The sequence below is a fragment of the Lynx rufus genome, unplaced genomic scaffold (genome assembly GCF_022079265.1).
Source record: "Lynx rufus isolate CCGP_SWC_20201006 ecotype Redwood Valley unplaced genomic scaffold, mLynRuf1.p SCAF_9, whole genome shotgun sequence".
NCBI classification, from domain to species: Eukaryota; Metazoa; Chordata; class Mammalia; order Carnivora; family Felidae; genus Lynx; species Lynx rufus.
In genome coordinates this window covers 93,475,458-93,547,546 of record NW_025814897.1, presented here as the reverse complement: position 1 = coordinate 93,547,546, position 72,089 = coordinate 93,475,458, and positions in this window count along the sequence as shown.

Genomic DNA, 72,089 nt, shown 5'->3' with positions numbered 1-72,089 from the left:
TTCACTCCCGTGTCTAACTCCAAATTTCGACCTGGTACCTGGTACCACTTTCCTTCTGTCTAAAGTACTTCCTTTAACATTTCTGTATTGCTTGTCAGGTAGTGATGAAGACTTTCATGTTCTGTATTTATGGAAAAGATATTATTTTACCTTCATTGTGAAAAAATATTTTTGTGGGATATAGGATCCTAAGTTAACAGGTTGTTGGTTGTCTTCTTTTTTTTTTTTTTTTTTTTTTTTTCCACCAGTATTTTACAGATGTGGCTTCATTTTCTTCCATTTGTAATTTTCCCAACAAAGAGTCTCTTGTCTTTTCCTGTAACATTTAAACTTTTTTTTAAAATTTTCTTTAATCTTTGTTTATTTTTGAGAGAGAGACACAGTGTGAGCAGGGGGGGGAGCAGAGGAAGAGGGAGACACAGAATCCGAACTAGGCTCGTGGCCTTGAGCTGTCAGCACAGAGCCCGGCGGGGGCTCGAACTCACGAACCATGAGATCAAGACCTGAGCCAAAGTCGGACACTCAACCGACTGAGCCACCTGGGTACCCCAATGTATCACTAGTTTTAAGCAATATGATTATGATGTCACTTTGTAGGGTTTTTTTTTCTTTTCTCATTATTTCCCTGGGTTCATTAGCTCCTTTAACCAGTAGGTTCATAGTTCTCATTAAATTTGGAAAAAAATATTAGTTATTATTTCTGCAAGGTTTTTTTCTGTCCATTTTTTTTCTGTCCATTCTGTCTCAATTCTGAGACATCATTACATATATTTTACGATCCTTAAGTTGCCTCATAGCTAATGGATGCTTTGTTAACTTCCTTTTATTATTTTATTTTATTTATTTTATTTTATTATATTTTATATTATTTTATTTTATTTTATGTTATTTTATATTTTAAAATGGATAGTTCCGGGGCGCCTGGGTGGCGCAGTCGGTTAAGCGTCCGACTTCAGCCGGGTCACGATCTCGCAGTCCGTGAGTTCGAGCCCCGCATCGGGCTCTGGGCTGATGGCTCAGAGCCTGGAGCCTGTTTCCGATTCTGTGTCTCCCTCTCTCTCTGCCCCCCCGTTCATGCTCTGTCTCTCTCTGTCCCAAAAATAAATAAACGTTGAAAAAGAAAAAAAAAAATAAAATGGATAGTTCCATTCTGGATTGTTTATATTTCTATGTCTTTGAGTTATATTTGCATCTGTAATATCTAAGCTGGTTTTAATCCTACCAAGTGTATTTTGCATCTGAGATAACACATTTTGCATCTTTAGAAGTTCAATTTGATCATTTTTTAAATTTTTATTTTATTTTATTTTTAAATATGAAATTTATTGTCAAATTGGTTTCCATACAACACCCAGTGCTCATCCCAAAAGGTGCCCTCCTCAATACCCATCACCCACCCTTCCCTCCCTCCCACCCCCATCAACCCTCAGTTTGTTCTCAGTTTTTAAGAATCTCTTATGCTTTGACTCCCTCCCTCTCTAACGTCTTTTTTCCTTCCCCTCCCCCATCAATTTGATCATTTTCATATCTTCTATATCTCTTAACATATCCATGCCTTTCATTTACCTCCTTGAACATATGGAGTATATTTATAATAGCAGTTTAACATCTTTTTCTATTAATTCTTTCATCTAAGTCAACTTAGGGTCTGTCTCTATTAACTGATGTTTCTTTCCACTATAGGTCAAATGTTCCTGCTTCTTTCCATGACCAGTAATTTCCTATTGGATGCCAGACATTGTAAAGTTTATGCTAGTGGTTGCTGGATTTTTTTCTGTTATTGTTTCTTGCAATGTTTGTGGTCTTGGTTTTGTATACAGTTATGTGGTATAATTTAATTTCTTTTAAAATGTTCTTTTTAGTTTACTGGGTGCAGAGCAGCCATTAGTCTGCAGCTCATTAGACCTCACTACCAAGGCAATACCCTTTGTGGTCACTGCTCAAAGGCCCATTTGTTAGGAAGTCTGCCCATTCTGTTTGGTGAGAACATGAACTTTTCCTCTTGTGTGAGCAACAGGGATTTGTGCATCTGCTCCTATCTGCTGATTCTTCTTCCAGACTTGGTAGTTTCCTCACACTTGTGTACTAATCAGTACTCATCTAATGGCTTACATGGAAACCTCGGCAGTTCTCTGGAGCCCTCTGTACTACTCTCTCCTCTCTGTATTTTGCATCTCAAATTCTAGCCTTTTTGCCTCCCCAAAATTGAAATACTGTCTCCTCAACTCAAGCAGAACAGGAGGCTCTTGGATCTCTTCTCCATGTACTGTGGCCTGGAATCTCTGTCCAGCTGGTCAGTTAGGAGAGTCATAGATATCATCTCATTTGTTTACCTTCTTTCACAGATCACTGTCCTACACGGTCCGTGGTCCACACTGAAAACTAGTGTATCTAAGTTGAAGCTGCCATAAAAAGTACCATAGATGGTGTGGCTCATGAATAAGAGAAACTGATTCCTCATAGTTCTGGTGGCTGAAAGTCTGAGATCAGGATGCACAATCAGGTTCTGGGGAGAAATCTCTTCTGGGTTGCAGATTGTCAACTTCTTGTTCTATCCTCATATAGCAGAAAAAGAGAGCTCTGTGCTCTTCATTCTTTTATAAGGGCACCAATTCATCATGGGTTCTCCATACCTATGACCTCAGCCAAACCTAAATACCTCCTAAAGGCTATGAATCCAAGTACCATAATACTGGGGATCGGCCTTTGACATAAGAATTTGGGGCAGAAGGTGGAACACAGACCCTCAATGCATAGCACATTTCTTCATATGTTTTATTCATTTTTATCCATTTTTTATTTGCTGGATTCTCTTAACTTTTTATGGATGCATAAAATGTTTAGGATTGAATTCTATTTTTAACATTTTGTTTAACCTAGAGAGTAGCCAGCTTAATTTTCAGCAAGTGATACTTTATTTTTTTAACTCTCATTCTTAGGCTCTCAAAAATGTGTCCTATTAAGTGTGGCTTGGGTATTTTCTTCTTCTTTAATTTTCTTTTTTTCCCCTAAATCCCATAGGCATCATTGTATCAGATGGGGAAAGGCTTTTGCAAAGCTACTAATTATATATATATATATATATATATATATATATATATATATATATATATATTTTTTTTTAATTCTGACTTTGATTTTCAACTAGACAAGTTTTAGAGGACATAAAGGATTCGTGAAAATTAAGTAGAAGACATAAAAGTCTAGTCAGGTGGGCTGATTCAGATTGTTTACAACCTTATTGCTGTGTGAGAGAACTTGGATTATATCTAGTAGAGAGTGGGAATCCAAGAGGTTCTGAAGCAGGAAGATCTCATCAAACCTATACATAAGAGGATTACTTTGGCTACAGGATAAACTGAGATGGTGTGATTGGATGCAAGGATGCTTGGAGGGTAAAGCTCATTCTAGGCATGAAATAAAGACTAGAATTAGCTCTGTGATGTTTTGTATACAAATCCCTATTAAATTAAGGGATGAACTTAATTGACAAGCATTGAAATTAACACTGAGTCCCCAGTACAAATAATGGATGGCTTTGGGGAAAAAAAATGTTATCTCTACTGAGAAAGCTGAACTCATACTACTGAACTCATAGTACTGGGAAGTTCAAAATGAAATGACAGCTTATTTCCCAAGCAACCAGGATGTGACATGCACCTCTATCACCTGGATCTGTTCCCCAGAGCAGAGGCTTGCTGGGGAAAGATGGGATGTTAGGCTTGCACAATGCCACTTAGTAGTGCTAAGTTTTTAAGATGAGCACACACATCTAAACTATTTTCCAGTAACAAATTACTTCTGTATCACTTGCCCACGCCGTTCCTTAAACCTACATGGCGCATCACTGTGGGGAAGAACATCAGCTTTACTTTTTCTCCTAAACATTTTATCAGATTGACTTGTGTTTTTTTGTTAAACAGGAGATTAATTAAACTAGCTCTTTAAATTGATGAAAATCATTAGCATGAGGCAAGTAAAGTATTTATGGTTGTGTGGGAAGAAGCAGGAGCAGGAGAATCAGTGGAAATTCAAACCAGCCATGAACTCATATTTGGGAGCTTTCAATAAAAAAAAAAATTATTTCTCTGGTCCTTTCCCAAGGCCATGTCTCAAAAAATGATCACTGTGAAAAAGAAGAGCATGGAGTATTTTCTAAAAGGTAAGGGGAATTTTTTTTTATATGGAAACAGAAGGATGCCCCATGATTCTCTATAGATGCACATGCATTTTGGGGGAGGATAGGATGATAGGCACTCAATGAGATCAGTGTGTGGGACCACTGAAATGATGAATATTGATCAATACTGGGCAGGTAGCCCAGTATAGGAGAGAGAAGGCTATATTAATAGTTCGGAGAGGACAGCTTGATTTATGTTCCCAAATGATCACCTGCATGAGCCCGGGCTAATCACCTCACCTCTCAAGACTCACTTTCCTTATCTATAAAATGGGAAGAATAGAGTTAATTTGAGCTAAGGTCCCTTTTACTTCTAATTTCTCTCAATTCTTTGTTTCATGCTCAGAACATTACGTCCTTAACGTGTAAAAGGACATTATATCCTTAACATGCTTTGTGGGCTTTGTAGAACTCAGTAGAGAGGCTTGTGTATAGATACACTGTGAATGAGTCTCTATGACTTTGTGCATATGAGAGAGAGAGAGAGGGAGAGAGGAGGATGCATTTTCCATTTTTCCATTTTTGGTAAGATATACATTTGTTAAGAAACTATTTTTTGCTGGGTAATGGAGTTTTACAGAAGGAAATAAATGATTTGTGTCTATTAAAGAAAGAAGCAAGGGCAACAACTGCACATTTTTGAGAGCCCCATTAAATTGTGTTCTGTTTCTCGCACTGTCTCTGTTCATTTGGATGAGAACTGAAGTGCACAATAAAAGGCTGAATTAAGTGAAGAGCTAAATGAACCAATTAATTCTTTTTTTCCTCCAATACAATGAAGGTGCAAACAGAATGTAGAGTAGCCTGAAGTTGACCCTTGCATATCTTTTAATGTGACTGTGGTCCTGCTCCCCTCTAGTCTCAAAGTAAAGGGGCTTTGACAATACTCAAAGTAAAGGGGCTTTGACAATAAAATATAATTATGTTTTTAATGAAGTAACAGTCACATTGAATACATGAATTTTCTTCAGCCCCTATGTTTGGCCTGACACTGGTCTCTAATATTCTCAACTCTACAAAGCTTTAGCGTAGGACATTTGGCTTGCTCAGTTGGTGGAGCTTGCAACTCTTTATCTTGGGGTTGTTGAGTTCAAGCCCCATGTTGAGTGTAGAGATTACTTAAAAATAAAATATATTAAATAATATAAATAAAAAGCTTTAGTGTGAAGCTTAAATTTCTTGATAATATTCTCACCTCTAAAGGGCATCAATGTAATCCTAAATTTCTTGGTAATTTTTCATGAATTTAAGAGACAGCAGTAGAATATATGGTTTGCAGTGTATCCATAGAATATTGGATTCAAACAAAGTTGATGTTTAATAAGAGCTTTGTGACCTTGAGCAAGTTATTTAACATCTCTGAGCTACGGTTACCTTAGCTGCAGAATGGTACAAAACAAATCCTTCCTTAGACAGTTTTTATGATTACTACATAAGATAATTCATTCCAAATGATTAACAAAATGTCAAATGCAGGTAAACACTCAGGCACTCAGGGAGTAGATGCTGTCCTTATTTTCTGCCCAGTCTTGGGAATACATAATAGAATGTCTTCCCCATGGTATCATGTAATTTGCCTCCAAGGCAACAAAAATATCCCTGGGACCAAGGGACATTCTAGAACTGATAGTGGCGGTCCAGAGTATATTATTTTACCAGGATTCTCTCCCCTTCTTTCATTCTGTAAGCATGCACAAACTCTTGCATACGCACAATGGGATGTGATCTCCCAAGGGCTCAGGCAAGAGGACGGTATGGTGCATCAGACTGGTCAAGTCTCACTTCTCTCCTTTGCAACCAGACACTGAAGCCCTTCCCACCTCATTAACCTCCTCTGAAATGTAAATAATAATAACACCAATCTCAGAATAATTGTGAGGAATAGATGAATTAATGTAAGTATCTCTTTTTAAAAAACAAACAAAAATGCTGAATATATGCACACTAGCCCGGGAACTCCCTTCAGTGCATATGATACTAACTTTAATCATCATAGCAACAGAAGTATGCTTGAGCTGGCTGGTTATGTCATAAGAATTTCAAGAATTTTCAGTATTCAAGGATTTTGTGAGCTGTTTGTTGATGGCTTCTAATAGGCATTGGTATGAGTGTTCACACCATAGGAATTGGCAGAGGCCACGTCACTGAACAACCCTATGAGGCAGGTGCTAATATCAACCCCATTTCATGGCTGAGCACTGAAGAAGTAACCAACTTGTCCAAGACTCATAGTTGGTGAATGCCAGAGCTGACATTCAAAGCTCATGCAGTCTGACTTGTAAGTTTATGCACTTAAACTCTGCATAATTATACTATGTGTTTTAAACACTGCAGAGTAAATGCTCAATAATTTTAGCTTAACCTTGAGAAAAGCATTTCCTTCACTGCTCCTCTGTCTTCTTCTTCCCTCTTCTCCCCCATTTCTCAAATAATCTCTGGTCTTGACCTTGGGTGTGCAGGAAGGAACTATGTTTTATTATTGTTGTTATTATTTCCACAACACATTGAAATCATTAGAAGAAGTTACAGATTTGGATCACCAAGTCTATTTAGTATGCATGGGTTTCAGTGGTGGTGCAGTATAATTGTATATTGGCCATTGTCTGAGCTGTTGGGAGCAGGGATGGACATGGTGTTTGTGAGAATGCCCCCCATCCCTGCTGCAAATGAAGTCTCTAAGGAGGAAGATGGAGCCGCTATTTCACCTTTACTTACCTCTGCAGAACGTTGCTATGTCTAGGGCACCAGAAGTACACTGGCTCCCAGAACAACTTAGTGGTGTCATTTCCTCCTTGAGTCTACATAATTGATTGTAGTTTTATATCTAAATGGCCAGAGAGTCAAGCTCAGCTGTGCCACTTGTGAGCTGTGAGCCCTTCGGGAAGATAAATATGCTAAATCTGTTTCTTCAACACTAAAATGTGAATAGTGGTAATACCTATTTTTTCTGGCTTGAGATGATCCTTGAAGATGATAATGCAATGTAAGAGTTGTAAACTAGAAAGTGATACTCAAATGTCAAGGCAGTGCTTTTAGCAGAGACCATAGATGCTACACTTTATGGAAGTCTTCATTGTCTTTCTGAAGTCAAGAATCAGTGACAACATCCACAAACAATTACTGAGCACTTTTGTACCAGACTCTGCAATGAGCTGGGGACTCAGGGCAAGATGTCCCTCAAAATTCTTGACTTCAAAATATTCGTAGATCATAAAGTTAAACAATCACATATAGATAAATTTATAAATGCTGGAACAACGTAGAATATGCAACAAGCAATGCTTCCTTCAGGTGTTTGGTGTCATCAGAGAGAAAGAGACATTGGAGTGCTCAGTATAAACAGTAGTATGGGTATTCTAGGTAAAGACTAGCTAAGCCTAAATTCAAAGAGTTAAAAGACCTCAGTTGATTTAGGAAAGTAAACTGGCCTGAATAGACTGTACAGTTCTTGCTGGATACATAAAATTATTCACTTTGAACTTCTGACCCCACCCCTCATTTAATATTTATCTTCCAGGTTCACTTTGGCTTGTTAAAGACATTCTTTTCATACCCAAAGTATCTGGAGGTAGACACATTCCAGATCTGGTGATACCAAGTTTTTATATATAATAAAGGCTTCAGTTCCTTCCCTTTATTTTTTAATTACAAAAGTAATGCATAAAACATCCTCTTATTGCCTCTTATTGAAATATTCAAACATAAATAACATAAAGAAAACATTAAAATTTTCCTATCATTCCCACTTGTAATTTCTTTTCCAAAGTTCATTGTAGGTAACTCTTGATGGACATTCATCCAGTACCATTTAGGCTTTAGCATGTATGTCTACACAGACACTTAGTACCTATACATGTGGGTTCTTTTATACTCTCAATTTCTCTATTTTTCTTTTTCATCTCAATTTCTTGCATTCCTTTTATTTAACTACATTTTTCTACAACTTTCTTTTTTCCCCCAAAATATAGATTGTAATACATAGTATAATATATATTAAATATTATATATATATATATATATATATATAATCATTTAGAATAGCATTTAGAATAACGGTGTAGGTCTATGTTATAATTTTTTCAGATGTTATTTCATGTTATCATCACTAGAAAAATGTCATAGACTCTAGGTCTGGAGTTCTCTCTTGTCCAGCAAGAAAGTGGACACAGGATTGAAATGCAAGAGATGGCTAATGTCCAGGAGAAGACAAGAGCCCCAAGTAAGGGTCCTTGCTCTGTTTTTACTAGGATCAGAAAGCTTACAAGTGTGATGGACGCACACAAAGAGACAATGAAACTGTGAACATTAACTCATGGGCATGAGGGAAAAGGAGTTTTGAAGATATGTGGTGTTAGGAGTCTGGGTCAATGCAAAACAAAATCCTGGTGCAGGGTGGAAGGATGATTACAGCAGATATGAGGAGCCACCTCTGTTTTCCTAAACTGGCCTAGGGGACAAGAAAGATAGAGCATGCTACCTCAGGGTCAATAAGACACCTTTGTTTTGCTCATTGGCTCCACTCAGCTACTTTGCCCTGCTGTGGTCTATAGCCCTGTTTACCTGTTTACCTATTTTGGTCCTTCCTTCCTGTGAAAGCAGCTTTCTGCTGTTGTACTAAATTGGAGAGTGCTTCCACCCTGAATACCTGATCGTTTTTACCTAATCTTGGATGTTTTCATCCCGAGATTTCCCATTGCTATACCTTTTTCCTATACTGGGGGCCTTTGCCCTGTTTACCTAATCTTGTTTACCTAATTTTGTACGCATTCATCCTGTGGCTTTCTATTTCTTTATGCCTTGTTAACCCATTAGTGGAAGCTCAGGGAATTCCTAAGCTTATTCCCCACAGAAAAACGCCACATAAACATATTAACACAAAGAGGCTAAAATTTAAAGAGTGTCTTTTCCACTTCATTCCCAACCTCACATTTTTTAAATGTAATAAGTATGCATAATTTTTCCTTCTAGAAATTTCTAATTCTTACACATAGATTTATATCTATCTATATGCACACATGTGTATGTATAGAATGTTACACACATATATAAAAGTTTTAAACAAATTGGGATATTATAAACAAATATGTGTTTCTTGCTTAAGAAAAACTAAGAAATAGAACTTTGAGATCTTTAGCCATCACTCTATATAAATAACCATATTGGTTTTAATGGCTAATTGTATCCCTATCATATGAATGCCAAGTAATTTTTTTGTCCAGTCTCCTATTAATAAATTTTGGTTAACTCTGGATCTTTACTGTCATACATATTACTATATTATATACCCTTCTATTCACAAGGCTTCATTCCTGTGTAAATTTGTCAAAGTATACATAAGCCATGTTATACTAATATGCACTTCCAACAGTAGTGAGGCAGTTTATCTATGCATTGTTTAATTGTGTACCATGTACTTATCTTTCAGTGACCATTTTGTGAATACCAATTTTCAGGTACTATTCTAGGCAAGGGATGGGGTGGTAAGTAAGGATACATTACTACTGAATTTATGGAGCCCACATTGTATTTGACAAAAAGAAAAATAAGTGCATAAATGGAGATATGGATAGCTAAAAAGATGGATGGATGGATGGGTGGATAGATAGATCGACTGATAGATATAAAAAGCAAATTACATAGTAATTTAGTATAATTAGCAATATGTAGTATATAGATAGGGTAAATAAAATAGACATCAACTGGGGAAATGGAGCCATTTTAAATACAATTGGTCTCACCAAAGAGATGTTTTTAACAGATGCTTTAATTATCACAGTTAAAGGAGAATTACAAAACTAACCAATGATGTCAGTATTTCATTATTATTTGCTTCTTTAAGATAGTGATATGACATAATTTTTATAACTTTTTTTAGCCAATTGTCTTTATTTTTCTATACAAAGGTTCCCCATATTCTTCACCTATTTTTCTGTTAAATTACAGATATTTTTCCCACTGGTTTATAAGGTTCACGCCATTAATTTTTTAAGTGCTTATATTAACTTTTCAAGGCTTAAATTTATCCCAAATTTATGCATTAATATGCCATAATAAAGCTGAAGATTGTTGATTTTGTATAATAATACTCCTGAATTTTTCAACCAAATGGTCTACATGTAGAAAGGCTTTTATATCTTTTTTTAATAATGATTAAATTGTCTTTCTTTAAAAAAAAAATACCAGTAATATAATCTCTGTCAAAATCCAAAGCATAACACTGAGCTATAATTTACAAAGAAACACTCAGAAAAAACTCCATATTATGGTTCAAATATACAATGTCATCCCTATATTTTTCAAGTGCAAGGAACATCAATTTATATTTCTTTTTAAATGTGAACACCAACCTTGCCACTCAGGCAAAGCAAAGTCGAGATATGAAAAGTGATGTATCAACTGTGATGACTGTCTTTGCTTCTGTCATTTGAACTCTGAAAGAAGATAAAACAACAAAATTAATAAAAAATTTAATGTTTTTTATAGTTCACATATTTTAAGTTAGGAAATAAATGAGAAACATCAGGCATCAGTTGGTTTTAGGGTTTTCAACAGTTGAGTTTCAACCATCTGATGCTGTGACACCAGCAGACAACTTGCAAAAGAGCCACTGCAAGTTCAAGGTTTTCTTAGTTTCTTTTGTGTGACATCCACTATAAAAATGTTGTATACCTAACAGGAATATATGAGCTTATGAGATGATCCCTACTGGTAGAACCTTGACCTTCAAATCTTCTCCTGCCATAGATAAGTCACCATATGGATTTAATTTGGGGCTTTTGAAATTCAATTTTTTCTCTCCCTATCCTCCTCTGTATTTATGAAAGACAAACTCATTCACCCTTAGTGAAGGGGAAGCAGAATAAACAGACCTGAGATTTAACCCCACTTATGCTATGCATATGTGTGTCATGATATTATACAAGTTGGTTAATTCCTCTGATGTATGTGTTCTCTTTTTTATAAAATATAGGTAAAATTCCTATATGGTGGCATCAGAAGAATTAAATGAAAGAGTTGTGGTGTACTTGTGGGAGTGCCTGTGACAGAGTAAACATTCAATAAAAGTTATTAGGACTACTCTCATTGTATTTATTACTTTGTATCCATGTATGTATTACATTACAATGGACATATGTAATCAAAAATTTAGATTTCCAATTCTCTCTATATATCTCTCATCCCAATTTACCCTACCACTGTGGGGTAATATGCATTCCTTAATCACAGTGTCTTTAGAGGATAGCAATTTTCAACAAATTAGGTAGGTAAAACCGGGTGTACAATTACATCCTCATCTAGCACTGTCATTTTCTCATTTTTTCCTGTTTCTTATAGTAATGCAATGCAACAAATGCTAACCCTTGAGCTCTATATTGGCTCCATGATGAACTTCTCATGTTTCTGCCCATGGGAACAAAAGATAAATCTGATGTCCATATGCATAGTTTCTCTCACCTGTTAGTTGTGTACACTAAAAAATAGTAGAATAGTATAAAAGTAGAAATAACCATGTGCCTGGGCAGAATGGGTAGGGAGATTAAGTGGACAGTTACTTAGAAAAATAAGAATATGCTAGAACAATAGAAAACATAAAGAATTATGCTGAAATTTTTTCTCAAAATGTCCAGTTACTCATTTTAAAACACCATAAGAAAGAAAGAAGGACCCACATCTGTGCAATCTTTGGATTTTTGCTCTTTGAACCAACATATGCCAAATTTCTAAGTAAATTCTAGGTTCCTCGTTACTCAAAGTATTAAAATCACCTTTAAATTTTATGACTGTCCAAAAGCAGTTATCCTTCACTATTGCTCTTTAGAGAAAGCTCACCAAAAAGGAGAAGACATTAGTAGAATTAAAATTGATACAAGAAAGTTGTATTTAACTGTATAGTCACCTAAAACACTTCCAGTGTTAAAAGTAGTACTACATGATAAATAAAAAGTTTTTTGCCAATGACCATATCATATTACTGGTGATCATGTTTATGTTAAGATCTATGATTTTGAGAAAAAGAGCTTCAGTATAGTGAGTATGTCCAGTCAACCAACAAGTGTGCTGCTTATTTTTTGCAAGATGCAGCTCTTGGTCTTTGGTGTAAGACAGAAAGCAATACGGTCAGGATACTTGATTTATTGAACATCTATTCTAGAATATTAAAAATTTTATATCACATCAATTGACATTAGAGCTCCATTAAGTTTTCTGCCCCATTTCAAAGATGAAAACAAAAAACAAAAACAGGCCCACATGCATTGAGCACTATTCCAACTAACAAATGTAGAGTTGGAGGTGTTTTTTATTCTAAATCTCATGCTATTTTCACTATATTGTGGGGAGAGAAGGTGTTCTGTAATTTGGGACAGCCACTCAACTGTCCAAAGTAAGTATGGCGTACCTGACACAAACTTCTGGATACAAAGAGATTGCTGATGGCAAAGTGATGTCTATCTATCCTGAAGCAATCTAAAATATCCAGTTCCCACAGAGTTAGATAATATGTTTCTGAGAGGACTCTGGTGTGCAGAAACACTACCTGTCACATTGGACTATAAAATCTACCTTAATAAAGAGGAGGAAAAGGTGCAAAAACACCCTCTGGTCTTTGTAACTGGTTACTCATCTTGAAGCAGGAATAAGCAAAAGGTGAATGCAAACATTCATCTCTGGCATTCTGGAGGCCCCTCAGTCACTGGATGAATCACAGTTCTGCTCTACTGCAAACCTATAATATCAGGAAACCCTGTCCCTCTTTATACACTAGCGGCCAGAAATAGCGCCAAGCATTTTTCCATCAGACTCCCCACCCAAATTTTATTTTTAAGGAAGGTAACACTGAATACATGATATTTGTGGATATTCCATTCAGACCCCTAGAGAAAGTTTAGGTAGTATTAATTATTTCCCTGGAGTCATTTTCATTTTGGAAATCAATTCCCAAATGGTTTTGTCATGGGATTGTTATCAAGGGAAGTTTTCTGAGGAATGAGATTATTGTGGGTATACAAGCTGAGTGAGTGTTAGTTGTTAGATACATTTCAGTTATGATTTTGATCATACAGGTTGCTGGTTTTTGATTACTTCAGATTAAACTTTACTTAAAACTACTGCCTTCCAGAAATCAGTAGCATATATCCAAGCAGAATTTTAGTTCCATGAAATGCTCTATAAAAGTAAAACAAAAAGGGGTGGGGTGGGGAGAAGAGGGATTTCTGTAGTCAGTTGAGTTTGATAAATACTCCAAATACCATCTCATCTCATCTCATGGAGAATCACAATGCATAAAATTATGTTAAATTCTCTTAACTTCCCTGTAAAATGTTTAAAAAAAAAGGGGGTGGCAGGGGGAAGGGAGGAATCTGATTAACTTTATTTAGTTAAATGATTCCAAAACTTATTTAACTATTAGACCCTTTTTTTCACATCAAACTTGTTTACTGTTTTAGGACATGTTCTTTGAAGGCCAGGACTAAATTATTATGATAGGTAGAAGTTGAGCTAAGTCTCCAAATAGTCAAAGGTTCATATGGAAAATATAGTCAAAAGTTAAGTTACATAAGCTCAGCTTAAAAAGAATTTTCATGGAAGCCTGGGTGGCTAAGTTGGTTGATCATCTGACTCTTGATCTTAGCGTAGGTCTTGATCTCATGGTCATGAGTTCAAGCCCTACATTGGGCTCTGTTTGCACTGGGCATGAAGTCTACTTAGTAAATAAATAAATAAATAAATAAATAAATAAATAAAATGGAAATGGAAATGGAAATGAAAATGAAAATAATTTACAAAACCATCAATTGCAGAAACGTAAAATGTATGTGAAAGGTTTAAGGGTTAAAAAATATAAAACAAACTTTCCATAGTTTAATGAGTTATGCAGCAGTGCAATGCCCAGCCTTAGGAAACCATGAGTTGTACATATGTTGAGAATAATGTTTAATTCTGGCTGAATGTAAGAAAGATGGCATGAAACTGAAGTGCTTCTCAGGAAAGAGTAAACAGGATGGGGAATGATATGTGAGTTTTGTTATATGACGAACGAACAAAAGATCTAGGGTTCAAAAACATTGACATGAGAAGACTTGGAGCCACCATTTTGTTTTTTTCAAAGCTACCATAATAGCTTCATAGCTGATATCTCAGCTTCCATTCTTCCCATAACCCAATCTCTATACAGGAGCTAGAGTGACTATTTTTCATTGCAAATTACATTGTGTCATCTCCCTACTGAAAATCTTCCAGTAAAATCCACAATCCTTACCATGGTCTATGAAACTGTACCAGTCTTTCCCATGGTTGCCTCTGAACTCTCTTCTTATTCAACTCCAATGCAGCCTGACTTTTTCCTTAAGTTTTGAAAATTCCAAGCACATTCCAACAGCCAGGGTCTTTGCTCGTCTGATTCCATTTGCCAGAGGTGCGTTTCCAATAGCGATGTATGTGTCTCTCTACTTCAGTCAAGTCTTGCTTCAGATGCCCACTCCTAAAGCGAGAACTTCCCTGACCACCCTCCTCAATTCTTTACTCCCTTTCCCTACTTCACTTTCCTGCCAAGAACTTAGCTTTAACTGATATGATCTTTTACATTACTTCCTTTTCCTCTTCGTATTAATGGGAGTAATGTTAAATGCTATCAGAGATAAGCCTTGTTATTTTAGCAGCATAGTACAGTAGTAGATAGCTTTCCTAGTTGTACAAAATCTGAATGTTGGTGGGAGCATGAGGTGGGACTTAGGGTCTATACTACACAGGCATTCAGAAACCAGGACTGACATCTTTGACTTGTTGCTTTCACATTCACCCTGGCATAGAGCCAACAGGAAATTGAAGGGAGAACAGATAGCAGGTGGGAAACATCTATGAGCCATACCTGCAAATAGTACACGCACTTCCTTTCACAACCCTTTTTCCCAAACACAGTTTTATGGATATATATCACTGTGGGGAAGATTGGGATCTGCAGTTCAACTGTCTGGCAAGAAGGAAGAGTAGAGAGGTTTGGTGAATAGCTACAGAGATTCCCTCATAATCACTCAAATTAGAAGATAATTTTATTAAGGCAGGGATTTTGTATTTATTCATATTATACCCTTTTGCCAAGGACAATGCCTAACGTATAGCTGGTGTTCAACAAAAATAAATAAATCTGAAAACCTAGTACATAGTGCTTAGTATGTCTCAGGCACCATTCAGAATGCTTGACATAGAGCATGTTACAAAATGACTCTGTGGTAGGTGCTATTATTGTCACATTTTACGGATAAAGTTAATGAGGCACATAGATAATGGGGAAGTTTTCTGAGGTCTTAGAGCTAGTAAAAGTCACAGTAGAGATTTGAATTCAATTCGCCTAGAACCAGAAATCATGTTCTTAACTATTTAGGACACAGCGCCATTCTAGGTATGTATTGAATGAATAACTACACAGTAAGAAATTTCAAAAATTTAGCAAGTTCCTTCTATTTTAGATGAACATACACTCAAAAAAGTGAGTTCTTTGTTGCTGCAGGTATATTATCAGAGTCAGGATAGCATCATAAAAGGAGAGAGAAAAAGAGATTCATACCCTGGGTGGACATCTGAACTGGGAGCATCCAACAATTAATAACTGCAATTCTAAGATTTTCTTCTTCTCTATCCTGGTCACATAATATATTTTTCACACTATAGTAAAGCAAACACAATTGGAATTCATTCCATTTTTATTAAATCTTAATTCTTTATTTTCTGTTGTTTTGGTATTTCATTGGGAATGATGCTTGAAAAGCCCTGTAATAAGAAAGTTCACCTTCTGTCTTATATCCTAATAACAGAGGACTTATGTGTAGTAGAGTTTATAGACTGAAAGAGAAATGTTAAGCCTAAATTCTAATTCAGAAATCTATTTTTGTGATATACCTTTAAATGTCATCCACAAAAACCCCACTTCCTTCTTGAGATAATATAAATACCTATAAAGTGAACCTTCTTCTAGCACAGACACAGGTCACAACCTGACTTCTGTGTTCATAGTAATAGTTTCTGCAAGTAAAAGAATGTAACACAAGAAACAGGAACAATTATGAGACACTGCAATGTATAAAACTTTTCAGTTTAGAAAAAGGTCTTGGACTTTTTGGTTTGTATATTTTTTAAATGGTATATAACATGTCATTTATGAGTAAAAAAATCTATGGTTACTCCATTGTTTTAATAGTTATGAATACATAGAATATTGTGGACCAAATACTGATTAATAATCCACAAAGAATATTAATAACTCAGTGAATTATTTCAACAATTTCCAGTGGCCAAATTACTGCTATCCTACTGATGTTGCTGCTTCTGTTTTTGTTGCTAATTTTCTTCCCTCTCAATTTTACTAGGGATATAGAATGTAGAAGGACTTTGGACCATTGAATTATATGTCGCTATAATATTGAACCTTTTGAAAGTTTTGGGTCTGAAAGGGGATTCAATTCTTTCAAAATTGAAGAGAGAGGAAAAGTACTTTTGCTAGTAACTCCAAGGGGTTGTCATAGCCAAGATATCATTCCCATTTAGGAAAGGTGTCATAATAGTGAAGAGTGAGCCCAGAGTAAAAGTTTTAGACAATGCTTTCAGATTACATTCTCATGAGTTATAGCTGGTGATCTGTAGCAGAGAACATACTGAAATGAAAAAAAAAGTGGGGGGAAGAAAAGAAGGGGGAGGGAGGAAGGAAGAGACAGAGAAAAAGAAGTAAAGTAAAAATTTGAGATAGATACTCCTAGTTAAGTTGATGTTTTATTATACCTCACTCTGCTGACTGGCTGGGTGGCTGGTTTGCTTACGTGTGTGTGTGTGTGTGTGTGTGTGTGTGTGTGTGTGTAATATATATATATATTATATATATATTATATTATGTGTGTATATATATTGTATATATATAATATGTGTGTGTAATATATATATATTACACACACACATATTATATATATATATATATATATATATATATATATATATAAAATGACTTCAGTTTTCTTGTGACTTCAGTATTCTGCTTAATGCTTTGTTCATTGTTATGCATATAATTTCTGGATTCTTGCAAGTAACCACAAAATATTGGGTATTGAGACACAGGAAAGGAAGGATATTAAAAAGAAAAATCAGATACCCTAATTAATTCACACTTAAAAGTTGAATGAGGAAAGATGTAAGATTTCTTGGGGGTTTAATTATTTCCCAAAGACATATGTTGAAGCCCTTACCCCTAGTAGTTGTGAATGTGCCCTTATCTGGAAATAGGATTTTTGCAGATATCATCAAATTAAGATGAACCTATACTGCATTAGCGTGGGCCCTAAATCCAATGAGTAGTGTCTTTATAAATAGAGGAGCATTGAAAGATACAAAAAAGACACACAATAGAGGGAAGACCTAAAGATAGAGGCAGAAATTGCCGTTGTGCCATCAGAAGCCAAGGAACACCCAGAATTACTAAAAGAAGGGACAGAGATTCTTCCACAGAACGTCAGAGCGAGCAGGGCCTGCCCACATCATCTTTTTTCGTAAAACTTGAATTTCAAGCAAACAGTGCATATATTTGAGTCATACTTAATAATTTTTCATTGTTTATATGGGATTCAATTTTAATTTTTCCAACTTTTTTGAGATATAATTGGCATATTGTGTAAGTTTAAGGTGTACAGTATGATGATTTTATAGACATGTGTGTTGCAGAATGATTGCAAAATAAGGTTAATTAACACATCCATCATCTCACATAATTGTAATTTTTGTGTGTGGTGAATACATTTAAGATCTACCTACTCTCTTGGTGTGCCTGGGTGGCTCGGTCATTTAAGCGGTTAAGTGTCCCACTCTTGGTTTCCGCTCATATCATGATCTCACAGTTTGTGAGTTCAAGCCTTGCATGGGGCTCTGAGCTCACAGCGTGGAGCCTACTTAGGATTTCTCTCATCCTCTCTCTGCCCCTGCTTGGCTTGTGCATGTTCTCTCATGCTCTCTCTTTCCCTCTCAAAAAAAATAAATAAATAAACATAATTTTTTTAAAAAATCTACTCTTTTAGCAACTTTCAAGTATATAATACAGTATGTTAACTATAGTCTCCATTCTGTCCATTAGATCCTCAGAACTTATTCATCTTATAACTGGAAGTTTGATACCCTTTTCCCGGTATCTCCCCATTTTCTCTACCCCTTAACCCATGGTAACCTCCATTCTACTCTGTTTCTAAGAGTTTTTTTTTTTTACATTTCCCATATAAGTCAGATCATACAGCATTTGTCTTTCTCTGCCTGACTTATTTCATTTAGCATCATGTGCTAAAGGCCCATCCATGTTGTTGCAGATGGCAAGAGTTTTATTCTTTCTCATTGCTGAATAGTATTCAATTGTGTGTGTATATGCATGTATATGTGCATACATGTATATAAATATATGTGTATATCCGTGTATGTGTGTATATGTGTGTAATATGTGTAATGTGATATAGACACTTAGATATAGATATAAATATAGATATAGATATCTTTCACATTATCACATTATCTTTCTCCAATTCACCATTCATTCCATTCATGACATTTAGGTTGTTTCAATGTTTTGCCTATTGTGAACAGTGCTACAATATTTATAATGAACATGGAGATAGATATCTTTTTGAGATCCTGATTCAATTCCCTTCATATATATACTCAGAAATACAATTGATAAATTGTACAGTAATTCTATTTTTTATCTTTTTAGAAAACTCCATACTGTTTTCCATAGTGGTGACACCATACCATAAGTTCCTATAACCATGCACAAAAGTTCTCTTTATTCCACATCCTCCCCAGCATTGTTGTCTCTTCCTTTTTGATAACTGCCACTCAAACAGGTGTGCAATGATATCATATTATGATTTTGATTTGCATTTCCCTGATGAGTAGTGATGTTAAGTATCTTTTCATGTATCTGTTGGCTACTTGTGTGTCTTCTTTGGAAAAATGTCTATTCAGTTTTCTTTGACAATTTTTTAACTCTATTATTTGCTTTTTCCTCTTGAGTTGCAGGAGTTCCTTACATATTTTAGATAGTAATCCATTATCTCATATATGGTTTGCAAATATTTTCTCCCATTCAATAGGTTGGGTCTTCATTCTGTTGAGTGTTTCTTTTGCTGCACAGAAACTTTTTAGTTTGATTATTTCCACTTGTTTGTGTGTTCCACTTTTTTGCTTTTGGTGTCAAATCCAAAACATTGTTGCCAAGACCAACATCAAGGGATTTTCCCCTGTATGTTCTTCTGAAATTTTATGGTTTCAGTTATTATGCTTTAATTTTTAATCCATTTCAAGTTAATTTTTGTGATTGGTGAAAATAGGGGTTCAGTTTTACTCTCTTGCATGTGCATATCCAGTTTTCCCAGAACTATTTATTGAAAAGTCTTTTTCCTACTGAGCATTCATGACTGCCTTGTCAAGTAGTAGTTGACCACATATGCATAGTTTTATTTCTGGCCTCTCTATTGTGTTCCATTGGTCTATGTATCTGCTTTTTATGAGATTACCATGTTGTTTTAGTTAATATAGCTTTGAAGTACATTTTGAAATTAGGAAGGGGGGGTCGGGAGTGGCTCCTGAGTGGCTCAGTGGGTTAAGCATCTGACTTGGTTTCAGCTCAGGTCATGATCTCACGGTTTTGTGGGTTCAAGCCATGCATCAGACTCTGCACTGGCAGCTCAGAACCTGCTTGAGATTCTTTCTTTCCCACTCCCTCTGCCCCTCCCCCACACACACTGCCTCTGTCTCTCTCAAAATAAATAAATAACCTTACAAACTTTTTTTAAATTAAAAAAAATGAAATTAGGAAGTGGGATTCCTCCAGCTTTGTTCTTCTTTCTCAAGATTGCTTTGGCTGGGGCGCCTGGGTGGCGCAGTCGGTTAAGCGTCCGACTTCAGCCAGGTCACGATCTCGCGGTCCGTGAGTTCGAGCCCCGCATCAGGCTCTGGGCTGATGGCTCAGAGCCTGGAGCCTGTTTCCGATTCTGTGTCTCCCTCTCTCTCTGCCCCTCCCCCGTTCATGCTCTGTCTCTCTCTGTCCCAAAAATAAATAAACGTTGAAAAAAAAATTAAAAAAAGAAGGATTGCTTTGGCTATTTAGGGTCTTTTGTACTTCCGTATTAAGTTATTTTAAAATTTTTGCAAAAAATTCCGTTAAAACTTGATAAGGATTACACTAAAATCTGTGGATGGCTTTGGATCTAATATATGCCTAGTATAATGGCATATGCCTAGTATAAAAAATTTTTTTAATGTTTATTTATTTTTGAGAGAGAGATACAGAGCTTGAGCAGGGGAGGGGCAGAGAAAGGGAGACACAGAGTCTGAAGCAAGCTCCAGGCTCTGAGTTGTGAGCACAGAGCCTGATGCAGGGCTCAAACTCACAAACCATGAGATCATGACCTGAGCCGAAGTGGGACACTCAACTGACTGAGCCACCCAGGTGCCCCATCATTTTAACAATATAAGTTCTTCTGGTCAACAATTATATGATATCTTTCCATTTATTTGCATCTTCTGCAATTGTTTTCATCATTGTATAATAGTTTCCAGTGTACAAATCTTTCAACTCCTTCGTTAAATTTATTCCTGAGTATTTTATTATTTTTATGCTATTGTAAATAGATTATTTCCTTTATTTTTTTAGGGACTTCACTGTTACAATATAGAAATGTAACTGATTTTTGTATGTTGATTTTGTATCCTGAAACTTTACTGAATTCATTTATTAATTCTAACAGCTTTTGGGTGGAATCTTTAGGATTCTTTTATGTGTAAATTATATCATCAGCAAAGACACAGTTTTACTTCTTTCTTTCCAATGTGGATGACTTTTATTTTATTTACCTGTGGCTGGGATGGGCTAGAGCACATTACATGGCTCTTTCAGAATCTACAGTCTGACCAAATTTGCTGGACTTAACTCCAGGGGCTCCCAGATTATGGCCAAGAGGGACTGGTTTGTGGGCCACTTTAGGGTCCACAGCCAAGATCAAGGTCTATAGGTCTAGTATGTGATGCATGGACAGGCATGACTCCTCTCAGGTCTCTTGGCATATGCTGCTAGTGATAAACCCAAAGCCAGATGGGTCTGTACTTGAGTTATCTGGAGTCCACAACTGTTTGTGTTTCAGTGGCCAGGGCTGTGGTCAGGGACTCAGCTGCCTGGTTTAAAGCCTGATCAGCTCTCCTCAGTCTTGGATTTCACCAAAGTTTCATAGTCTCCTACCTGGATCCCAGAGTTCCCATGAAGGTACTTTTGTCTGTGCATAGATACCAGATCTGTTGCTGAGAGGGGGGGAAGGAGGGGACTTGTGTGAAAGGGACATTTTATTTGTCCATTTTCCGATATCATTCCCCACATCTGGATTTTGAACTTTGGGCTTCCAGCCCTGTGAGGGAATAAATTTCTGTTGTTTTAAGTCACCCCAATTGTGGTATAGGTATCCCTTGCTTTTTTGAAAGTTCGCATAATGCCATGCTGCTTGTATGAAAGCCCTTAGTACCTGTTTTTGCTAACCAAAAGGAATCTGAAGAGGATATTTGCTTTTATGAAAAAAGGCCCAAAATGACAGTAGTTCTCAGCACCTCAGCATCAAGCGACCATAGCTTTGAACTGTGTCTGTGAGCATTTGTGCTTGTTTCAATTTATCTTGCGCATCCATTAGCAAAATAGCAAGACGTGTCCTAAGGTATCAGAAAAGCCTAAGAGAGATTATTTATGTTTTTTATGTGAGAATCCAAAAAAAAAAAATCCTTACAAATTAATGGTAATCACTTCTTCACTTTATGCCATTTCAGTTTGCAAAAGATTAGAACACTCTGCTTAGAACACTAGAACATTAGAACACTCCACTTCCGGGGGCACCTGGGTGGCTCAGTCGGTTAAGCGTCCAACTTTAGTTCAGGTCATGATCTCGTGGTTCACAAGATTGAGCCCCACGTCAGGCTTCGTGCTGACGGTTCAGAGCCTGGAGCATGTTTCAGATTCTGTGTCTCCCTCTCTCTCTGCCCCTCCCGCATCCATACTTTGTCTCTTTCACTCTGAAAAATAAATAAAACATTAAAAATATTTTAAAAGAGAACACTCTACTTTCAGATAGTGGAGGAAGCCTGTACTGTGTTATGGCAGTCCAAGGAAACAAATCACTGCTAGAATGAACAGTATTCAATTTTGAAAGGCCACATATTTAGAGAAAGCTTCATCAGAATACTGTTTCTCCAGTGTTAATTTATACGTTATGGCACTTGGGCTAACGCTAGCAATCTGATCTTAAACTCTACCACATAAGCAACTGCAATTCATATATACTCATAACGCAACTGCCTCGTTTTCATTAAAATAATACCAAAATGGTATAGCTTATTGGATTTGGAGAATAACAGTATGCCAAGAAAGTAACTACCAAGGAGCTGTGCGGCCTCTACTTGAATACTCAAATGAACAATAAACTCACTACCTTTAAAGGCAGTCTCTTCCGCCCTTGTATGTTTTGTGGCCTAGACACTTTTTGTGTTAAGCTGAAACTGCATCTCCTAACATTACCATGTTTGGTTCTCTTTCCATGCCTTGAGGCACGGGAAACAGTAGTAATTGCACTTTCCAGAACAACCAGCAAGCCTGATTCCTGGCCAGTGCCCTCCAGGTCTGTTCTTGCAGCAGACAGACTCCAGGCCCTCCTATCCTTTGAGCGTGGCTCACGTGACTTGGTTTCAGTTCACAGCAGGGCTCCGGTGGCTCCCCTCGTCTTGTTTACATTAACCAGGTGCCCTGGCACTCAGCTCTGCGTCGTTTTGCGGCTAGTCAACGCAGTACTGGCTGCTGTTCTCCCGTGACATTGCTGCATGGCTAGCTTGCCCAAGTAAAACAAGGTTTAATTAAATCTTAATGTTGCACCCGGCTCTTGCAGAACTGTTGTTCTCGCGTCCTTGTGCTATTAGCAGAATACATAATGAGAGCAGAGCATATGAGCACAGAATCAGTCCCACTTATAAAAAGTACCATTTAGGCACTCACCCACAATCTCCTTTCACTAAGTTTACCTTGTGCCTTATCAGAGAGGTCTCAAGTTTTCCTCACTGACAAATAGACTTATGTTTATGGCAGTGTTTGTTCTTTTTGAGTTATGAAAGTGGCATCAAAAAATCTTAAAATACATTAAGATCTCTCAATGAAAAGAAGCACTACTTAGTTCAGAAAATGTTGAGGGTTTCCCTGCTATTACCTCTTTTTTAAAATTTTTTTTCAACATTTATTTATTTTTGGGACAGAGAGAGACAGAGCATGAACGGGGGAGGGGCAGAGAGAGAGGGAGACACAGAATCGGAAACAGGCTCCAGGCTCTGAGCCATCAGCCCAGAGCCCGACGCGGGGCTCGAACTCCCGGACTGCGAGATCGTGACCTGGCTGAAGTCGGACGCTTAACCGACTGCGCCACCCAGGCGCCCCTGCTATTACCTCTTTTACATTCATGAATTGTCTAAACCAAAACTACTCGTCTTCTGAACTCTACAAAAGCTAAATAGCCCCATAAGTTATTCTGTTTCTGAATGGCTGTCGTTTCTCTCTTGTTTTTAATTTATGAAAGAAATCATCATCATGGTTATTACTCTCTGGGAAAAAAGTCAAATAAAAAATGATACCACCCAGGAATCCCTGAGATGACTAATTTTTCCATTCTGGTCATAAATCCCTAGGAAATGTCCTGTATCTCAATTGTTAAATGTTGATCCAATGAGAGTTATTTCAAGTTAACTGTTATTGCCTGCCTTACAGAAGTAGAAGAGGAAATATGATAACATGGTGTTATATATGCATGAAACTTGTCAACAACTTCAGTTGTGTCCAACGGCTAAAGACCAAAAAAAAAAACAAAAAACAAAAAACAAAAAAAAACAAAAAACCCCACAATGTGGACTTTTTTGTACCATATCATTGAACTGATAATGTTATGAATATGTTATTTCTGGCAATTCACTAATCACTTTCTCAACCTTTTCACTTCACGTAATACCAATTATTTGCTCTGTTTATTTTGTGATAAAAATCAAAAGGCATAGAAGACTTTCTGGACACCAGACTTCTGATTCCCATGTTAAGTACAAATATTTTAGGGGCACCTGGTTGACTCAGTTGGTTAAGCATCTGACTCTTGATTCCAGCTCAGATCAGAATCTTACAGTTTGTTCGAGCCCCACATCAGGCTCTGTGCTGTCAGCACAAAGATTCTCTCTCTCCCTCTCTCTCTGCCCCTCTCTCTCTCTCAAAATAAATAAATAAAATTTAAAAATAAATTAATTTTGGGGGTGCCAGGGTGGCTCAGTCAGTTGAGCATCTGACTTCGGCTCAGGTCATGATCTTATGGTTCGTGGGATCGAGCCCCACGTCGGGCTCTGTGCTGACAGCTCAGAGCCTGGACCCCGCTTCAGATTCTGTGTCTCCCTCTCTCTCTGCCCCTCCCCACTCTCGCTCTCTCTCCCTCTCTCAAAAAATGAATAAACATTAAAAAAATTTAAAAAGATAATTAAAAAAAATAAGGTTTTAAAACAGCTACATAGTATGAACCCCACTTTAGGTAAAAATACTGTGGTACAGAATGTTGAGAGGTCTCTTTTCAAAGCTTCCAGGCCATGGGAAACTAAAATATCATGTGTGGGTGTAAATGTCCTCCCTTTAGTTCTTCCTATGCAAACTAAATTCTTTTAAAGTATATGTGAAAATATTTCAATCTGAGTCATCTACAAACCTTTGTGTCTATTTTTTTAAATATTTTTATTTAAATCCAAGCTAGTTAACATATAGTGTGCTAATGGTTTCAGGAGTAGAATTTAGTGATTCATCACTTACATATAACACCCAGTGCTCTTCCCAACAACTGCCCTCCTTAATGCCCATCACCCAATTAGCCCATCCCCCCACCTGACACCCTGCCAGCAGCCCTCAGTTTGTTCTCTGTATTTAAGACTCTCTTATGGTTTGCCTCCCTCTCTCTTTTTATTTTATTTTTCCTTCCCTTCCCCTATGTTGATCTGTTTTGTTTCTTAAATTCTACATATGAGTGAAAACATATGATATTTAATTTTCTCTGACTTATTTTGCCTAGCATAATGCATTCTAGTTCCATCCATGTTGTTGCAAATGGCAAGATTTCCTTTTTGATTGCTAAGTAATATTACATTGTGTATACATACCACATCTTCTTTATCCATTTGTCAGTGGAGGGACATTGGGCTCTTTCCATAATTTGGCTATAGTTGATAGTGCTGCTGTAAACATTGGGGCCATGTGCCCTTTTGAATCAGCATTTTTGTATCCTTTGGATAAATACCTATGTATCTATATTATGTGTCTGTTAACTTGTATCAAGATCACTATTATTTATATATAATGACTGATACCACTCTTTAAAAAAAATCTCGAGTACATTCACAACTAGAAATTGGAAGTATAAAATGAGAATAAAATCTGAATTTCTAAAAGATGTAAAGCTTTCATAGATCAAACATAAAAGCAATCAACTTTATTATTGGTGTATTGCTTTATTCCTTCATTTTTGCAATTGTCCCAGAGTCAACATAGAGTGCATTGAAGTCAATTTCCTGAACTGAGCTTGGAATATTTTTTTTTAATTTTTTTTTAATGTTTATTTATTTTTGAGACAGAGAGAGACAGAGCATGAACAGGGGAGGGGCAGAGAGAGGGAGACACAGAATCCGAAATGGGCTCCAGGCTCTGAGCTGTCAGCACAGAGCCCGACGCGGGGCTCGAACCCACAGACCGTGAGATCATGACCTGAGCGAAGTCGGACGCTTAACCGACTGAGCCACCCAGGCGCCCCAAGCTTGGAATATTTTTTGTTTGTGTTTGATAGACTAAACATCTAAGAGCTGTACAGGCAACAGCAGGGTTATATAAGATTCATCTGTAATACCTAGCCCAGTGTAAGGCTAATTTCTAGTAAATATTTATCAAGTGAATTGCTGACTGACGGATGGATTGACTGACTAAATCAATGACTATGAAAATATATTCCATGCACTGAACCAAGAGTCAATAATTATTGTGAAGCCCCATAGTTTTGATTAAAATTATCTTCTTAATGATGACAAAGATGGAGATCCTCTTCATGGTCGTTCATTTTCTACAATCAAACAGCAAGACACAGTGAATTTGAAAGAAATCTGAAACACTGAGATGTTGGATTCATTATATGAACAAGGCATCTCACATGTGCCCTCCACAGGTAGTCTCTGTTGAAAGGCCAACTGTGGGAATCAGCAACTTTCTGTGGGAATCCATGGGGAAATCAACAGACTTCCTCTGCTATTTCTTATAACATTGTAACATTTCTTCCTCCAGCCATTGCCAGAGGCACCCCATAGCTGTAAGACTGAACCTCAGCCCTCCAACACAGACCTTCTCCAACAGCCACATTCAGCATGGAAGGTTTTCCAACAGCTGCCCCAAACCTAGAAGTCTTATATTTTCCACTTCCAATCCACAAGCAAATCTTAATGGGATTTCTTCCAAAATACATTTCTAAGTCCTTTCACATTTTTCATATACATTTCTGACACTGGATGTGAGTCTCCATCACTCTTGCCTGGATTTCTGTACTATTCCTCAACTTTCCTCCTTGCATTCAACCCTCACAATTCATTTTCTACACATTGGTTTATGTAATATTTTAAAAATGCAAAGCAGATCAGTGATACTCTCTTCCAATATCTTAGAGAACGCCTATTAAACTAAAAGTTAAATCCAAAAATGTTACCAGGAGCTACAAATCCCTGTATTCTTTGTTTCTTGCCTACCTCTCTGATTCCAGTATCTTACAGTATCTTTCTTAGAGCACTCAAGACCCAGCAGTTTCCTGTTTGCCCCTTGAACATGGAAAGTGTTGCAAATTAATCTAAGCTGAATTGGTTTTGCAAAACACATAGGCACTATATGTAGATAATAATAGGGAAAGAGGCCTGAACTAGGTGAAGGTTAGTGATCCCCTCAGTATTATGTAATAGCAAAGCAAAGCTACTGAACTAATTTTGCCAAACACATATCTTTTAGACATACATGCTTGCATTAGTGAATAAACACAAAATAGTTTCCACAACAACCTCTTCTAAAAGTGCAACAAAGTTATATCTTTTTTGTTCTTTGAAGTGCTCTGAATGTCACCTTTCAGCAGAGAGCATTCTAGAGGTAGAATTAGTATACCTTTAAAGTTGGATCAGCAAATGAAATGTTATTCTAACTCATGCCTGGACAGAGAACCATTTATGGATCAAGCCTGGGGTATCTCCCTTAACCTAAGGATATAAGCTTCATGCCCCATTAGAGTCTTAAACTGTGTTAAAATAAATATGAGGATTATCTCAAAAATATATAGGTCAATTTCACATATCATAATTTTTATCAACAATAATAATAAATACCTTTAATTTTATCAATAAAGCCCCATTTCTATTATTCATAATGCCAAGTACCAACATATTTATTTGCCAACAAATACCAGTTTAGTATTTTCTAATATCAGATCACCTGGTGTTGGTTAACAGAAGGACTAAAGTCTTGGTAGCTATTGCTGGAGTGTGACTTTTCTTACATGATTCTAGCAGATGACCTCTGGATTATGGGTGTTTGATTGAGACATGTTATCTCTTCTTTCCTGGAGTCAAAGCCTAAGAAGCTGGAACTTACTTACATAAAATCATTCTATGTACCCTAATAATTTTAACATTATTTCAGGAATTTTTCACTTGTTGCTGGTTCTATCTAGAAATTTATGTAAACATCCTTCCTAAAGCTCTTCACATGGTAGGCTCCTTCTCATTCTTCAGGCCTACGCCCAAAATTACCCTTTTGAGGAGGGCTTCCTTTGCCAGGCTATCCAAAGAATAGTGATAGTAAGCACAAAGTAATAAGAGTAACCACAACTATAATAATAGGTAATAATGTTGACCACTTCCATGTGCCATGTACTTGGCTACTTACTGTACCTTTATTATCTCACTTAATCCTCAGAACAACCCTATGAAGTGGAATATTTATCTTTATTTTGCAGATGGTGAAATTGAGGCACAGGATCTTGATGACATAATGGGAATTAGCAGAGCTGGGATTTGAATCTAGCGAGTCCCAGTTCAGAGTTCACCCGCTTTACAGTTAAAGCAACACTGACTAACCCCACACTAATGGCTATCACAATATCCTGTTTATTTTTAATAGTTTTTACCATGTCACTAAGCATTTTGTATTTACTTAATGTTCTTTCTCACCTTTGACCAAAATATAAATTTCTTGAGGGCAAGCACCATGCTGTCTTTCTTATCATTCCATCACAGGCTGTAATACTTTTCCTGTTACATAGTTGGTACTTAATATGTTTTCGCAAAACTGAATTAGGGTAGTAGAATACAGGTACAGCATTGCTAATTATGTTTCTCTCATTGACCCATATCAATCCACTGTCAAGAGGGAAGCCGTAAGGACTGGATTAGTGAATCTCTGACATTCTCCACCACCTGTGAGTTACGTCTGATATCACAAGAACTCCATCAGGGGTTTACTATGGCATATTTCAACATCTGACAATGTTATGGAGAAAGCACTCCTCAGATTTCATCTATTCTCCATAGTATTGCCAGAGTGATATTTCTTAAATCAGAATTATAGGCAATTCAATAAGACAAGAAAATGAAATGAAAGATGTAATGATTGGGAAGAAAGAAAGAAAACTTTCTTTGCAGAGGACTTTATTTATTAGAAGGTCTGAAAGAATCAAAAAGCTCCTTTCTAGGAGCTTTCACTAATAAGTGGTAAGAGCAAGGTTGCAAAATACAAGGCTAATACACAAAACTCAATCTTTTCCCCATATACCAGCAATGAACAAATGGAATTTATAATTAACCACATATTACAAAAATGATATAGTTAGGTATAAATCTAACAAAATATGTGCAAAATCTATATGAAGAAAACTAAAAATCCCTGATCAAAGTTATCAAAGAAGAACTGAACAAAGGGACAGATATTCAATATTGAAAGAAAGGCTCAATATTGTCAAGATGTCAGCTCTTCCCAATCAGATCTATAAATTCACTGCAATTCCAAGGCCCCTGGGTAGCTAAGTCTGGTGAGTGTCTGACTTCAGCTCAGGTCATGATCTCGCGGTTTGTGAGTTTGAGCCCCGCACCAGGCTCAAACTGTCTGACAGCCAGAGCCTGGAGCCTGCTTTGGATCTGTGTCTCCCTCTCTCTCTGCCCCTGTCCCCCCCGCTCACACCCTCTCTCTCTATCAAGAGTAGATAAGGATAAAAAAAATAAATAAAAATTCCAATGAAACTCCCAGCAAGTTTGGAAATTCCCAACTGATTCTCAAGTTTATGTGAAATGGCAGAAGACATGAAATAGCCAACACAGTGTTGATGGAGAAAAACAAAGTCGGAGAACTGACACTACTCAATATCAATACTTAACTATAAAGCTACAGTAATCAAGACCATGACATATTGGTGAAAGAATAAACAAATAAAATAGAGAATAGAGAACTCAGAATAGAATAGAAAATAGAGAATAACAGAATAGAGAGCTCAGCTATAGACCCACATAAATATAGTCAACTGAACTTTGACAAAGGAAAAAAGGCAATACAATGGAGAAAATGTAGTCTTTTCAACAAATTGTGCTGGAACAACTGGACATCTACATGCAAGGAAAAAAAAGAAACAAAAAGAAAAAGAGAAAAAGGAAGAAAAGAAAAAAAAAAGAATCTAGACAAAGACCTGGCACCCTTCACAAAAATTAGTTCCAAATGTATCATAGTCCTAAATGTAAAATGCAAAACTTTAAAACTCTCAGAGGATAACATATGACAAATCCTAGATGACAGTGGATATGGCAGTGACTTTTTACACAAGGAACCAAAGGCACGATCTATGAATGAAATAAATGATAGGCTGAACTTCATTCAAATTAAAATTTTCAGCTCCGGGGCGCCTGGGTGGTGCAGTCGGTTAAGCGTCCTACTTCAGCCAGGTCACGATCTCGCGGTCCGTGAGTTCGAGCCCCGCGTCAGGCTCTGGGCTGATGGCTCAGAGCCTGGAGCCTGGTTCCGATTCTGTGTCTCCCTCTCTCTCTGCCCCTCCCCCGTTCATGCTCTGTCTCTCTCTGTCCCAAAAATAAATAAACGTTGGAAAAAAAAATTAAAAAAAAAATTTTTTTTCAGCTCCAGGAAAGACGCTGTTGAGAGAATGAGGGGACAGGCCACAAATTGGGAGAAAATATTTGCAAAAATCACATCTGATAATAAGTTAGTATATAAAATATAAAATATAAGTTAGTATATAAAATATATAAAATACAAAAGAACTTTCAAAATTCAACAGTAAGAAAACAAACACCCCATTAAACATAAGCCTTATCAAAGAAGATATACACATGACAAGGGGCATCTGGGTGGTTCAGTCGGATGGGTGTGTGACTTCAGCTCAGGTCATGATCTCGTGGTCAGTGATTTCTAGCCCCATATCAGGCTCTGTGCTGATGGCTCAGAGCCTGGAGCCTGTTCACATTCTGTGTTTCCCTCCCTTTCTTTGCTCCTCCTCCACTTGTGCTCTGTCTCTGTCTCTCAAAAATGAATAAACATTAAAAAAATTAAAAAAAGAAGATATACAGATGACAAACATATGAAAAGATGCTCCCCATCATACGTCATCAGGGAAATGCAAATTAAAACAATAAGGAGATACCACTACAGACCTAATAGAATGGCCAAAATTGAAAACACTGGCAACACTAGATGCTGGCGGGGATGTGGAACCATAGAAACTCCCTTTTATTGCTAGTAAGAGTGCAAAATGGTACAGCCAGTTTGGAAGACAGTTTGGTAGTTTCTTACAAAACTAAATCATACTTTTATCATGTGGTTCAGCAATTGCATCAGGTGGTATTTACCCAAAGAAGTGAAAACTTATATCCACCCAAAAACCTACACACAGATGTTTATAGCAGTTTTATTCATAAGCGACCAAACTTGAAAGCAAACAAGATGTCCTTCTGTAAGTGAATGGATAAATTGTGGTAAATCCAGACAATGAAATATCATTCAGCACCAAAAAGAGATAAGCTATCAAGCCATACAAAGATATGAAGGAAACTTAAATGCATATTTTTAAGTGAAAGAAGCCAATCTGAAAAGTTTATGTATTCTATAAATCCAATTATATAACATTTTGGAAAAGGCAAAACTATGGAGATAGTAAAAAGACTAATGGTTTCCAGGGGGTGGGGGAGGGGAGAATGAATAGGTATAGTGAAGAAAATTTTTAGGGCAACAAAACTACTCTGTCTGAATATGCAATGGTACTTCAGTATACATTTGTCAAACTTCATAGACTTTACAACAACAAGAGTGAATTCTAATGTGAACTATGAAATTTGGGTGATAATGATGTGTCCATGTAGGTTCATTAATTGTAACAAATGTACCATTGTAGTGTGGGATATCTCCATAGTTGGAGACGTTTGGCATGTGTAGGGATAGGAAATATATTTCTCTTTATTTCCTGTTCAGTTTTGCTGTGAACCTGAAACTTCTCTATACAATAAGAATTATTAAAACAAACAAACAAACAGACTACATCAGAATTTCTTCACCTGCACCATTTTAAGGATGGTACCAAGCTCTTAAAGCTAGCATATGATATCTATCTCTCATAAACTTGTCCCTGACTAACCATCTAACCATGCATGCTAATTTGTTACACCCAAACATGTATGTATACACACACACACACACACACACACACACACACACACACCCTTAAGCCACCTCTCACACTAATCAGTTAAAACTTCTTGTTTATTTAAGCAAAGATGTAGTCTTACGTATAGGCTCTCCTCTCTGAATGGTGAGATGTCGGCTTTGCTTTGATTGACTAATGCCTACTTCTCTTTCAAGCCTCGTTTCTTCAGAAGCCATTCTTGATTCTCCTCCAGTCTTATTCAGGTGTCTCTCACTGCACCCAGTATGTATCTTCTTTCATTACAGAACATGTGATATTATTCTATAATTGTTTATATATATGACTGTATCCTTCAATACAAGATGAGTTCCTTGAAGTAGAATCTGTGTTGTTTTAGCACAGTTCTGTGTCCATAGTAGGTGTTCGAGAAATATTTGTCGGATCATTTTAATGGGGGAAAAGAAAGGTGGAGCAGCAAATGCTGATCCCAGAGCATTCTCAGGACTGACAACCATCTATGGCAAACTACCCTTCAGGGAAGGTGTGTGTCATTGCTGGAGGCATTTTACATATTTAATGAATAGGGCCAACTTCATTCCCTGGTGATGTCAATATGGCATCTTTCACCAGCCTGAAAATCCTCTGGCACTGAAAATACACAAAGTCTGGAAGCTGTTTATAAGATGAGAAGGTGAGTCAATAGACTCTGTTCCAAGTTGGCAAGAAGGGACATAGTCCTAAACATCTAACTAAAGCTCCATAATTCACATTAAGCTTCTCATTAATTTAAATGTTAATGTAAATGTAAAATATGTTGTATTGATTTAGAACTATTTTTGTATGAATATTGCATAACTGAGCTTTCTAACAGCAGAATCCAAAAGGACATCCCTTCACATCAGCTTACGATTAAGAAAAAAAGCGAGGCTTTCTATTTTTCACTCTCTTTTTATTGTGTAAAATCCTTTGTTTTAGTTACAAGTTCTAGCTATGAGAAGCTATGAGAACTTCTGCCTTTGAGTGCAATTGATTTGGACAGTCTTGAGCAAAAAGATCAATTTCTGAATCTCTTCTTTCACAGTAATACACATATAACTTCAAATATGTATAGAGATTAGTATCTTTCCCATGTCACTGAGGAGAAACCTAGTCTTTATGACCATGCTGGCAATTTCACTCTATTCTGTTAGATTTCATCCAGAGTCTCCTTTCATTGGGATTTATGTTTCCTTACTTAAAAGGAAAACACAATTTTCAAAGAATGTCACATTATGTTAGGCTCACTGTAATGAGTGATGAGATTGATAACTGGAAATTTTTGTATATGCTTACTTACTCTGTGCTGGACCTTGATGCAAAGTGTTTTATAAAAAGTGCTCATGGGGCACCTGGGTGGCTCAGTCATTTAAGCATTCGTCTTTTGATTTTGGCTCAGGTCACGATCTCATGGTTTGTGAATTTGAGCCCTGTGTCGGGCTCTGCTTGGGACAGTGTGGAGCCTGCTTGGGATTCTCTCTCTCCCCTTTATCTCTACCCCTCCCCTGCCAGGGATATAATATAAATACTATATATTTATTATATATATAAAATATATATAATATAAATATTATATATTTATTATATATAAAATATATATAATATAAATATTATATATTTATTATATATAAAATATATATAATATAAATATTATATATTTATTATATATAAAATATGTATAATATAAATATTATATATTTATTATTTATTTATTTTTATTTGTAAAGTGCTCATGTGATCCCTAAAGCAGTACAGAGACGTGGCTACTCTCATTAACCTGTTTTAAGGATTAAGAAACTGTCCCATGGAGAGATTAAGCCTTTCCTAAAATTCCACAAGCAGAAAGAGTGATGTTGCTTGCCCTAGGACTCAGGGTGGTCTGACCCCATGGTCTTTCTCATAACCACTAAGCATTTTGGGTCTCAAACCACACAATGCTACAGACACATATAAACCTAGAACAGTGCATTCTGTTTTTAAGAGATACATATAAGCATACAGTTGAGGATTCCATTATACTACCTGAGAAGCTGGGTGGGTGGGTGATATCCAGAAACCCGGTTTCTAATTTGTGGGCACCTTGTTTCTTACTTCTTTCAACTAAACACTGTGAAATTTGAATTAATTGGTTTGTGAAGCTTCTTCCAGCCCCACATTCTATGACTTTGTATAATGATTCACTTTGTTCTGATCAACAAACCCTCTGCCCAGTTCTTCTCTTTACAACCACCCACCACGATGCTTTCTTGCATCCAATGCCTCTGCCCCTGCAGGCAGCCCCACCTAGCTCAGTTTTCTGTACAAAGATAGAAAGTAAGCATCCTGCTATCAACACATGTCTTTGAAACATGCTAAATATCAGGCAGAAAACTCAGGCTAAAAGATGGATAAGGCATTTTATTCCCCTGAACGTAGAAATGAAATACAAAAATCATAGTCCTGGGGAAAAATCAGACAAGGCCTTCCTATATCAAAATTACATTAACCAGTGCATTCAGAGGCTCACATAAATAACAGGCCTAAGAGAACCTGTTGAAATGGAGTATTTACTGGCCTAGTGTGGCCAACAAGCTTTGTAATATCAAGATATATGGGATAGGAAGGAGGACTGCTCTGGAATCACACAGACCTGCTAACTTGGCCACCTTTTACCTCTTTCTGGGAAACTGACTCATGCCTCAGTTTCTTCACCTATAAAATTAAGCTCCTACTTCAAAATTTTTATAGGGTGATTATGAGGCTTAATCTGTAAAAGAATGTAGGTAGCTTATCCATGTCAGAAATCTGGTACAGGTTTATATGAGTCTCCATTGTTCTAATAACAACCAAAAGAGCTCATGGTTTAGTTTTTTTTTTTTTTTTTTTTTTTTTTTTTTTTATTTTTTTTTCAACGTTTATTTATTTTTGGGACAGAGAGAGACAGAGCATGAACGGGGGAGGGGCAGAGAGAGAGGCAGACACAGAATCGGAAACAGGCTCCAGGCTCCGAGCCATCAGCCCAGAGCCTGACGTGGGGCTCGAACTCACGGACCGCGAGATCGAGACCTGGCTGAAGTCGGACGCTTAACCAACTGCGCCACCCAGGCGCCCCATGGTTTAGTTTTTAAATTATCTTTGTAAGTGGTAATTTCAGCTATCACTCAGTTCCCAATTTTAAAAATTGCTTTGTTTTTTGCAAAACAATGACATATGAAACACCAATTAGGTATGGCTATTTCACCAAGAGACATTTCCCCCCTTTTGGAAGTACCTGAGGGTGTGGGCAAGTCATGGTATAATGACAAATTCTGTAAAACAGCTGACAACTTGCCATACTTTTCCAGCTTCTTCCCTTCAATATTAGGGCAGCAGAAAGATAGACAGAAAGTGAACCAATGATCATAAGGTGCCAATGTATCATGAATCCTAGGAGTTAAAAATAAAATTTTATTCGGCTCCCTGAGATATACAATTGATTTTTTACAAAATCAATAGATGAACCTGAAAGTAATTGACTACAGTCACCTTAGTATCATTTAACTATAAATAACTAATTGTCCAGCAAAGATTGAAGCTAGCAATTAGGAACATATGATAAATTTATAAAAATTCAGGTTTTTTTCTAGCATGATAGTTTTGTTACTGCAAACTCTCTCTAACCATTCTATCTACATCAAACCACATCTTTAGAAGAAAAGTTATCACAGAATTTAAAAGATGGAAGGAGCCTCAGTAGCAATTTTGTACAAAGCCCTTATTTTTTTATGTGAAGTGATTAAGACCTAGTGATGTTTGGACACGCAAAATTAACTGGCTAATTATGGCAGGATTATTAATTGAATCTAGTTCCAGTTCTCAATTCACTGCCTATATTTACTCATTTTCTTGTTGCTATATCAAACTGAGAAATCTGTAAATTACAGTGTATATTTTATAGTTTTCTATGTTCATTTGACCATTAGGTTTGAAATAAAGTAATAATTATCTGTATAGTTGGAACTCATGACAGAAGGATGAGGTAAGAACAAGAAGTCTCTCAAATATATGTTCAAAAAGGTACCTATAGATAAAAAGCCTATGTATGGAAACCAATTTGACAATACATTTCATAATTGAAAAAAGAGCCTATGGCACATTTCAATAATACAATGCAATGAATATTGACAAAAGAAGACTAACAAATCTAGGATGGATACACTAAACAAACTATATATATACAACTATATATATGCAACTATATGTATACATATATATATATATAATGCATATGTATCATACACATATATATGTATTATATATAGACCCATATATGTACCTATATATATGTGTGCATATATATGTATATATATGTCTATATGTGTTTATGTTAGAAAGAGGAATATTTCATCAATTCATTCTATTGGGTGAGTTTGGCAGGCAGGAATGTCCACCCTAAATTTGTTCTCATTCATATAACATGGTTTAAAAATATATCTGTGTTGTCTCACTCCAGGTGTAAAATAAACATCATCTGCCGAAATCCCGAGCACTTCTTTAAATTCTTTGGGTTTTCTCAGGAAGATCAGGACCTGTTGGAGAAATTTTGATAAGGTAAGTTCCAAGCTACTAATCTATTCTCTCGGGGCTTCCATTCTAGCTGCCCAAGTTCAAAACAAAGTGAGGTTTAAGACGTCAAAAGAACAGGCAAATGGAAAGATGGATGCCACTTTTATTAATAATGCAGATAATATCTAAGGATGCTGTTTCAACGCTTGGCTAAAGTAGACTCTGTAACATTGAATCCAAGAGTTAGATAGATTCACTCATCCAGGCCCAGGAAGTTCTGGGCCACAGCAGGCTCCTCTGATATGGCAGCCTGGCCATTAAATTTCCAGCATGAAGTAGCAGATATAAGGCAGCCTGCACTAAAGATACAGGTGAATAGAATAGGTTAAATGATAAGTGACAAAGTCTTGCTCCTGAGTTCACCAAATAAACAACTCTAATGACCAAGGAGAGGAGAGAGTAAATAAATGGAGTAAAAAGAAGCCAAGAGGCTTTCTATGGTGGAATTTTCTTCAGATGGAAAAAAAATGAGAAAAGAGAATAAATATTCTTCCCGCATACCACTGAAGAATAGGAGTGACCTGTAAAACAGAAGAAGGGTCCATTAGAAGTTGCATCAGGACTTTATTAAACTAGCAGCACACCAAGAGAATTTCTCCTGGGTGATGAAGACAACCACAGCACTCTGATTTCTCCTGCTTTAAGGATATTCAAACCAGATTCAAGGAAGAATTGTTGCCAATGGTTTGTTAGAAGTCATGTGTTTTCAGAATCTCAATGGGCATGTTGTCTGTATTGTCATAAAGCAGATAAGTATATGGTAGACATCTGCATTAACGGTTTTAGTTCATAAAGAAAGCCTACCAGATAATGTTTGATTTTTCAAGCATACTATTAAATAATTCTTTAAAGAAGGTGTGGAAGGAACAGTTTAGGAAGTAAGTGAGCTTAGGTAACTCCTCAGGGTGCTTATCTCAGTGAGAATTTATAATTGTAACTTAATGAATCATCAATGTTACTTGGCTTTATGTGTTGGTAAAAATAAAACCAAAAAATGGAACTTATTAAAAGAATAGAAAAAGAACTATAAGCTTGAATGTAAGAGTAAAATAATAAACCTGGTAAAGGATTTTGAACTAAGCCAACCATCTGCAGACATTCTTGGTCATGGGATCCGCTTAATACTTTCAACTGGATGATGCCTCTAGAATGAAGAAATGCTATTTCATTTACATTTATGTTTCTTCATCTGAGATTCAAGATCACGCAAGAAAAAATTTGATTTCTTTTGGTCATTTGAGTTAGTCTGATTTTGGTGATATCTTTGTCCTTTAGCTATACTAGCTAAGGATTAGCCAAGGAAAAAATATAATGGATTAGAGCAACTTTGTCTCCTATAATGGAAGGACAGTCATCTGGATTTATCAATACACCATGAATACATATCATGGGGAAGAATTAATCATCAAAAATGAGATAAGATATCATCATGAAAGAGGAGTCTATATTTGATATTAGTTGATACTCAGCACTTCATGGAATACATGGTGTATCATCTATTAACATGAGTAACCCACAAAAATGTAAGGGGTACACTGACATTTAGAAAGCTGATTATTAGCAAAGGTCTCTTTCATATATCCTTAAAGAATGATAAGGAATGTTGGGGTGTCCAGGTGGCTCAGTCGGTTAAGCCTTTGACTTCGGCTCAGGTCATGATCTTGCAGTTTGTGGGTTCAAGCCCTGTGTCGGGCTCTGTGCTGACAGCTCAGGGACCAGAGCCTGCTTGCTTTGGATTTTGTGTCTCCCTCTCTGCCCTTCCCCGACTTGCGCTCCCCACCTCCCAAAAATAAACATTAAATTTTTTTAATGAATAAAAAAAGAATAACAAGGAGGGTCAACTAAATTTGACACTCAAAACTTATACTTCTGTAAGTTATTATGAAAGTATGATTAAATCTATAAAGGTCCTGATCCTATCTTATATTCACTCTGAAAGGAAGGGCTATCCCTTATCATCAAACCTCTGCTCCTACAGGGAATACGGACTTCTGATATTTAAAGGAGGAGCCTGGTTTCTCCCTCCATCCCATTCAAGTGTGGAATGGGAGCCCTTTTGATTTAAAATATTCTGCTAGCTATATTTAACCAAAAAAACAAAAACAAAAAACAAAGAAACACAGCCTAGTGTTGTAATCTTGACAATGGGTATCTAAAACCATGCTTGAACTAAAGAAACCACAGAAGACAAATGGGAAGGAAAATTTAGTCATTGAGAAGGTGATCTCAAGAAGGGACATGTAGAGTGGTCCAACTACATTTCAGTGCCTAAAGGTTTGGAAGTCAGGAAGCATGACCATAAATGCACATGTTGAGGAACTTGTTTGACGTGTCTGCTGTTGTCAGTGAGGTATGAATTGGATAGAAATGAGGCCATGCATGTAATCTGTTTTCAGCCCTACAATTTGGAGCCATGGCTTACTTCTGCTGAGATGCCAGATTAGATACCCAGCTATAATTATATCCTGGGGAAAGTAAAAGCCATTCAGTAAAGGGACTAGTCCCCCAAAACAAATAAACAAAAATATACTGAAAAAGAGAAGAGAAACAGTAAGGAAATAGAAAGACTGGGGCTTCCCTGGGGAAGCCAAACCTAAAAATCCTTCACAAAACAAAGACCTTTAGAGAGGGATAAAGTGGTCCTAGGTCAGTAGGGTTACCTGCTGCAGAAAGGGACAAATGAAAAATCCTAATTTAGGACCCAGAGTTTAAGACCTAAGATTTCCTCCAGATTAAGTACAACCAAAGATGTGCTCATTGCTGATGTTAACAAATGTTCATTGAAATAAATCATTTGAATGGATAATTAGATTCATTACAAATTGATGAGACTATTTTCTAAAATATACATGTTTGTCCTTCTAGTTTAGAATGAGTCAATGAGTTTTTTTTCCTTTTTCTCATATCCCCAAAACCTTAATAATATCATTCATTTAGCATATTAGGAGACAGAAATGAAAAATAAAATCACAGGTAACTAAAGAGAAAGCTTTTCCATCCCTGGTAGACCTATCCTAAACAATATGACCTCAGAAGTTCAAGGCTATTTGGTTTCTGGGCACCAAAAAACCACCGCATAATAAAATTAGATGATAGTCAAAACATCCTAACTTTAATTTTTCCTTGAGATTTGTCAACTTTCTAATCACATTTAAACCAGTTAGTAAAATGATTGGATAACAGGTTCTAAAGAAAAGTTTGTATCATCAGGGAAATATTCCAAGAAACTTTTGCAAAAATATATTAAAATCTTAGGGGAGATCAGAAAATATAACTACCCCTTGGATTAACTATCACAGCTCTTCCCTTATGTTGTGTATAAGTACTGGCATGCAGACTTTTGTCGCATTTGGAATTTTTATCTTAATAGGAATTGGCCCTATCAGCATTTAAGTTTGTTTCTGACTTCTGCTTGCTCATAGAAGGACTGAGAATTATTGTCTTCTATAAAGGTGGTTAAATGGACAGAGCAACAGATTGTAACAGGCTTCAAATAGTCTTCTTGTCAGGTTTGTGATTCATATACAAAAACTAGACATCTATGCAGTTAAGTTGCAGTGACTGTTCCTTTATGATTGACATTTTTATTTAGGAACAAATAGAGTTCCACTTATTCCTGGAAACATATCTATAAATTAGATCCTCCAACGTCTAAAATGAGATACGTAATTTCAAATGAAACAATATTATTGCCTCAATCTAAAAAGAACTAAAAGGATATTTGCTATTATCACATCCATGGGAATTTTTTTGATAAAAAAAAATATAGCTTTTTCCAGTTTGGGTTGTCTCTGAAATGTGGCTGTATTGGTAGTGACTGAAATAGTTATTAGATCTGATTCATAGAGTTCTTGGTAATAGAAAAAGCATGCCCACATTCTCATGACTCAGGCCCTAGTTAACAAATTCTTATACCATACATCTAATGATATGAGATGTCTCCTCCTTGGCCTTTAAATTAAAAACTGAATTAAAACACCCAGTGATGGCAAGAGTATAAACAAAGAGCATTTTTATAAAATGCTATTGAGAGAGTTACTTGGTGTAACCCTTGCAGAGACCAATAGGGCATTCTATCAAAAGTCTTTAATAGTCAGGCTGTCCCTAACATTTCCTTTTCTAATATTCATCCTAAAGAAATCAGTGGCCAAATGGGTTAAGACATTGTACATGTACAATCATTGGAGCATTGTAAATAGCAGAAACAACCTATATATATATGGCAATAAAGTACTTGTTGTAATATGTCCTAATGATATAATAAGACACTATACAGTCATTAGTGATGATGCTGTTGCTCCAAATGTATAGACATGGAGATATTATTTATATTATTAATTTTAAAAATCTGATTATAGTAAATTATGTGTGTTACCAGCAATTTATATATTATGTATTTATATAATGCATGGATATGTATAGAAATATCTGAGTGATGAGATTTTTGACTTATTCTTTTCATATATTTTCTGAAGAAATAGACATGGAAAACAAATTGAAAAAATAAATTGTAAACGAAAGGAAAAGATTTTCAAAGGGTAATAAATGACCCTTTACATCCATTAAAAGACACGTACACATACTATCTTTTTATAATCCATATTGTTTTCACACCAGAAGGAGGCCTGAGTAGGAGGTCAATCTGTGGACCTACCATGTTTTCCCGGGAATGAGGCTGAACTATGACTCCTATTGTCCTGGTTTATAACAGTGACAATATCCCTTGCCTGTTGTTATGAGGACTGTGACCTCTAGCAATATGCTAAAAAGCAAGGGGAAGCAGGGTGAAAACTAATATAAACGACACAGTTGATCGTTTACAAATAGGACTAAACAAGAAGAATGCCAGATATAATTCCCGGAGCCAGAGATTAAAAAGAGACATTGGAGATGGTTGTAAGGGGAAGGCAATAATACACACTATGCATGTTGCTCAGCAACAAAGTGAAGCCAAGATTACTACTGTCGTGCTAGGTGTTTGGGGGCTCAGTGAAAGGAGTGCATGATTGGCAGAAGGACTGCATGACAGACTCACAATTCTACAATCCTGTAAAGTGCAGAAGAAAGTGTTCAGGGGAGGTGCAAAGGCAATGCTTTAGCCCTTATATAACCGAAGTCCAATCTCTGTAAGCAACTAAATGCTCAAGTAAATACCCTTCAGGCGAAGTCCCCTACTCTTTCATCTAGACTGTCGACACTACCCCTTTCCCTGGGATGTTGAAACCACCACCACACTGCATTCATGGAACAGTTAGTATCCCTGAGGTGAAGAATGAGTCCTTGGCACCCAAGGCTAAGACAGGAGCAGCCCAGTCTTTCAGCTGTAGGTTCCTTGGAAATTGCTTTTCACTTAGCATTCTTGGATGGATCTGTGTTGGTGTCATGAAACATTGGGAATCCCTTGAAGAGGTTTTGAATAGGTCTGTTCTGGAGGAGTCTATTTACCCCAGTCTACTTAGTTAACCATCTTGATAAAAATGGCAAGTAAAAATAAAGGAGGAAGGGCTTCGTATGCATATGACTAGACCTAAGCCTCTTTGCAGAAATTATCTCAGTGAATCTTCACAACACCCTTTCTACCTTCCTTTCAAAGTTAAAGAGGAGTTAACTAACTTGGTCAAGGTCATTCAAATAGAAAGGAGGGGTGCCTGGGTGACTTAGTTGGTTAAGTGTCAGACTCAGGTCATGATCTCATGGTTTGTGAGTTCAAGCCCCGCATTGGGCCCCGCGCTGATGGTGTGGAGCCCACTTGGGATTTTCTCTTCCCCTCTCTCTCTCTGCCCTGCCCCTGCTCACTCACTCACGTGCACTTTCTCCCTTTCAAAATTAATAAATAAACTTAAAAAAAAAGAAGAAGAAAGAAAGAAGATGGGTATGGGATTAAAATCTAGGCAGTATTATTCCAATTGTAATCGTTGGCAGCTCTCCTGACTCTCGTAGAACAGAACACATTCTAGTGTTTGTGGATGACTATTGTTTAACGTAACAGTAATCCTTTGAAAATACTGACATCAGATGTAACCAAGCAAAAGGCACCCAGGACTCAGAATTTTGATTTTTCAGATATTCTTTTTGTAACAGAAGAGGGCAGTTGGTGAATTAGAACCTCATTCTTCTTCCTTAGTTTTCTTCTTTTGCCCAGCCATGATAAATAGCAATATATGAGTGAACTCCATAGCTTTAAAAGGGAAAGACATCTGAAAGAATCCAGCACTGTACCAGAATATTGTACCTGAAGGGAGGAAAGCACACCCTTAAGCATGCTGTATTTGGTAAGTGGTAACCATTTGGAAACAGAGGTGAAATGAAAATTACCTGCTAAGTCTCAGCCATTCTACAGCACATTTCAGCTGAGAATGCTTAAAACTAAAATACCCGAGAAGGCAAGCTATTTGCAGTTATATTTGTACGTGATCTTATTTTCTCTGTGTGCGAGGAGAGATTTCCCTTCGAGGTTGTCACTGTTACCATTGAGCGCTCACTCACTCATTCAATAAATGTTTATTGAACATGTACATCATGCCAGAGAGCTGAGCACTGGGGTTACCCAGGTGAATAAATGTTCTCTTCTGTGGAGGGAAGCAAGGACAGACCCCAGGATCTTAATATCTTAATAGTATATGGTAGAGACGAGAGGAACAGATGCACATTAACATAAAGATATATATGCTTGCCCACATATACGCATATGCTATCTTACCACACTGCAGGAGGGAAATATCAATCACACTGAAGATATTAACAGAATGTCTGGGTGGCTTCCACCTCGATCGCAGAAGATTTCATGGATGAGTTGAGTTTTGAAAAGTTTTGGGGAAAAAAAGAATAAAGTATTGTGGCACAGAATGTGGAAACATTTTCTATTTTGGCAGAGATAATTTCACAGAGAATCTGAAGAGTCCTCAGCATCATGAAGGAGTATAATTTGAATTAGGAAACAGCTCAGGTAAAACCCCCAGGTAGGAATCAAATATCAGACTTGATGTGTATATTTTTTCAGAGTATTTCTTTTTTTTTAAATTTTTAAATGTTTATTTATTTCTGAGAGAGAGGGGGAGCCAGACTGTGAGTGGAGGAGGAGCAGACAGAGAGGGAGACACAGGATCTGAAACAGATTCCAGGCTCTGAGCTATATAAGCACAGAGCCTGACCCAGGGCTCAAACTCATAGACCGAAGATCATGACCTGAGTTGAAGTTGGATGCTTAACCGACTGAGCCACCCAGGTGTCCCATGTTTTTTCAGAGTATTTCTAAGTGAAGTCTTAGAAACAAAATTAGTCTTAGAAACAAAAGATCCCCTTCAGGTCCTTCATTTGAAATCTAAAGTCTTTGTATATGAAATGATGTGTAACTATTACACTTCATTGTAATAAATAAAAGTAAGCCAAAACCATTTTTAAAGGCTTAGGCCTTAGATCAAACAGGGTTAAAGTCCCTGCTTTGCAAATTACTTTTTAAACTTGAAAAAAGCACTTACTTCTCTTGCCTCCAGGTTATTTATGAAAGGAAGTTTACTGTGCGTCACTGCATGCAAAGAACTTAGCACACTGGCACATAGTACATGCTCAGTAAATGTAAGCTAGATTATTATCAAGAATACCTCTTTGCAGTTTTATTAAGAATATAACATAAAAGTGATGTGTGCACTGGCTGATGCAATTTGTTTTTTGCTTCAATAAAACAAGTGTATTGAGACATTACCGTATCCTAAAAATTACGGCAGACAGTACAGTACGGTGATGGACAGGGTTGAGTCCTACCTGCCAGGGCATCTGAGTTTATTTAGGTCCCATTTTAAGCAAACCACAATGGCTATCTGGGGTTCCTATTTGCTCTTTATTTACCTATTAATTCCAAAGAAATTCAGAGATCCCTATAGGATATTTTGGTCATCAGAAAACATTTCAAAATGCCTCTAGAACAATGTAGTATTGAATTACTTTTGCACTTAAAAAATGTTCCCGTTACTTAGATACTTTTACCTTCATTAACATAGGATCCTCGCAGACTTCAGTGAAGTAAACCCAGGGCTGGAGGGGATGAGTGGAGGGGTGAGGAGAGTTTTGGAGGGAACTGATAATTCAAGGATGTAAATGACTTGCCCAAGCTAACAGGACTAGTGAGAAAGGAATTCTTCTGCAGTAAATTGCCTCTGTACAGAACGAAAGAGTCATCTCTTTTTCCTCAGAGCCCAGGTGGGGCTAGGCCTAAGGAAGTAGGTCAGTATTCGGCCTGTGCCCATGAAATTCTCAGCTTCTTTTACAGCCATTTCCCTTATCTGGCCAAAAACAATTCCTCACCGCTTGTAGGTTGCTGTACAGCCATTAAGATTACACCTCTGCTCTTTCTTCTGTTTCCTCCTCAGACAAAAATATTCTGTCCTGCACTAAAATGTGGTGTATCCAAATAACAGAGTATCATTTGGTAATAAAAACGAATGAATACCAGGATATCCTATGACATGGATGAACCTTGAAAACATTATGATCAATGAAAGAAACCAGACACAAAAGAATCACATATGATATGATTCCACTTATATGAAATGTTGAATATGATACAGATATAAGTCCATATCAATATGAATATAGAATAAGCAAATCTATAGAGACAGAAAGTAGATTAGTGGTTGACTAAGGCAGGATGAGGGGGATGAGGAATGGCCACTAATGGCATAAGGAGTTTCTTTTTGAGATGACAAAATGTTCTAAATGAGACTGTGGTGTGGTTGCACAGTTTTTAGTGTACTGAAAACCTTTGATTTTTATGTTCAGATGACTTATTTGTATGGTAGGTGGATTCTATTTCAATGAAACTGTTAAACAAATAATAATCGTGGGAATGGCCAACATTATTATAACCATGTCATATTTGCACGTGGCAAACATTTTACATATGTTAACTTTGCATCTCTGTTGAACTCTCAAAACAACATTCTTATGCTGGTTGTATTTTTATTCCCATTTTTTTTTTTTTAATGAGCAAGCAGAGAGAAAGCTGATCTTCCAGTCACACAGTTAGTAAATGACAGAGTTAGGCTGGGGAAGCCTAGTTTCAGAATTCTGCCCTTTCAACTGCTTTGCTATTCACATGCTTTCGACAGTCTTCCTTTGCCCTTATATCTCTGTGTTCTGAGCACATGGAAGCAGTTCCTGTGCCCGGATTCCCTCCCCTTGCATGTATGTGTATGTTTTCTTTCTTCACTTTCATTTTTCCCCATAGATAAGGTATAATTGGTATACAATAAACTGAACACATTTCAAGTGTACAATTTCATAATTTTTGACATGTGTAACATTGTAAAACCATCATGCAGTCAAGATAATCTAATCAGAATAGTAAACTTATGCATCATCCCCAAATGTTTCCTCATGCTCCCCGGCCCTCCTTCTGGCCTGATGTTCCCGCCTCCAGTTCATTCCAAGCCACTGCTGATCATTTGCTGTCACTTACAGAATCATTTTTATATTCTGGAGCTTTCTATTAAAGGAAGCACACAGTATGTATACCTTTTTTCTTCAGATTCTTTCACACAGCATAATTATTCTCAGACTTCCATGTTAGTGTGCGCCTAAAAGCCCATTTGCTTTCATTGCTGAGTATATCCCATATATGGGTATGCTGCAGTTCTCTTATCATTCAGGCATTGGTGTACATTTGGATTATTTTCAGCTTTTAGCTATTGCAGATAAAAATACTATGGATACTGGTGTACAAATCTTTATAGGGACATATCCTTTCATTTCTTTTGCATAAATACCTAGGAGTAGAATGGCTGGATCATACGGTAAGCCAAACTCTGTTCTAAACTGGTTGTGGCATTTAACATTCCCAACAGCAGTGCACGGGAGTTCTAGTCCCTCCACTTTCTTGCCAACACTCTTTGATCTCAGTCATTCTGGTAGATGTGTAGCAGTATCTCATGGTGCTTACAACTTGCATTTCCCTAATCACTAATGATGTTGAACATCTTTTAATGTGCTCATTTGCCATCTATATGGCTTGTAACTTATTCACTATCTTTCTTGTATGAGTTGTCTGTGTTCTTACTATTAAGTTTTATGAGCCATATATACATATATATACATATATGTATGTATACATATATATGTATGTATGTATGTATGTATGTATACATATATGTATATATATCCTGCTTACAAATCTTTTATGAGATACATGGTTGGCAAATATTTTCTCCCAGTGTGCAGCTTATCTTTTCCTTCTCTTAACAATGTCTTTCCAAGAGTTGAACTTTTAATTTTGGTGAGGTCCAATTTATTTATGTTTCTTTCATGGATTATGCATTTGGTATCGTACCTAAAATATTTTCGCCAAACCCAAGATCACAAACCTTTTTCTCCTATGTTTTCTTCTGTAAGTTTTATAACTTCACATTTTACAGTTATGCCTATGATCCATTTTGATTTAACTTTTAATGTATGGCATGTGGTATGGACCACAGTTCATAGTTTTGCATATGGGCATCTAATTGTTCCGCACTTTTTGTTGAAAAGACTATCCTTTCTCCACTGAATTATCTTTTTATCTTTGTCAAAATTCATATATGTGTGTGTATCTGTGTGTATTACTTTCTCATCATCTTTGCTTATCAAAATCCCACTTATCCTTCAAAGTTAAGTTTAGATGCCTCAAACTCTAGAAAACAACCCCCAGATTTTCGTATTTATTATACTTTGTAGTCATGGTCAAGGCAAATAACACTCATATATTAACAGTGATTCTCTCCAGCTGTGGGATTTGGGATGATTTATAGTTTGGCTAATATGCTTTGTCAGTATTACCTGAATTTTCTACCATCAGTATTTGTACCTCATAGAAAAAAATTGATTTTATATATGTATAGTGTATTCTTTGCCACATACTTTCACGTAGATTTTTTTTTAATGTTTTGAGTAAATAAAATCCAATACACACGGGGACACACACACACACATGTTATTGGTTCATGTAACCAAAAAAAAAAATCTCAGAACAGAATAGCCTCGGCATGGAAAGATCTAGATGCTCAATAGCTAGTATGTGGAATCTATTGCTGCTAATTTCATGGCCCTTACTCTTCTTACTGCTGGCCTTTTCCTCAAAGGTAAGAAATACCCAAACCACCCCAGGATTGAGTTACTTTGGCAGTCTTGGGGATGCAGGGTAGTTCCTTTCTTATCGTTCTTGAGAAAGGTTTGTGGTTGGCCTGCCTGGTCACTTGCCCTCACACAACCAATTATGTGGACTCTGTGCTCAAGTTATTTCTCACTGTATAACTATATTAGGTACTCATGCCTACCTGAGTGTCTGAGGGTTAAGTCTGGAAAAAATAAACTGAGATGCTATATCAAAATACTAGCTAAAACACAGTAAAATGTCTAAACTAACCAATGTCTACTACTTTCCTTTTTTATATCACCCAAATAATCTGGTTACATAGCTATCACCCCAAATTTTAGAAGTTTGGAAACTGAGATTATTCAAGTTCACTGTCGTAGTTTTCTATAGCTTCTGTAAGAAATCACCACAAGCTCAGTGGCTTAAAACAACACAAAGCTATTATTTATGGTTCTGGAGGGGATAAGAATCAAGATGTTGTCAGAGTTGACTTTCTTCTGGAGGCTCTATGGAAGAGTCTGTTTTCTTGCCTTCTCCAGCTTCCAGAGGCCTTGGTTTGTGGTCCCTTCCTCCATCTTCAAACAACTTCAAAGCCAGTAGTGTGGCATCTTCAAATTGCTCTCTCTGGAATGCTAACCCTCCCGCCTTCCTCTTACAATAATATTTGTGATTAGGGGCACCTGGGTGTCTCAGTCAGTCAAGTGTTCAACTTCAGCCCAGGTCATGATCTCTTGGTCAGAGTTCGAGCCCTGTGTCAGGCTCTGTTCTGATAGCTTAGAGTATGGAGCCTGCTTTAGATTCTGTGTCTCTTTTTCTCTGCCCTGACTCACACTCTGTGTCCCTCTCTCTCAAAATTGCATGGGTTCTGGGGATTATGATGTGGACATCTTTGCAGGGCCATAATTTGGCATAACATAGTCACTTGTATTTGGAGGTAATGTTGAGTCTTTAATCCATGTTTCCCAACTTGAAGATCTGTGTCTTTTCTACTTTATCATAACTGCATAATGTAACAGTGGTTGTGTATAAGCTTGTCTAGATTTCAAATTCTGGGAGATCAGGGAATTTCACCTACTATAGCAAATAAGAATGTGTTGGGGGGGAGAGGAGTGCTTTTTCTCTAAGACACAGGGTATAGGTGGGGAATAGAAGTTCGATTTCACTTGTAACTTGCATCATTCCACACTGGCAGTTGCCTCCTTGGACCTCCTTCTTGATTAATAAAGCAATAATATAGATTTGTTTGCATCTCCTTTATTTGATGAATTCTGTTTCTAGCAGAAGACTACGGATTCCATCAGTAGGCAAATTACTTAATAGTTTCCAAATGACAACTATAATTCTTTCTCAGCTGTTCCTACATGTGCAATGAAAAGCAGAGAACTAAGGCAGGTGCATGAATAATTTAAACAGTGAACCTCAGTTGGCTCAATTATCTGATTATTTCTACAAGCATCTGGATATAATTTTAATTTTTTTATTCTCTAATGCTTTTTTAGTTTACTTTAACATTTGTAGGCAATGCCTTTTAATAAGTCACTTATTTCTTCCATGTCCTAACTTCAACTTAACAAACATCATTTAATGAGCAACTAATACATTCCCCAAACTGTGCTCACATCTATGGTGGCTAAAAAGACAGAAAACAAGGACTCTCTTTCTCTGGGAGTTTTCAGTCCCAAGAGAAGAGACAATACAATGACACCAATAACTATACAATATGGAATCATGTAAAGGTCATGACTGGGACACAAAAATGGTGATCAAAGTATTTACAGGGAGAGAGATCATTCAGTTTGGAAGAATTAGGGGAAACTTCTGGGAGGAGCAGTATTCTGGAGGATAGGGAAGAATTTACAAAGCAGAAGTAGAGTAGGAGAGTGTAGCAGTAGAAAGACATGCAAAGCAAGGAGGCAAGGAAACCTAGGACTAATCGTGGGAGCCATACATCCTCTGATAATACTGGGGAATGGTAAGGTACAAGCAGAGGAGGTCCCAAGAACTTAGGACTGAAAGGGACCATTTATGCCCAGCATCTAAAGGTGTCTAATTTATTCATCCCAATACCCTAGTAGTCTTCAGTATGTTTGTTGTGAGGGGATGATCAGGCAATGTCTGGAGATACTTTCCTGTAAATGGGGGTGGGCGTGAGGTGGGGGAGGGAGAAGGGAGGGTGATACTGCCATCTAGTGGGTAGAGCCAGGGCTGTTGCTAAATATCCTACATGCACAGAGCACCCCCTAAAACAAAGAATTATCGGACCCCAAATGCCAATTATGTCACAAATTAGAAACTCTGCAATGACCTTGTGAGGTTGTAGTATTATTATTTTCCTTATGTTACAGATGAGGAAATTGTGGTTTTTTTAAGATTACAAACCTTGCCTGAGGTCATTAAAATAGTAAAAGGCCTAACAAGATTAGGGCCACATTATAGGGCATGAAGAATGTGGATACAATTAAGTAGCTGATGAGATTCTCCGAATATGGGCAGGACATGCAATGAAGCTATAGTTCAATGACATTACAAATAAAGTAAGTAAGGGTGCAGTAAGCACAATGCCCTATGCATAGTAAGCGCTCAATAAATGTTCCTTGCTGCTTTGAATGATAGCTGATGCTTTCAGTGATGTGTCAGCCATTAGTGGGCTCCTCTGGGGGTAGGAAAGGCCCTGGACTAAAAGTCGGTCTGGGACTAGGGCAGGTGCTCAGAGTGTGAACTGGAGAGAAAGCATGTGGAGTGCACAGGAAGGGAAAAAAAGATGTTGCCCACAGAGGAACTAGAGAGCCTGACAAACCAATGAATGCATTGGTGTGTGTTGGGGGACATTGTGAAGGTGACTCTGGTTTTGAACATGAGAAACTAATTTTCACCTGACTACCATAAAGTGAACAGCTGCTGTGTTAGGAATCATTATACTTCCTTAAAACAGACAAACTAAGACACAGAAAGGTGAAGCAATTAGTTCAAGGGCATACCACATTTTCAGATTTCTTTAGAAACTTAGGGAGAAGGAAAATTTGACCTTTTTGAAGATATAATAACTAAATCTTTATAGAAAAGATAAGGGCAAAATGACATTTTCTTTAATAATTCTTCCAAAAACGGTTTTAACATTTATTTTGCTATATATTTGTATAGATGAAAGTTATTTTAACCTCTAGCCAGGCATTCTGGCTGAATGAGATATGTAGAGAAATCAGGGAAGACTTTCCCAAAAAGCATGGAGTGAGATTCTATCTTCTTTTTCACGTTTGCTGCATTATTAAGAGAAAGCCAAGAAAATGGCCTGAATGGCCAGATAACATGTGGAAGAGAAAAGAGAACGCATGGTAACTGAAGGCTTGGTATCATTATGAATAGTAGAAAGTACCACTAATATTGAATGAGTACCCATTAGATGCTAGCAACTGTGCTAACTATTCATGTGGCTTATTTTATTTTATTCTTCATGACTATAGGATAGATATAACCACTGATAGATGAGGTCTTTGAGGCCTAGAGAGACTACATGATTTACCCAAGGTCATACAGCTAGGAAGTAGTAGCAATATTCAAACCTCAAGTGTTGGTCTCAAGTGCCCAAGCTTTTACCCAATAGTATATATGTATGACTGGTAGTTAGGAACATAAATTCTTCCCTCTCTTTGTACTTGACAGATTATAAACAAGACTGGATGCATAGGTGCCATTCAGTGAAGCCCTACCTAAGGGTGACCACAGAGTGGTTGCTAAAGGAACAGCACGCGTCCTTCTCAAATCTCCTAAACTACTTATCGATGCCGCACAGTGGCTTCCAGATCTCACTATTATCGTCTTAGCGCTTCTTTCAAAAATTTGAATTCAGCATCTTCACCATGCATTCTATGAGTAGAGGATACAGCCATGAACAAGAATGGCAAGGTCTCTACTCCCAGGAACAACACAGTCCAGCAGAGATAAACAATTCCACAGAGTTCTTAAAAAGAAAATCAGATAAGTGTTTCACACCATACAAAATAGAGTGATGTGATAGACATCGGGTGCCTACTTCAGCTTCTTGGGAGCGACGGCTTCTCTTAGACCAAGATCAGATCAGTGCCTGCAAAGAACAGGAAGGAGATGTTCTAGGCTGTGGGAACAGCTAGTGCTAAGACCCTATTGTCGGCTCAGAAAGAAGGCCCGTGAATCTGGAGAAGCTAAGTGCAGGAGCAGATGATGTAAGATAAAATTGAAGAAAGGTTAAGAGGAGGTTGGTTATGCCAGGAAAAATAGGATTTCACAAGCCAATATAAGGAATTTCAATTTTATTCCTGGTACAATGAGATGCCCTCAGGAGGATCTACCCTCTTTCACCCACGGACTAATGTTCAAAAGGTTAGCATTTGGGATAGAGAAGATTTTAAAGATACCAAGAAAAACTAATTTTACTTTGACTTTACCAGTTAAGATTTCATATGAATAAGAGAGAAAGTGAGAGATTCCCCCCCCCAAACTCTTTCAGTAGCTTCATTTATATGAAAGGCACATTTTTGACACTTCAATCAATCAGTGGGCGCCATTAATCTGCATATTGTGTTACAAGAAGCTGCCTTTCTTCTCAATTTTCCTTTCCTTTTTGTTCTTCTCAGGAAATTAATTCATGTCATTTCCATTTGAAATCCTGTGGCATTTGACTGCACAGGCACTTAGAGGCACCCTTCTATGACTCGAAGCTTAGTGTAATGGCATTGCTTGTCAGCAGAACCTTAAGAAAAAAGAGTCTGGACTGCCAGGCCCCTCAGGCCACTAAAGATACATAGAAAATGGCTGGATACAAGTCTGTAGTTTTGTATGTGGGGGGCTCCAAAATAGTTGACTTTGGTGAGTGATGCTAGCAATTTGGTTCTTAAACATTTTTGCAATGATGTATTTTGCTATGAACGGAACATTTGAACAAGTGTTTATAATATGTCATCGATTTCACTTTAGAATTTCACTTTTTAAAAAGGCTGTACTTGGAAACTTTGGGAGCATTTTCTGCAGTTTAATAGACTGACACACTGATTTGTTTTATGAAAGGCTGAATAATGTCAGTCATACTGTTCTGTTGATCTACATGAAAACACTTCTTAGGTGTTCCTATTCTGACAAAAGCACAAAATTTAAGAGTCCTAAGGGCCCTCAAAGGCCATCAGTGTAGCGGGCCACAGACTTTAACACTTTTCATGTCATTAACATGAGTAAATATACAGTGGCTCAACAGGGTGTTTCCAACTATTAATTTTACCGGATATTTACAGTTCAAACATTACTAAGTAAAAATTAGAAAGGAAATTATAGTTGTAAAAGTGTAGGTAGAAATTAATCAGAAATTGAAGATACTTGCTTTCAATTCAACTAATTAATAGGACAAACCCACCACTTTGCCGTTACTTGTCTCATTTTGCTAGAGTGGACCAGTGGAAGTTTAATCCAGGACAATGTTTGGGAATTGCTTATCCAACCTAACTCAACTTAGAGACCCACCCGCAACCACAGCCTATGCTTGAACAACTCCAATGACAATTTTACCTGGAAGCCCATTCCCTGTTGAGAGAGCTTTATTTTTTAGGAAGTGTTTCACTATGTTGCATGGAAGTTATGTATAGTCTCCATCCAGAATGTCACACATATGAACATACACAAATGAATAAATGACAAGCATGCACATTATTAAAATTTTGTAGATTCTAACACTTGGCATTTCTTATACCAATCTCTCCATCTCTAACCCCAAGGCTGTTGCCTTTATTTGAATCCCTAGAACCTCCCATAGTTTCCAAATTGCTCTCCAGTTGTTCTCTAATTCATCTGCATAATGCCCCTTGTAATGTCTTTTGAAAGTCCCAAACATAACGTGTTACTCCTTAACTTAATATCCCTCAATGATACCCCTTTGCTTTTTGAACAAACTCCTCCCAAAACGCTCCCAGACACACACACACACACACACACACACACACACACACACACAAAGAATCTTTGATCTGGCTGCCATGTGTAGGTTCATTTTTTGGCATTTCATTTCTTTTCCTATCATACATTCTCCTTAAGTTTAAGTAATTTCTGTTCTCCTAAAGTACAAACAATGAATGTTTGCCACATTCTAACTCAGGACTTTGCGATTCCAATCTTGCTGCTCTTGGCCCTACTCCATGTTTTGGATCAAACATATTGTCTTTTAGAGTACACACTAATCCTTTCTAAAAATGTAAACACCTCTGGGAAATAGTGAAAAATTGTTAACGCTTTGCCCACTCACAGTATACAGAACCCACGAAAATCAGTACTCAATAAAACATTTGCACCAATATGCAGATGTGCTGACTTCGTGTCTTACTTCCTGGAGAAGGGATATACCTATGATTGAGGCCTTAGGCTCATATAGAGACAAATAAAAAGGAAAAGACACCCAAAAGGGGGATAGTCCCCTTCAAAGACAAGCTTTGTTCTGACATCATTATTTTGCCACCCTCTAACCCTAGAGATAAAAAAAAAATCAGACTTGAAAATAGAAGAAGTGAGAAAATTCAGTGGACTTTTTTATATAGCCACTAAAATAAATAAGAACAATAACAAAAATGTTGTTTTCCAGTAATATTAATAAAAATTCAAGTAGGAAGTTAAATTTCAATACAGCATATTTTTTCTGTATCCTTTGATTTTTTTCCACCTTTATTGAGCTATAATTGGCATATAACATTATGTGAGTTCGCAATGCACATTATCATTTAATGTATTGTGAAATGACCATCACAATAACACTTCCATAACCTCACGTACTTACCTGTGTGTGTGTGTGTGTGTGTGTGTGTGTGTGTGCATGTGTGTGCGTGTATGTGTGTGGTGAGAACTTTAAGACCTACACTTGTAGCAACTTATAGGTATATAACACAATATTGGTAACCATAGTCACCATTTGATCCCTGAAACCTATTCATCTGGTAACTGGAATCTTGTACCCTTTGACAAATATCTTCCCATCGCCTCCAGCCCCCAGCGTCTGGCAACCACCATGCTCTCTCTATGAGTGCAACTCTTACAGTATTTGTCTTTCTCTCTCTAACTTATTTCACTTGGCATAATGCCTTCAAGGTCCATGCATGTTGTCAAAAATTGTCTTCTTTTTTATGGCTGAATAATATTCATATCTGTTTTCTGTAGTGGCTGCACCCATTGAAATTCCCACCAATACACAGTGCACAAGGGTTCCCTTTTCTCCACACTCTGGCCAACACTTGTCATTTCTTGTCTTTTTTTTTTAAGTTTGTTGATTTATTTTTGAAAGAGAGAAAGAGAGAGGAGGCAGAGGGACAGAGAGAGAGAGAAAGAGAGAGAGGCAGGCTCTGCACTGTTAACACAGAGGCCAACGCAGGGCTAAATCTCACAAAACACGAGATCATAAACTGAGCTGAATTCAAGAGTCAGACACTTAACCAACTGAGCCACTCAGATGCCCCTCTTGTCTTTTTGAAAGTAGCTATTCTATTTTTTTAAATTTTTTTCAATGTTTATTTATTTTTGAGAGACAGGGAGAGACAGAGTGTGAGTAGGGAAGGGGCAGAGAGAGAGGGAGACACAGAATCTGAAGCAGGCTCCAGGCTCTGAGCTATCAGCCCAGAGCCCGACGCGGGGCCGAAACCGTGAGATCATGACCTGGGCCGAAGTCGGATGTCCAACCGACTGAGCCACCCAGGTGCCCCTTTAAAAAATTTTCTTTTCAATCTTTATTTATTTTTGAGAGACAGAGGGAGAGTGAAAATGGCTATTCTAATGGGTGTGAGATGGTATTTCACTGTGGGTTTAATTCCCATTGCCCTGATGATTAGTGACATTAAGCATCTTTTCATGTACCTGTTGGCTCTTCTCTGTCTTCTTCGGAAAAACATCTATTTAGGTCCCTCTGCCATGTGGGCATAATTGTTATCGTAGTGAAAATATGAACTCCCACAAGATTTTTTAAACGTTTAATAAAAACCCTTTCCAGGAAGATTGTCAATGGCAGGTTGTAGTAAAATGCCAAACACTCAATCACATAGCAGCCACCCAGGGTCCACTCCATTCAATAAGACCACAACTCCACAACACGCCTCACAATTTCCATCTGCCACAGGGATACTTATTTTACATCACATTTCCTTACAAAACTCATACAGTTGTGGACGGCTTTAAAAACCATCTGCGTCGTGAATCAAAGGATTCCCAACCCCCTCCCGTTTTGAAAGTTGAGTCGGAGTAATATTTCTTTATATATGCTTATTTTGGCATTTAGGGAATTATTTCATTCGAGTGATAAAGTTATTTTCACTTTCCATGTAAACACAATAGATGATTTTTTTTCCAATCTGCAGCTTCTCCTCCTGGTCATTTACTTTCCTCAAAAATGCTGTGCATGTTAGAAACCTGGATATTTAAAAATGCAGATCGTTTAACATTATTTGAATCATGTGCTACTAAATCAGCTGGAAGCCTGGAATCACAGATGTGCTAATGCATCTTCAATGTGAAGAGAACTGAATTTTGAAATCTATGCACTTCATTTCCTGAAAACACAATGGTAATACGGTGGGAGAAACAAAGCTATCATTTCTTGAATCTGCACTGCATGGCTAATGCTGAAGTAAAGTGACATTCTTTAGGAGTTGTTTAGTATCAAGTGCTGATTTAGCTAGATAAAATACAGCTGTCTTCTCAAATTACACAACTGGATTCACACCATCAACTAATTCCTGGTGGAGTTTTAAAGATACCTTTATGGCCAATTTTCTTCTTGGTGCAAAGAATCCTAAGTTAGACAGTACAAAAATGCCACCATGTAGTTTCTATACACAGATACCATCTCCCTTAGAAACATTTGATAAAGGAGACTGTGTTCTACAAGTGCTTGGGTCACCATTTAAAAAGGATTTCCAAAATGTAATTGGATCTAAATTGATTTAGAAATGGTTGCCAAATTGTCATGCAATTGTCTCTGTCAGCTTTCTTCTTATTCCTTTAAGTCACTCCTAAAATTTGTCACGTTGCCTAGTGGGTCTGAGAAAGGAAGGATCCTCCCTTAAGATCCCTTCCTTTCACTGTTGCCCTTCCTTCCCAGACATCATTTGCAGTTGATATTCTCTTAGAAGGAACATGTTAAGATTACTTCCAAAATCTGAACTCTCTTGATCTCTCCATGGCATCCAATAGTCTGATCACCTCTCCCATGGCTAAGTACATAATTTAGAGCATCTTAAGCCTTGCTCATCTTTGGGCCACAAATTGTTTTTTCTTGGAATGCACCCTATTCCTTGTTCTCCAGCTGCAAAATGGCAATCCTGCATCCATCAACCGTATGCTAACATTCATGAAGCTCTTAGCCCATTTACATGTCCTACTTGTGAAGTCCTCTAGGATTGCCCCCACACACAGGTAGCTACTATTTCCTCTTCTCCCCAAGCTCTGTACACTTACTGCTGGTAAAAATCTGTCCATATTGTATCACCATTGCTTGTAACTGGCAGACCTATTATTCACCCGCTTTCCTTCCCCAAGTAAACAGTTCATTCATCCATCATTCACAATGTTGTAAGAGGCCAAAGAACCAGGCACTGTGCTAAATGACATGGGTATCAGTAAGTGTTCAAATAGCCAGTTCTTCTGCAAACTGACTTGTAATGTATCTTTCTCCACTCACCTGTAAGGCTAGTTTTGTTTTTCTCATTTATTTCTAATGGTTATTTCTAACAAGTAGTTACACATTTAGAGTAGGAATTCTTCGTCCTATGCAACACAAATAGTTTTCCCATTGTTGTGGTTTCTTGTTATTGCACATATGGAACCTATTTTTTGCTTATTGTCTCTTCCCTTTAACTTTCTCGTCAGCTTTTCTTTTTCAGAAGCTAGCTGGAAGTAGGGATGGGGTGGCAAAGGGTCCACAGAGGAACCTGAGCCTGGTCTCCCAAAGTAATACAGTAAAAAGAATTGGGCAAATTGGGCAGATGTTGAGCCAGTTTTGAATTAACATCAACAGATGTGATCAGGATAATGGGGGTAGCAGAGGAGTCAGTGATAACTTTCATAATGCATGACACATAATGGGAAGTTAATATCCATCTGTTGAAATAAATAAGTGACCAGTTGACCCCTTATGTAGAGAATTTTCTTTCCTATAAATCCCAGTAATCGTGAAGGAAATTTCTTATTTGTAGTGTATACAAGTTGGGGTTCATTGCAATGATAGCTCTGATTCTTCACTCTCTTTTATCTTGTAACTTTACAGTCGCCCCACATCGGGGGTAGGATGACCTGTCCCATCCCTGGACAATGGGCTCAACTAAGTGATTTGCTTTAGCCAACAGAAAGTCATCATATGTGATTCATACAAAAGCACTCATGCCTTTCTGCTTCCTCTCTTGGACGTCTACTACGCCAAGAAATTTGCTTAGGCCAAGCTGATGAAGGGAGAGAGACATACAAAATGGGTCTGAGCTGCCCCAGTGACCCAAGTTGAGTCTATTTTATATCAGCTAACAGTGATCCCAGCCAAGATCAGAAGAGCCACTTAACCAATCTCTGACTGACCTATAGACTCATGAGAGAAAATAAATGATAACTGATTTCAGCTACCAAGCTTTGGGATGGTTAACTATGCAGCAATTGCTAGCTGATGCAAAAGTTATAATTCTCTGATTATTATTTTACGTGGTTACATCTTTTATTAGTTTTTTTTTTCTATTTAGTAATTGCAGTAAGTACGTCATCTTCTAACATTTTTGTGTACCACAGTGAAAAGAATATCCAGTAAGAGGCAAAAGACATATATTCCCCCATTTCCTAATGTCATATAGTCTTAGACACTTATTCAATTATGTACACAATATTAGAAATAACAAAAAAAATTCTCATTAAATCAATCATGCTTTGGGCGGCGGGGGGTGGGGGATGAATACAGACGTAAGCAAATCATTTCCATCTAGTATCATAACAGGAAGTATCTGTTAAAACCATGATCTCTGAAGCAAAATAATCTGAGCTAAAAATCTTGCCTCTGTCACTTTCTAGCTGGGTGCCCTCAACTCTACTTTCATTATGTATAAAATGGGATGGTAATTAATTACACCTAACTCATAAAATTATTTACAGGATTGCATGAATTGACATTTATAACATACTTAGAACATACTTTGAACTTGGCATTCGCAAATGTCATTAAATGCCAGTTGTTGCTAAAAAAAAATTTTAACGTAGGGAAGCACCAAAAAGTAAGACCATATGGGGTAGAAACTGGGTGGAGAGGTAGCCATCGTAGAAACAAATCTGCAAATCTACTTGGACTTTAGTATCTTCATCTGTATTTCAAGGAACAAAGAAGGAATAACTATTAGGATATCTTATAGTTCTAAAATACAACATTCTTGTCTAGCATAACATTTTGTATGGCATAACACATGTAGTAAGTTCCCACGAAATACAGCATTTTTGGGGCGCCTGGGTGGCGCAGGCGGTTAAGCGTCCGACTTCAGCCAGGTCACGATCTCGCGGTCCGGGAGTTCGAGCCCTGCATCAGGCTCTGGGCGGATGGCTCGGAGCCTGGAGCCTGTTTCCGATTCTGTGTCTGCCTCTCTCTCTGCCCCTCCCCCGTTCATGCTCTGTCTCTCTCTGTCCCAAAAATAAATAAATGTTAAAAAAAAAAAAAAAAGAAATACGGCATTTTTATCATTAAAGTAGTTTTCAAAAGAAGTTGATCTAAAGAAGTTAATTCACATGTCATTATGTGTAACGATAGAGGCAAGCTTCATACGATTATCCCGCAGGATATTGTGGCCCTGTTTAATAGAATTGAGAGTGAAAGGGACTATCTATTCCCAGAATTGATAACCTAAACACCCAAATCCTAAGTGTTTGAATTGAATACAGTGGCCTAAAGCCTGTGAAATCAAATTAATAAACATAACAGAAACGTCTATGTTTTCTCAATGTTTAAGCAAAGTTACTGAATTCCTTCTGTTTGATATTTTGTATTTCTGGTTACAAGATGCTGTCCTCTGCTGTTTGCTGAAGATCACACCAGGTAGAGTCACCAGCACACTGGGAAACAACATGGTAGTTTCATTTCACCAACCAAATGCCTATAAATCAGGAGAGGAAAACAAATACAGGATTCTGTATGCCCCCAGACAAACCTGGCATGTCAGCACCATGTTCCTCTTCGCCAGGGCTATCTCATTTTAATGGCATTTGTCCACCCCAAGCTTTTGGCAACTCAGATGGACTAACCGGAAGTGTGACAATGGGACCGATCCCATTGCTCATTGGGTAATTATTTCCTCTAAAAGAGCTTATATAAAGAATTCTACTTGAACACATACCCTGTCTTTGTTGACAGTTCCTGGCAACTTCTAGTGAACAGATATTTATATATTTGTTTATATTTACATCATTGCTGAACAACAATTTAGTTTGCATGTGTATTTGTATGATGCTTAGCTTGTTTAGTACTCATTTCAATTCTCCTTGAGTAAGATCATTCAGGGACAAATGTGGCATTTTCGTCTCCCCACAGGTTACACATTCACCTCCAGAGCTGATAACTGTAGCCTGAATGCCTGTGACGGTCTGAGATGTATTCCCCATACTACTTAGAAGTAGTAGCAAAACTAGGAGAATTGCTATTGAATAGATCTGGGTTCAAAACTTGTCTATGGCATTTACCAAGTATGTGGCTTTAGCGTCCCCTTCTCCATCTTTAAAAATCTCCCAAGGGGATGTTTTGAGTTTTAAATAAGTTGATGTATATGAGAAGTCAGCAAAAGAGTACGCCATATAGATGCCCCATAATCACTGGTTTGAGTCTGAATCAAAAAATGAAAACCAAATGACTAATGCAAGGTCCTATAGTGTGAATGGGTAGCTGATGTGGAAAAAGAATAAGAAGGTAAACAGGGATGGCAAGCCTTCCTTTTTCTTTTTTGGCTAAATAGCACTGATCCTTCCCTGCTGCTTTGTTTGATAGATTAATTCATTCTGAAAGGCTTTAAAGATGTCTGGTAGGTAGCTAATAATCAGCTTTGAAAAACAAATCATTGGCCTTTCCCTTGCTGTCAAAGTCCCTAAAAAGGAAATTTGCATTTCAAATGGCTTGTAGTTTACTTCAGAACCCGAGTGTAGACTCTTTTGAAGCTATCTAGAGTAACTAGTAAGTGTACTTTTTAATGGTTTATTAGTTGATAAACTGTAATTGGCATATAAGGGTAAGAGCTTCAAAAGACAAAGTTACAGTCAACTGCCCATTAATGTTTTAAGTCAATCAATACAGCATTTATTTAAACCTGGAAGCAATGCCATTACCCCTCAAGAAATTTACATGTTGATGCAATTCATAACTCCATCAGAGCTTTTCAAAAAGATGTAGAAATTATAATAAATCACAATCCATGGGTAAAGAAAGGCCTTTCCCCTTACCGAGTCTGAACATTTGAGACACATATTACGGCATGTGCTTAGTACCCAAATACATGTATGAATGTAATTCTCTTTTCATTTTCAAATGCTAAGTGGAAAAAAATCCATGTAGTATAAAGGGAACAGGAAAGAAAAAAAAAAAAAACACTTGGTGTCAAGTTGGATATGCCTCTGATGTTCCCTTAGGAAAAATCTTTTTGTCTAATGACATTTCTCATTCTGATGACATTTCTCATTCTGATGAACTCACTTTGTTTAAATTGTTTTAAAGCCAAGTATGTATTCTGATCTCTCAAAAATAAAATCAGCACAAAGATCATTAATTAGGGAGCCTGAAATATATGTATTTTCCCTTCTCCTCCAACATACACACTTTTTTATTGACAATTATATAGTGGAGAAAGAAACCAACATGAATGTAGTACTAATATTTATTTCGTGGGCCCTCCATGTTTCTAAGAATACCCTGTAAAATTGAAATGTGGCACTTGGCCCACCCCACCCACCCCCACCCCGACCCCTTAACAGGAGTTGATGGAAAAGCCCACAACCAGGAGGAAGGATGTTGGAATTGAGTTGTCAAGCTGTCCTGGATGTCTTGTACAAACTGAACAGGCCAATTTACTGCAACGCTGCATAGGCTGAAGGCTCCTATCTCGCCTTTACAGTGCTTTCTCGTGTTGAGATTATCCTCCTGGACCACGGTCTCCCTTTCCAACAGCTTTTCGGTTATTCCTAGATGCCTTCTGATCAGCCTATCCTGTCCTGGGTAATAGTACCGTGTTAATCCTTACCTTGTGACCAGCCTGCTTGGCTAGGGAGAGGAGAGTCTCTTGCACAGCAATCTGAAAAGCAACAGCTTTGTGTGTTTGGTGATATTTTTGAATCCTAGTGGTGATTTGATTTCAATGTCTTCCCCTTTGTAGCTCCAACTCCTGGCTTTCGGGATGAAAACAGGCAGGCTTTTAGAAAAAAATTGACAACTTCTCCCACACAAATCCCTGAGTTTCTTTGCCTATTACTAACCTCTCGGAGCGTGGGGGTTGCTTTGAAATTCAGCTGTTCCGGCTCTGCCCTCCAGGTGGCAGCAGTGCCACACCGCAGAGGCTCCAATCCCCTCGTCCCCGACTTCAAGTGTTAATGCAATTGACCAATCAGTGCTAAGATGATGGGAGGTAATTGGGTAATTGTATTTTACTGATCACAAGCAGAGAAAGGGAAGGGAAAGGGGGAAAGAAAGAGAGGCAGAGGAGGAAAGGGACTGCAGTCCGAGAGGAGGTTTGGGGAGCTAGGACCCAAAACGTCAGGACGTGGCACTGGCTGGGAGAAAGGCTGCCGCGGGCACAAGGAGCGCATTTATTTATCCGGGGAGAGCGGGGAGGGCGGGGGGCGGGAGGGGAGCGGGCGGGGGAGGAAGAGAGTTGAGGCCGGAGTGGATGGAAGGGGACCGGGGTTTCTGCCGCGCAGGGAGCCGCGAGCCAGGGCGATGGCGCTAAGGACGGCGCGGAGCAGCTGCGCTCCCGGGAACGCGTCTCCTCGCGGAGGACCCGCCAGCGTCGGGAAGGTCTGCGCGAAGAGAGACCAACTTGTGGCTCCAAAATGCACCCGACGCAGCTGGAAATGAGATCAAAGCTGCAGTTTCCTTCGAGAAGGAGGCGAGGAGCCCGCGATTAGGGATTTAACAAAATTCTCAACCTCCTTCGTTCCGTTTTCTATTTTCCTTTTTTTCTTTCCTTATTATTACGATTTCTAAATTTGCCTCACACCCCGTCGGTCCCCCTCACTTCGCCTTGCCCGTTTGAAATAAAAGCCCAGTTTGAACTTCTTTCGCCGCGGCGCCCCCGGATGCGCTGCCCGCTGATGGAGGAGAAGGGGACCCCGGGGCTGGCGGGGGCCACCGGCGAGGGACCGCGTCACGCGTCTCCCCCGTGATCCCGGCGCTGATCGCGGAGTTCTGCAACACCTGGAGGATCTGGACCGGGTGCCGGGGGTGGGGGCGGGGACAGAGGAAACGAAAGCCACCCCGAGCCTTAAAAAAAAGAAGAAGAAAAAAAAAGTAGCGGGGGGGGGGGGGAGAGGAATGGGTTTCTTCTTGACAGCTGACGGAGCCTTGAAATTTTCCTCCACTACCCCCGCCCCCGCCCCCGCCCCCGCCCCCCGCACTCCATTTAACGTGAGATTATGAAATTGCAGAGGCGGTGGAGGGAAGGAGACAGGATATAACAGGGAGTTTGGAGGGAGAGGGGAAGGTGGCTGGCCGGGTGGCTGAAATCAAAAATCCAATTGCGCACTGGGTTGTGATGAGAAATCTAATCAGATCTTTGGAGAAGGGGCCGGCCGGAAGGGTGGCGAGTGGGGGGAGTTGATCCCCAAATTCTTCGAAGGGGGAGCAAGGGGTGAGGAATCAATGATGTAAAAGGAGACTTTTTCGGTGGCGGTGGCGGTTGGGTGCCTTGCAAAAATGAAGGATGCGGGACGCAGCTCTCTCTTGGAACCGAACGCCGTGGATAAACTGATTGTGCAAGAGAAAAGGAAGGAGGAAGCTTTTCCTTGTGAGACCTGGATCTTAACACAAATGTGTATATGTGCCCACAGGCAGCCTTGAAAAATGAAATAAACCAGTGTCGGACCCACGGGGCTTGGTGTGTTCTGACATAAATAAATAATAATAAAACAGCTGCCCCCCCCTCCCCAAAGGATGATTGGAAATGGAGAACGGAGGATCCACAAAGAAAAAGTATGTTCGTTTTTCTCTATAAAGGAGAAAGTAAGCCAAGGAGATATTTTTGGAATTGAAAGTTTGGGGCTTTTTTTTTTTAGGAAAGTAAAGACCTGCTATGGTGGTGTTTTCTCTTCTTTTTGAATTTCCCACAAGAGGAGAGGGAATTAATAATACATCTGCAAAGAAATTTCGGAGAAGAAAAGTTGACCGCGGCAGAATGAGGCATTGATTGGGGGAGACAAACCAGCAGAGAGCACAGTTGGATTTGTGCCTGTGTTGACTAAAATTGATGGATAATTGCAGTTGGATTTTTCTTCATCGACCTCCCCCCCACCTTTTTTTTTTTTCTTTCTTTCTTTCTTTTTGGTGTCAAGATCATGCGTTTTCGCTTGTTCTTAACCACCTGGATTTCCATCTGGATGTTGCTGTGATCAGTCTGAAATACAGTGAGTGATCCTTATTTTCTTATTTTATTGATGAAGAAAATGCACATTAATTTAGCAATCCCGGTTCCTATATCCCCTCACCCCTTTCAGTGTGATTTTTAAAGGCCTGGCTGTTGGGGGCCAGGAAATAAGGAGAGGGTGGCCCAGGCATATGTTCCCTCAGCTTGTGCTCACCAAGGAGCCGGTTTGTTATAATGATGCAGGTTGTCTACATCCTGGGCAAAGGCCTTTGCAAATCTTCACCAGGGGAAAAAAAATCTCCCCAAGAAAGGCGCTGCAGTGTGGGGTGCCTGTGCTGTGTGATTGACACTCGAGAATGCCTTTAAGTTGCAGGGCAGCCCTGGAGTTAGATGCACAAATGTTTAGCCATTGGAAATCGAAGGGGCCCAATTTAAATTTCATTATCCAACCTGACATTGCAGATCAACAGAATGTATTAACACAAAAATATGATAATACACCGAGCAGATGAAGGATGGCTTCTGGCTTCTGGCGGGTGGGTGGATTGAGGGAGGGCAAGTGGGCATGGGGGAGGAAGTGGTGGAAAGAGGTGGCTGCGTTTGCCCCATATGTATTGCACACACATGCTCCAGTGTGGTCCTCAGATTACCTAGGTTCTCACCAGTGCTAAGAAAGAGAAGGAGGACCCACTTCTCTTCAACCTAACCTCCTTCAAACTAACCACTTCTTTGGATAACGGAGAGGCTATACGTAGACCTAAGGTGGCTTGGGCAGTTGGCTTGGGTTTTGCCAGAAACGTTTCTAACATCACCAAAACGGGCTCTTGATAAAAAAGGCAGAAATCTACTGTCCTGTGGCAACTTAGATAAGGAGCTAAAGAAAAGGTTTGTGTGTTAAGCCCCAGTGCTTCTCAGGTGCCAGCTTTGTCTTGGGAGAGAGAGGCCACTAAAGAAAAATAAGAGAAGCTTGAAAATGCTTGGAGAGCCTGGGGGCCTGTAGGATCACCCCTCTTTCCATCTCCTGTAGGATCACCCCTCTTTCCATCTCCTTCCTCCTCCATAGTTTCCAGGGTCATGGAGCTGGCTTTTAATTTTTTGTTTAACAGAACTCTTCCTCTTCATCCTTCTATATTCCTCTCGGGGGCCTTTTATCAGAATCATAGACTCCTATAACTTTAGAGCCAGAAGACTCCTCAGAGGTCTCATGCCAATAAAAGGAGGAAACTGAGGCCTAGACAAGCTATAACTCTGGGTAACAGCCAAACCTTATGAGACAGGTGACTCACACAAGCCTTAGAACTGCAGGCAAAAGTCAGTTTGGGATCCAAGCCGGATAGGAACCAACCATATATGACAGGGCTACTTCTGTCCCCACAGCTGCCATTTTTATCTAGAAGGGTCAAGGAAGGAAACTGTCCTGAGAGCTTGAAGTAGACTCCTATTACTTTGGACCTTATAAGTAGCCCATCTCCACTATTCATATCCTTTCTTAGATTTTTTTTTTTTAATAGCAGAGCTCAGATAACCCTAGTTTTAATACTACTAAAAAAAAAGATCCTCAACTCTGGTATGTCCCAAAGGAGATAAGAGGCAGAAATCTCCTGGGTCCCTTCTTGGTGTTGGGCACATTTAATCTGGTGAGTGGTGGTCCCTGGAGAGTCATTAAGAACCATGGAGTTAGATTTATATTAGAGAGATCATAACAGAAACCAGAAACACCCTGCTAAAAGCATCTGAGTCTGTTCCTACACTCACATAATCTATTCTTATCCTTTTCATTACTCCTTAACTAAACTAGCCTACAGCTGAGCACTTCTTTAATTTATTTTTCTGGGCACATGTTTCCTGTTGGGACACAAATCGGGCAATAAATTTACCAACCTATGAAAATAATCGTGCAGGATTTTCTTTTTCTCCTCTGAGTCCTTGTAGGTTTCAGCATATCTTAAAATTCCTTGCAGGTTTTCTGTTTGCTCGTTTCTTTTGTTTTTACGTGACCACAATGAAGTCACCACTTGTGATCATAGATTTACTCAAGTTATCTCAAGTTTCTGCTCAGTTGCAACTTAGCACAGGTGACAAAAGAGAAAAAGGAAAAAAAAAGTCAACTTTGATTGCTTTTACTGGACAGCTCAGCTCTGGGCTTCACGTGGGAAACCCATCCAGTCTTGCAATCAGCCTGGCTCTGCCCATCAATGGAGGTCTCCCTTCCTTCCTTCCTTCCTTCCTTCCTTCCTTCCTTCCTTCCTTCCTTCCTTCCTTTCTTCCTCTCTATTTCTTTCCTCTCTCTCTTTCTTTTCTGGAATTCAGAATTTCTTCACTGCTACTCCAATTAGATCTCAGAGTGTGTCCCTCTCCTAAACCTTGTCAGCTCCTCTCTGTACCCTCCACACCTGCAAACTTTTCTGTAAAGAGAGGGGAGAAAAGAAGGGGATGGTGGGGGAGGGCAGATGGAGAGAGAAAAGGGGTATAGATATGTTTAAAGTCGTGGGCTGAAACGTGTTCTCCCACTCACCTCCACTTAAACGTGTTCTTCAGATCTAGAGATGATGGAGCATCTAAGGGTGTCATCGTTTTCCATGCCGGTGAGTCACTTCACCAGCACTATAGTTAGGGACATGCCAGCTTGGGGGTTAGCCCCTTTTTTTTGGCGTTCAGAGTTGGCCTAATACTTTAGGCAACTTGCTCGTGGGCTGATGGAAGAATTTCGACCATGTTAGACTAGGAAAGTTACCTCACTGCAGCTTATCTCAGGGCTGAGGGTCGTACCCACTGAGTAACATTCCTGAGTAGATACTTGTATACTGGGATTCTGCTGAGGGCCACAGGCCCATAACACTACTGGATTTTGCAAGTTTTGAGGTTGCCTTTTCAAATATCTTCCCCTCTCTGACTTAATCACTGTGCCCTTTGGGCAATATCTTTAATTTCTTTGACCCTCAATGTTCTCATCTGTATGGTGGGGATGATAATGTCAGCAAATTAGAATTGCTTTGTGACTTGAAAGTAATGTTATGCAAAGCCCCAAGCACAATAGACCCTCTGAGGAAGGCTGTTTGTTACGGTTGTTCTTGGATTAATTTGGATTAACTTGCTGGGGAATTAATAGAGGCTGGCCGAGCACTTTACCAGTTCTAGTGGCTACACTTGAGAACTAGGGAATGCGCAACTGACCTTACAGGAGTTGCCAGATTCTTCTTTCGATGTCTTATCAGGACAGATTGACTGTAATAGATCACTTTAGATAGGAAATGCTGCTTCAAGCCCAAAGCTGAAAATCAAGATTTTCTCCTTAAGTTACAGAAAAATAAATCTCAGCAAAAATAATACTTGAGAGAGATTTTAGCAAAAAATAATGCTGTTGTGTATACTTTCGGTCTAAAAGTTGCATGTGATAGCTCTTGTATATTAAATGTATAATTTTAGCTATAAATTACGTTGTCTGCCTCTGGAATGCTCAAAGTAAAGACAGGTTTCTAGACAATTATATAACTTAAAGTAGCTAGTATAAAATTCCATTAATATTAAGGCCCCCAAGTCCACAATTTGAATGCATAGCCTTCCTAATTATAATGAATTCTATGTTAGTTAAAAATCTTCACTTTGTGATAGGATAAGGGCTTGACAGGGGAATGAAATCAAGAGTCCACGTAGACATGCTTGTCTTCTACTTTGTGTGTTCAAATCTTCCAACATCAACTTACCAGTGGTTTTCTGAGGCAGCCAGTTCACGGTCATTGCTCATAATTTCATTGTCTACAACAGCAGCCCTGTGCTGTGTCCTTTTTGTCAACATGTTTCCAGAGACCTGTTCTCCGGGGGAAAAGGAGTCCTACTGTTTTAATTATTGTTATTCTTGATATCTTATCTGTGGGTGATAACGGGAAAGTCAGGCTGAGGAATTGCCCACTGGAATTCTATACTGTTTTCTTTCCAATTAGGAAAGCGGTTTGAAATCTGTGTTAATTTTGGAAAAGCATCTTAAAGCTAATCATTTTCACTTCAGTGGAAGTTCTTACCATTTCATAAATTTTACTTTTTTGGGTGCTTCTTAAAGGTGAAATGTGGACTCTGGCGTCTTAAGTGAATTTGAATATTCAGCTTTCCACTGGGTCATGAGTGTTACATGCACTATCTAACCTCTCAGAGTCTGTTTGCTCATCTGTAAACTAGAGGTAATAACACCCGTATAGAACTGACTGCCATGAGGATGAAATCAGATCGCGTATGTTATGTACAGTAAGCATTTAATAAGTGCACATTTAAATTGAGCATCTATGATTTCAGTTTCATGCATAGTTTACCAAAAAAAAAAAAAAACCCTGATATTGTCTTGTTTGAGGGAAGCAGTTAACCTAAATTCATGTTGGTATAGATTTTAAAAAGGAGAAATACATTAATAGGGTCAGAGTAACACAAATGGGTACAACTATTTTTGGCGAGATCCTACACTTTTTTTCTTCTAAGTTTTTATTTGAATCTCCAGGTCCTCATCCTGACAAGTGCCTTCCTTAATCCCCATGACCTATTTCACCCACCCCCTCAGCCTCCTTCCCTCTCGTAACTGTCAGTTTGTTCTCTATAGTTGAGAGTCTTGTTTCTTGGTTTCTCTCTCCCCCTCCTCCCCTTTGCTCATTTGTTTTGTTTTGGTAAGATAACAGGCTTTTAAAGTGTATTTGGGAGTGCTTTAGTGAGTGTCATTCCCTCAGGAAACGACTGAAGCATACCTTGTGAATTATGGAAAACATACTCTGTGTCCACGTAAACTTTCTTTAGATTGCCAAGTACTTTGTCACACAGACATAAAAAATTAATGATTTATAAATGGTGTCTTGGAGGAGTCTCCGGGGAGATCAAGACTCTCTTGCCTCTTACTGTTTCTTCAAAAGGATTCCTCTGGGGAGATGTAAATTTGACAGTTGAAATTTGGGCGGGCAGATCCTGTGGCTGAGACAGTGTGCTTGTAACGCTCTCTGACGGCGAGGGTTGTATTTGTTTTCTGGCATGTTTTCAGCATCTCAGAAGAGTGTCTGACAAACAGTGTCCATGCGGTAGATATTCTTTGAATGGCTAATTGAATTTGGTTTGAGACATCCCCTCCAAAAAACTCAAACGCATGTGTATCTGTGTGCTCACACCTGCCTACCAACATGAAACCCAGCTTTCAGGAATCTAGGGAGGCTTAATGAGAAATGCCAACGGCTATACGACTCTGTGTGTGTGTGCGTGCCTGTGTGTGTGTGTGTGTGTGTGTGTGTGTGTGTGTGTGTGTGGTGATATCTGTACCCACACATACACACAGATTAAGCATCTATTGAGTGGCTCCCTTATGTTGGAAATCTTGAGGTCTGAAAGTTGGGTGATACAGTGTATTTTTCCTACTCTTGATGCTATCAGTAAGGGACTGTAACAATTTGTTTGAGTCATTTTACCTCGTTTAGGTCAGGTTTCTATTCTCCTCTATTAAATGTAAAAACTAAGGTTTCTTCAAGCTAAGATTTTTGGATTCTGAATTTATAATTGACTACCTAGGAATTCAGGATTTCTAGAAACTGAAAATATTAATCCCTGATCTTGGGATACTAGTTGTTAAAATGTAGAGTATAGTATTCTAAGAGGAAAGCAAAATGAATGTTATAATGGTAGACACGTAGGATAAAAAGGTGAAGGAAATCTCTAAAAGTGTTTGTAGGGGAAATATAATGGGATTTGGAATAGATAGACATTGAATTCCAAATTTGTTTCACACCTGTTAGCTGGTGGATCCTAAGTAGAAATTAACCTTTCTAGGCCTCAGTTTCCTCAACTGTAAGAATAGAGATATTTTTTTTTTGCAGTTATTTTGGGAGCATTGAGATGTCTATGCATTTGGCACATGATCAGTTCACAAAAAATGCTAGCTCACTTTCTTTTCATTGAAATCTTTGGTTATTTTTCACAGAAATGGGAATGTTTAACTGAAAGTCTCTTCAGTGTTTTGCTTTATATTTATACTGAATATGTAAATGAAAGATTTTGCCAACTTACCATCAAAGTTGGTAATACTACTTTTGATAATGCTGCTAATGTCAGTCATTTTTATAATGAAGTCTAAAAATGATGAAAAAACTTATGTAAGATGAATAAACTTTTATTTCAACCTTGGCATCAGCTGATGGTAGATTTCTACGCTCATGGAAGGAAGCTTTTAACACTTATGGAGATCATGAGGATAATTTCCTAATAGCAGTAGGAACTACCATTTATTGAGCATTTGGTATGCACCAGGCACTGTGTCGAAATTATACAGCTTTCTGCTTAATTCTCATCTAGAGAACTGAAACACAAAGAGGCTAAATAATTTGTCTAAGGTTATACAGCAACTAATGAATGCAGCTAGAAGTAGAAGCTATATTTCTTCTGGCTTTAGAACCTGAGAATCAGTAAATTCAGACTTGCTGACTTGGTAACAAATAAACTTGCCAGCTCACCATCATCTAGCCTAGTACTCAGTCTGAATATTTTAGTTGAGATTGAGATGGCTACAGTCTTCGTTTTCCCTGTTTCTTGAAACAAAGGTTATACCGAGATGCTCAGATCACATACCTTGCATATTGTTATCAGTCTTCAATAATGTCCAAGTGTGTCCCTAAGTGAGAAAGGGACAAGTAAGAAATACTTGGGGAAAATTGCCCTACCTCACTCAACATACTAATAGAACGGCTTTGCAAATTGCCCTGAGAGTATCTGGAAGTTCAAAGCTGTATGGGAAATGAGGTCAATGTTAATATTAAGCTTGGTGTTTAGTTACAATATCATACAAACCAGAGATGCTCCTAATGGGAGGCACCCAATGCCTGATCTCAGGTCTCATCATAATTGATCTGTCTGTAGCTGTCGATGCCATTACTACCTCTGGCTTTCTGAAACCCCTCCAGAAGTTTAAGGTGCTGCTCACTATCCCTTCCTTTATTAATTTCACTTCACCCTCCTCCAGCCTTCCTGTTGAAGGCTTCCTCCTTTGAATCTATTCTACTCTACTCTACTCTACTCTACTCTACTCTACTCTACTGTATTCTATTCTGTTCTGTCTGTCTGTCTGTCTGTCTCTTTCTCTCTCTGCATTCTTAGGAGATGTCACCTGGGCTTATTTTAAGAGATGACACTAAATCCTTGGCCTCAGCCCCCCTTGTGGCTCCTAAGTCTCCATTGCCAGCAAGCTCCTATTCACTTATCTGGTCTGCTGTAGACCTTACAAACTTAATACCCCAACTGTAACTGATTGTTTGCCCTCTGGAAGCCTATATATTTTCAGTTTCAAATGATATCCATACCTCTTTTACCTCCCTCATATCCAGTGACTCATCAAATCAATCATCAATCTACTCTCTGTCTTAAACTCAGCTCTTTTGTCCCCCTGCCTGGATTCCATTGTTTCTCTCCTAGATGTCTTCTGATGACGCCAGCTCTTCTTCAGTGTAGTCCATTATTCATTCTTTCTTTAAAAGGATCATCCTAAGAAATAAATCTGGACATCCCATTCTCTATATTCTATAAATACATTTACAGGATAAAATCAAAATTCTTCTCTTGATAATAGAATCTGGCCAGCCTATTCATAGCAATAGGAACTACCTTGCCTGCCTAATCTACTGAGTATTTTATTCTTCTGGAGATACCCTAGGCTAGTTTTGGCTCAAACTTCGTGAGACCTCATCCATGTGCCTAGGATATACTCATACTTCAAATCTCACAGCAAATTATCTCCTCTGGAAAAAACCTCTCCTGGTGTCCCTAGACCCGCAGAGTCCCCCTATCCTCTCTGTACACCAGCATTTTGTTCAGAG